General features: G+C 43.8%; 2 protein-coding genes across 2 annotated transcripts; both read right to left on the bottom strand.

The window, feature by feature from the left end:
• Window positions 1-23,237: 23,237 nt before the first annotated feature.
• LOC117481483 (zinc finger MYM-type protein 1-like) lies at window positions 23,238-31,943 on the bottom strand. The gene is made up of 4 exons (XM_034129182.1): window positions 30,859-31,943; window positions 30,507-30,606; window positions 23,630-24,154; window positions 23,238-23,591 (listed from the first exon to the last, which is right to left on the bottom strand). The coding sequence occupies exons 1-3, from the start codon at window positions 31,941-31,943 to the stop codon at window positions 23,630-23,632; spliced, it is 1,710 nt and encodes a 569-aa protein (XP_033985073.1). The 3' UTR covers window positions 23,238-23,591.
• Window positions 31,944-38,835: 6,892 nt separating this feature from the next.
• On the bottom strand, window positions 38,836-39,852 carry LOC117481482 (putative nuclease HARBI1). The gene has a single exon (XM_034129181.1). The coding sequence runs from the start codon at window positions 39,850-39,852 to the stop codon at window positions 38,836-38,838; it is 1,017 nt and encodes a 338-aa protein (XP_033985072.1).
• Between the last annotated feature and the right edge of the window lie 32,237 nt (window positions 39,853-72,089).

Here is a 72,089-nt window from a genome sequence, read left to right as displayed (position 1 = left end):
GAACATATTTGACCGTGATTTAATTGTAATACACGTTTCAAAATGATGCCGAAGTAACAACATACTGATACCGGTTAGTAAAAACCATGAATTAATGCTGTAGCTCCCTCCAGTCAATGACACGAGGTTGAGGTCTTGTTTAAAAATACGGGGTTTATTTCTTGGGACCTATTCCAACCCGTGAGAACTGGGTTGCAAGACAGAAAAATACAAAAGGTAAACAACAAACAAATATGTAATATACGCATATGTCATTACTGTTAATGCCGCCAACCAAGCAATAAACGGCACACATATCCCACACAGCAAGCAGCACAAGCTAACAACAGCATGTAGCACAAGCTAGCGCATAGCATACATACACACACAAACCTGCAGCTCAACCGCACACAACTACACAAACAACGAGCACGTAAACGTACCTCGTAGGCTGCTGGTCACCTAGAGGGGCTGATAACTTTATCTGCATCTTTTCCTTGGTTTTCTTAGTTTTCGTTTAAACGTCCTGCGTTGCTCTGCAGTTGCGACCGTCAAGTGCGTCGATTAAATAGGTGTAACACCAAAACACAGCAGATTAGTTCCGCCTCCAATTAATGTTGCACATAAAAGGTAGGAACCAAAAGTACAACGTGGAACAAAATAAACAACAGAGTGCAGACAGTTACACTCCCACCAAATCACCTGTGATTTCCATAAACATTTTTAGAAACCCAATGTACTCTTTGCACTTAATAGGTCTAAAACAAAATAGTTTGTTTACATTAATGTTATAGAGTGTGAATGAAAGTAACTGTTCAGAGTCTTAGTCTGCTTCCAACAACAACACCGTCTTGTGAATAGGCCTTTCGAGGTAGACAGGTTTAGCGAGGCGCTTTCCCTTTCCATCCAGGCTAGAGTCGCTGATAAGCAGCTTGAGCCTTCTCACTCTTCCATCCCTTCCTGGGTACACTTCCACAACCCTGGCCAGCTTCCATTGGCCACGTGGTAAAGTATTGTCTTGCAGAATGACAACGTCATTTACCTTGGCATTTCTGCGGTCCTTGAGCCACTTTTGTCTTTGTTTGAGATTAAGGAGGTACTCCTTCTTCCACCGAGCCCAGAAGATATTAGACAGGAGTTGAACTCGACGCCATCGTTTGCGAAGGTAAAGATCTTCCCTTTCAAACCTTCCAGGAGGTGGCAGGATGACTGAGGACTTCATGGTCAAGATGTGGTTTGGTGTCAAGGGTTCTGGACTGGATGAATCATTCAGATGATCTGTGGTCAGAGGTCTACTGTTCACAACCGCCATGACTTCGTACAGAAATGTTCTTAAGGAAGAACAGTCAAGCTGTTTAGCTGAATGCTCTAGAATGGACGTCAAGACACTTCTGATGGTGCAAATTTGTCTCTCCCAAACACCACCCATATGACTTGAAGCTGGGGTATTCATGAGGAACTCACATCCCAGTTCTTTCAGTTCCCGTTGATCCATCTCCTTCAATGCTTCACCAAGCTCCCGTCTAGCACCAACAAAGTTTGTCCCTTGATCACATCTTATCTGGCGCACTGATCCACGAATGGCAATGAATCAACGCAGAGCATTGATGAAAGCATCTGTGGTTAAGTCATCAAGCATTTCGATGTGAATTGCTCTGGAGCACATGCAAGTAAATAAGAGCCCATAGCGTTTAAGCTCTTTTCTTCCTTCCTTGACATAGAATGGTCCGAAACAGTCCATACCGCAGTAAGTGAATGGAGAGGTTGCTTCCGTTCGCTCTTCAGGGAGGTCTGCCATTTTTTGTTGTTCAGTGCCTCTCCTGAACTTCCTGCACTTGGTGCACTTGTAAATATGGGATGAAACTGCCTTACTACATCCTAGAATCCATATGCCATTTGATCGGAGCTCATTCATGGTCATTCCTCTTCCTTGATGGTGCACTCTCTCGTGATAATGCTTAACAAGTAGTGTTGACAAGTGACTGTCCTTTGGGAGAATCGCTGGATGCTTCACATGGGGATGTAGAGCGGCATGAGTTAAGCGACCTCCAACTCGGAGGATACCTTGGTCATCCAGAAATGGACTCAACTTGTTCAACTTGTCTTTGGTTTGTATCTCCTTATGATGCTGAAGGCCTTTTATCTATTGAGAGAGTGTTGCTTCTTGAACCATCCTGATTATGGTCAGCTCTGCATCTCTCCTCTCCTCTAAGCTTGTGGCTTCGCAGGACCTTGGCTTGAGACCTTTAATTTCCTTTGCAAAGCGCTTGAGTCTGGCAAAGGCTTTAACAACTCTTGACCAGTCTGAGAACTTGTGAAAGTGATCCAGTAGCGACTTTACTTCGTTTGCCTGGGTATCATGAACCTGGGCCTTCTTAAGCTCCGGGTCACTACTCACGATCTCTCCCACCTTGACTTCTCCACTTGGGAGCTCTTTCTGCCAAAGGAAGTCTGGGCCTGTGAACCAATTTGAGACTAGAAGTTGCTGTGCTGTGAGACCTCTGGAGGCATGATCTGCAGGGTTATCTTCAGAAGCCACATACCTCCATTGTGCAGACTCTGTGCTTTGCTTGATGCGTTCCACACGGTTTGCAACAAACACATGAAATCTTCTGGCTTCATTGTTGATGTATCCAAGGACAACCTTTGAATCAGTCCAGAATAATTCTTGTTGGCATTCCACATCAAGTTCTTTCTTGAGTACATCACTGATGCGGACAGCTACCACTGCTGCTGACAACTTGAGTCTTGGTATGGTTGTGACCTTAGTTGGGGCAACTCTTGCCTTTCCCATAACTAAGGAGCAGTGAATTGCCCCTGATGCACTTACAGCTCGGAGGTACGAACACTCTCCATAGCCGGACACGCTGGCATCTGAGAAATGGTGGAGCTCGTAGTGTTGGACCTTGAAACTTGATGGAGCGTAGCACCGCTGGATTTTCACACTAGCAAGGTTTTTCAGGTCTTGGAGCCAAAATTCCCACAATGGTCGTAGCTCATCGGGTAAGTAGTCATCCCAATTAAGCTTGTCTCGACACATCTGCTGTAGGATCTGCTTCCCCACGAGGATGAAGGGTGCCACAAATCCGAGTGGATCATACACTGAAGCAACCGTGGACAGGACTCCTCTCCGGGTAAGTGGATTTTCTTTGATGACCACTCTGAACTGAAACTCATCTGAAGCCACACACCACTGTACACCAAGCGCTCTTTCGATGTGTAGCTCACCAAGCGCCATGTCCAGGCTTTTTGCAGATCCAGCACATTCTCCCTTTGGAATTGAGGCTAGGACTTCCTTGCTGTTGGAGATGAACTTGTGCAGCCGGAGGTTGCCTGTGCTGCAGAGCTCTCTAGCTTCTTTCACTAGCTTTATTGCTTGGGTTTCGGTGGTTACGCTTGTCAAGCCATCATCAACATAAAAGTTTCTCTGGATGAACTTTATGGTGTCTTCACTGAAGCGTCCATGTCCTTCAGCTGCGAGGTGCTTAAGTCCATAGTTGGCGCAGCCAGGTGATGAAGCTGCCCCGAACAAGTGAACTGTCATCCGATAGATGGAAGGCTGGACTTCAAGATTTCCATCCTCCCACCCAGTGGCGTTTTTATATGTACAAAAGTGGTGGGGCACAAAAAACTTAGATGTCTATATATAAGCTTCTGCAGTGACGTGCAGTGAGGTTCATGGCTGGTGAGGCACTGGCACTGACTCTTCAGGTTTACAAATATTATATTTTGACCTAAACCAAAATATAATATTATTTTCAAAAGCTTTTTTTGTCTGATGCTTCGATTAATTTTAAACAGACAGTTCAACAAAAGGATACCCAAAAAATGTAATTTTATCATTTAAATATTGAATTGTTCTCTCTTAGTAAGATCCCATTTTCAATAAAATGGCGGTCTTACCTTGACTTGAAGATGAAGTCCATTTTCCTATCCTTCTGGACAAACATTTCTATTACTTTTTTGTAAAAGTCCTCCTTATCTTCTTGTAGTTTCAAAAGTCTATCATAAATCTAATCCATAGATTTATGATAAAAAAATTATAAAAGTAGGGTAGACATGTGGATGTTATCCGGCTAATCAAAACGTGCATTTATCTAACAGGTACGTTTCCCACAGATCTTATTTCGAGCTATTTTCTAAAATCCTCTGGAGAAATCTCATTGCTTTTTTGTGCTTACTTCCTGGTTTTAGGACGCGCCACTGCAGCTCTCTCGTCTCCTCTTCACACAGCACACTTTTCGCGGCACACATACTTACAGCCAATCAGCTCTGAATGATTTGAGATGACGTATGGTGGGGATGGTAGCTCCGTGCCCCTCTGGTCATTATTTTTTTGCCACACACATTACATTACAAAATACTCTGAGCATGCGCAGTGTAGTTTTTACAGTCACCGTTCACTTCACAGCGAGAGGAAGGGGCATAATCAGGTTTTGTCCCACATGGCTCTAAACAGCTCAATAGGCACACACTGTGACTGTAGACACACTAATTAGAAGAACACAGACTAAAACAGCAATGTACAGACGAATCAGATGATTAAACATGATCTTAAAATATATTTTATATATTTTTTTATTTATTTTTTTGCATTTTTGTAATCATTATTTGTAATACTTTCTGCTGACACTAGGTGGGGCTGTGCCCCACCTGCCCCTAATGACCAGTCGCCACTGCTCCCACCACAGGAACCTTAGGTAATCTTGGTCTTCTGCCTTTACATGGAACTGATGGAACATACGTTCGATGTCGCACATGATAGCCACTGGACCTCTTCGGAAACGACATAAAACGCCCACCAAGGTGTTTGTCAACTCTGGCCCAGTCAGGAGATGATCGTTCAAGGATGTATCTTGAAACTTTGCGGAGCAATCAAAGACGACACGTATCTTTCCAGGCTTTTGTGGATGATAGACCCCGTGGTGTGGGATGTACCATGCTGGAGTTTTACTGATCTCTTCATCTGGGACCCTTTCTGCATCTCCTCTTGTTATGGTCTCTTCCATGAAGGTCTTGTAGTCCTTGTAATACTGCTCGTTTCTTTTCAGTTTCCTTTCTAGACACCTGAGACGATGGATGGCACACAACTTGTTGTCTTGTAAGTTGGGCCTTTCTTTCTTAAATGGCAGTGGCATTTCATAATGACCATCTTCTTTGAGCTTTATGTACTTTCCCATTATTGACAGGAATCGGAGATCCTCCTGAGAGATGTAGCTGTCTTCAGAAGCTCTTTCGACAAAGTCAGATTCCAGCACCTTAATAACATCTGCAGGTGAAACTTCCTTAATCTGTGTTCTACAAACGTAATGTACTTTCCTTGGGAGGGTTGAAGACTGGAGACCTGGTATCACTTGCTTCACGGTTACCTGGTGACTTACTCCAATCATATCTCCAATGTCGAGACAGGGATTGCCAAAGCCGACAACACTCCAGCCCAAATCTGTTCTCTGTGCAAAGGGCTGGTTTTCTTCACCTGGAACCACTTCTCTCGGGACGAGAGCTTGGGAACAGTTGTAGCCGATAAGCAGGCCAACATCACAGCTTTGCTGAGGAGCGATCTCGTCTGCGAGGTGTTCAAGATGACGCCATGCTTTCGCAGTCTCTGGTGTGGGAATATGGTCTCTGTTTGCTGGGATGAATTCTCTTGAGTAGGTTACTGGCAGAGGTATTATCCTGTCCGAGTAAAATCCTCTCACTTGGAGACCAGTTAGCTTCCTGCATGACACGACTGTGTTTTTTGAAGCCATTGTGGAGAGCTTTAGCTGCACTGTTTCATTCTTTGTAGGAAGGGCCTTTGCAGTTTCCTCAAGGATAAAGGTTGTGTCACTCTGTGTATCGAGGAGTGCATACACAAGTATTTCACTATGTGGCTCACTTGTGGCTGACACCCACACTGGAACGATTGTGGATGTATGTGTGTCTTTAACATTCTGGACGACTGTGTTGGATGTTGCCTCACGTGGTGTGCTTGCCGCTTTACTGTATGGCCGTTCCATTATGCTTTCTCTTGCACCATCATGTTTTGTTGACATTCTTTCTTCTCTGGTGCGATTGTCGTGGAGACAAGTTGGATGTCCTCTTTCGCATGTTTCGCACATCTTTCTGTTTTTACATTCCTTTGAGCGATGGCCAGATTTCAAACAGCCAAAGCACAACTTCTTCTCTTGAACAAACTTGACTCGCTCAGGGATCGTCTCGTTTATGAATTTGTAACATCTGTGCAGATCGTGTCCCGTCTTCTCACAGAAAAGACAGTTTGTGGCGTCTGCTGTTTCATTTGTCTCTGTCGTCAATACGTTTGATACAGGACTTCTGTACGTTAAAATCTTGCCTTTTTCGCTTTCTCTTGATTTTAGAGCATGGAGAGATGTTATTGGGTTGCAAGCTATTTTGGCTTCACGTGTGAGGAATGTAACAAACTGGCTGAAGGTTGGGAACGTGTGATGTTGTTCTTCCATTTCTGTGACCTTTCTGTTCCAACTTGAGGTCAACCAGTCTGGAAGTTTAGCAAGCATCTTTTGGTTTTCGTTGCAGTCGTTAAGTACCTCAAGTCCTTTGATCTGTGACATGGCAGCCTCACAGCTGCGAAGGAAGTCAGAGAGCTCTCGAAGTTCTACGCTGTCTTTGGAACTTATCTTGGGCCATGCATCAAGCTTATCTCTGAAGGCCTTAGCAATGAGGAAAGGATTACCGTACCTTTCCTCTAGGATGGTCCACGCGGCATGATAGGCTGACTCTGTGCCTAGCAGGAAGTAGCTCTCTATGGCCTTCTTGGCGGGTCCACCCACATACTTTCTTAGATAGTATATCTTTTCTGCAGCTGGGATGTTTTTCCTGTCGATGAGTGTACGAAAGGAGACCTTCCAGTCATTGAACCTCAGTGGGTCACCACTGAACGTTGTAGGCTCAGGCACAGGTAGACGACTTGCACTAATGGACTCTGCAAGAGCTCTGACAAGAGCTGAAGTACTGTCTTCTTGTTTTTGTTGTGTCGCAGTTTGAGGTGGTGAGTGGTTTTGCAGTTGACTGCTTTTATGCTTGAGTTCTTCTTTCACAACCAGAGGAACATGTTGATGGAGCAGCTCACTAATCTCTTCGTCTGAGCATGCATTCTGTTCATATACTTGATGTCTCGCCTTCGCAGCCTTTAGCTTCTTTACTGTTTCTAATCGCTCTAGTTGTCTGCGCTTGGCTTCTAACTCTCTTTGCCTCTCAGCATTTTCTGCCTCCTGTTTGGCTCTTAACTGAGCAGCTTCTGCCTCCTGTTTGGCTCTTAACTGCGCAGCTTCAGCCTCAAGTATATCAAGCTCTTTGATCCTTTGTTCCTGTTCTAGCATTACTTCTAAAGTCGCTTCATTTGCAGCAATTTCAGCAGCGGCTTCTTGTCTTTTGATAGAAGAGAGGCATGAACTTCTTGATGTGGCTCTCGAGTTGCTACGAGAATGAGTCGAGGACCTGGTGACATGAGAGCCATTACTTCTCTTAACAGAGGCAATAGATTTGCATACAGACTCTGTCTGGTTTTCATCAATTTCTTCATCCTCATGACTTTCGTCCTTTCTTGTGTCTATTCGTTCTCTTGCAGTCTCAATGATTGTCTTTGTAACTGCTTCACAGGTGTCTTCTCTGCGACGTGTGTCATGGTCTGGAATGTCAATGAGCCTCAACTCTTCATAAGCAATATTCACATCATTGGAGGTCTTGCTTACCTTAGTGATGTATTCATGCAGCAGGTATTAGAGCATTGACCACTCAGCGCTTGTTTGACTTCCTTTGTGATATCTTTCCACCTTTTGTAGCTCACACTGAAACGGTGTACAAGTCTTGTTACTTGCTCATCGTGCAGTTCTTGGCCCTTTTTCGTTAACTTCCGGACTCTTTGGCTCCTTTGTGGCTCTTGTGTGGAAAGGCTATCCACTTTCGGATCTTCAGTTGCCTGTGGTTGCTCGTTTTCTACTACACTCACTTCATCACTCTTAGTGTAAGACTCAACATCTGACATTTTACTTGTTTACGTAAGTTTGTTTTTAACTCTAATATTTAATTATCTTTAAAGCTAAGTAGTTAGCCAATTTAGATATTAGCTTTGAGTTATCTTCAGCTTATACACAGCTATTGAGCCTTATTTAAATGGAAATCACAAGTGATAATGATATAGGCAAAATACAACAAGCTTGGTACATTTCTTCAACACTTATTACTTGAAAGATATTGCCCTTTAAATGTACTTTGTTACTTGGTCTGCAAATACTTGCTGCAGATACCTTAATACACAAATCAATATTAACAACCTTTAACTTCCATTTGAAAGGTAAGTAAAATAACATTAACACAGATTATACGAACAATGCAAATGTCCCATTTTCTTTGTATGGCATTTTAAAGTCTCTTTGTTGCACCTAAATTTACACTAAAGCACCTGGACCTTCCAGAAGTAGTTGGATCTTGTGCTGCTGTGTAGATGGCTGCTACAGATGCACACGCTGCGATGGAGATGTCCCGTGCCGTCCATGGATCGCTGCCGTCTGGCGCCGTTTTACTCGTCTACTCATGCGGAGCAGCGAGTTCTCACTGTAGCTCCCTCCAGTCAATGACACGAGGCTGAGGTCTTGTTTAAAAATACGGGGTTTATTTCTTGGGACCTATTCCAACCCGTGAGAACTGGGTTGCAAGACAGAAAAATACAAAAGGTAAACAACAAACAAATATGTAATATACGCATATGTCATTACTGTTAATGCCGCCAACCAAGCAATAAACGGCACACATATCCCACACAGCAAGCAGCACAAGCTAACAACAGCATGTAGCACAAGCTAGCGCATAGCATACATACACACACAAACCTGCAGCTCAACCGCACACAACTACACAAACAACGAGCACGTAAACGTACCTCGTAGGCTGCTGGTCACCTAGAGGGGCTGATAACTTTATCTGCATCTTTTCCTTGGTTTTCTTAGTTTTCGTTTAAACGTCCTGCGTTGCTCTGCAGTTGCGACCGTCAAGTGCGTCGATTAAATAGGTGTAACACCAAAACACAGCAGATTAGTTCCGCCTCCAATTAATGTTGCACATAAAAGGTAGGAACCAAAAGTACAACGTGGAACAAAATAAACAACAGAGTGCAGACAGTTACAAATGCTTTGACAAGTCTGCAGACAGACGGCAGGCGAAAAACCTTTTAAAATGCGTGTTTTCTAAATGGAGATTGGCTAAGCTAACGCAATATATGCTCCGACCATCCACACTCACAACAACGGCCAATACAGACATAAATAAACCAGCGACTGTATTCGCCATGACACAGACAGTCTGTGGTTTGTACTTGTTTAACTTTTGTCTAGTTTCTGAACAGATATGAGGAGCTGTGAGCTCTGAGTGCTAACAGCTAACGGCTGTGTTGTTTTTCTGGGGTTCTCATTGAAGATGACGTCACGGCTCCGCCTACACTGCGTTACTATAGATCAGGGGTACTCAAATACAAATCTTAAAAGGTCCAAAAAAAAAGTTTCAATAAGACAAAGGTCCGTTTATTATGGTCATTCAAACTTTTAAACAATTGCAACAAGATTCTTAACACGAGGTTGCAAAAACAAAAATAATCTGTATGCAGCAGTTTTCATTGTTATTGTGTCTGTGCTTGATCCCTCAGAGTCGCAGTGTAAGAGCTGCACAGTTATGAATAAAGGCAGCTGCACCCTCTTTCATTCAGCATTTCCATTATTGCTTTATAAATGTCTTGCCCCCTTGTGTGTCCACTGAGGTTCGTCAGGCCCAACACATCTTCAACAAAGTCCCCCTTTGCCTCATCATAAAAACTCACAAACACCAGCAACTGAGCATTGTCAGTGGTGTCAGTGGACTCATCCACAGCTAAGGAAATGCACTGTGCATTTTTTATTCCATCACAAAGCTGATTAATCAAATCACCAGCCAGTATTTATGTTCTTCTGGTTGCTGTGGAATCTGAGAGGGGGATTTGCTTGATTTGACCTGTTATTTCCTCTTTTTGTTTGCCTTCAAACATGGTCTCCATCACTTCAGTCATGCATTCTTTTATACTTCAGTTATTATCCAGTGGAATGTCCTTACCTACTGGCCTAGTTAAATCAAAGTGGTTACTTTTTTTTGGCTGGGCAGTGTAGTTTTACACACCGTCTTATTTGACTTTCTCAGGACTTAAAACTGTTTTTTGGGGGCAGACCCCCACAAAGAAAAATATATATTTACACACGTAAGGTCATCATCTTAACAGTTGTGTATGCTCATCCGTGAGCAGAGCATCAAGTTGACATGCCTATTACAGCTGAATGCGGCGATTACCATTTTGTTCAGCAAACCGCCTCACAAACGTATTAAGATCAACAGCTTTAGTGCGTTTTGATTCAATGCTGAGTACAGCCAAACTTGACAGTCTCTTCTCTGTCATTGTAGACCGCAAATACCTCATTCCTTCAGTACTTGGGTCCGAATGCTTCTTGTTTTGCGCCGTCCCGTTCAAATGAAATCTCCGCCAATCATATTTCCACGCTCGCGCCAGGGACGGGGGAGGGGTTACAAGACGTGCATCTTGTGCTGCATTCACTTGCACTCGGACATTAGATAGACCCTCCAGAAAAACGCGATTATGCGATCGCATAATTTACCGCATAATCAGCAAAATGGCGCAGATTTTTAAAAGGGCGCATATTTATTAAAAGGTCGCATAATCCCCGCATTTTTCCAAAAGTTAACGTGAAGTAGTGATGTCATCAGCTCGCGCAGGTAAACAACACCGTAGAGTGAATGTGTGGAACTCACACGAGAGAGAAAACAACAAGATCAGCGCCATATAGATTATTATATACTATTATACTATTATTATTATATACTATTATACTATTATACGGCTCTGACCAAGATGAAAAAATCGAATCCATCTCATTTGCCTACGAACATTTCTGCTAAAGACCGGGCAAAGCAGTACCCATTCATTCATTCAAACATTCTAAAATGCTTTCTGCTGCTGCGGACAAGAAAGTCAAACAACTCACGTTCACCGAGGCATCAACCTCCAAAACCCTTTCGAGGGCTACAAGAAACGAGGTGAGTAGCCTACAAGATTGAAGCTGGTCAGATAACGAACGAGTAAATGAAAACAGAATGAGGCGGAGAAGAGTGTGTGTGTGTGTGTGTGTGTGTGAGAGAGAGTGATTAAAATAGCCCATATATAAATAAATAACACTTTGTGATGTAGCTTGCTTCTAGTATGCTTGTTTATCATAGGAACTCTTTAAAAGGGCTCACTTTCATTCAGTAGTAGCCTAGTAACAGGGTGTGGGAGAAGAATCACCTTTTTTCCGCCTCCCGCATATTTCGCAACTTTTCGCATATTTAGCATATTTCCGCATATTTCGTAACTTCACCGCATAAAATCACATAAAAACCCTGCATGTTTAATCGCATAATCAAGGATTTTAGCCCGCATAATCAAGGATTTTAGCCCGCATAATCAAGGATTTTAGCCCGCGTTTTTCTGGAGGGTCTAATTAGAGACTTTCTCTCATAAATGTCAGATGAGCCACAACTTTTCTTTCAAAACAAAGCTGCCAACTGGGGTGGCAGCTGGGGTGGCAAGGCCTATTTTTAGGGCGGCAGTTGCCACCCCGGTAGGTGAAACTAGGCTACTAGCTACAGTACAGATGCAACTAGATGAGCTGTTAACTCTCGCTCTGACTTTTTTTTTTTTAAAACTCTCGCTCTGACTCAGACAGGTTGAAAGAGACGACACGACACACGCATTTTTCCCACCCGCATTCCATGAAGACCCGCCCTACTGTGCCTCTGATTCGCACACTGTTGGTGGGGGGGGAAAAACGCTGACGGGATGCTGAATGTGATTGGACCAAAGCGTTGACAGACACACACAGACAGTGGAACAGTCGTACATGCAGAGCGCTGTTTGCAGTGGACATAGCGGATAATTTTGACTCGTTGCGTTGTGGCGATGTCTCGCAGATAACACAGATAATACAGATAATACATATGAAAAGTATAATTTGCTCAGAGTCCAGAGACAGTTGTGGTTCGGTCCGGATCCGGACCGGAGTCCGGACTTTGAGGATGCCTGCTATAGATACTACTATGGAGCTAATTTCCTGCCATAACTCCACAAACAAACTATACAGGTTTTACAAATGCCTCATGATTCACTAACAAACACAATGTGGTTTGCAAATACAAAACACCATCTACAAACTAATGAATTTAGTTTTGCAAAGAAAAAACGTATCTATCAAACAAACACATAAAATGTTTCTAATAAATCATGTTTCAGAGACAAATTCAGCTTAGGTTTTACAAGTACACAACTTTTTTTTACATCTACAACACTTTTTTTTACAAGTACAAAACTTTTTCTTCTCACGGCGGAATATTACTGCCAAAAGTCACGTGACTCACCCACGTGACTTTTGGCAGTAATATTCCGCCGTGGTTGTGCTTATACACACTCACACATGCTCACTCACACATGCTCCACGGCAGCAGGGGGCGCTTGGGAAGGCGGGAGGTTGAGCAGAGCATGGAACAGCCCTTGCCAGTCTGATGGCAGGTGTTTCTAGCGATCCAGCGATCTGGGTCAGTGTTATTGTGATAATATTATAAACAAGGTGAATTTAGCGATCACAACGAAAACAGGCAAGACACATATTGAGCCCAGAAAATGAATGTTATTAAGGGCTGTAAATATAATAAGCCTTTGTCTAAAATGGACAACATTGTAAGGAGATTTAAACTATACAGCGATTCTGCACTCGGTCAATCAGCCGTCTCTCGAGTTTGTCTTTTCAAATCAGCTGCTCTTCATTTTCTTTCCTGCTATATTCAATGAGTGATACAAATATTTTTTACCACAAGTTCTTAATAAAACTGACACTGTTGGACTTGGTACTAGTTGACTGCTACCAGAAATAAAACGAAGTACTTTTACTGTGTACTTTGTGAGTAATCCTCTTATCAGAGTCCCCTCCATAGTACATAATGCATGTTTTCTGCTATCTTTGATGAATGATAAAAAGACAATTTTACCATAAGTTCTTAATGATATTGATATTGTTTGACTTTGTACTAGTAAGCCTACTACTAACAATACATTGAAGTACTTTTACTGTGTATTTTACTCTGTCAAAGTCCCCTGCCTTGAACAAAATCAAGCCACTTTGCTAAGTTTGATGAGGGAATTCTTTTTTGTTGCCATTAGTTCTTTGTGAGATTGATCCTGTTGGACTCAGTACTACTGAAACAAGTACTATGAAGTACTTATTGTGTACTTTTCCAGTAATCATTTTAAGGCTTCAAAACAGGCATTTTTACTGTATGTGTTTGGAGAAATTACACAATCAATGGCCCAGAATTGTACTATATAAACTATGAATCTTGTGGTGCTTGTAGAAATACAGACTGGTTAAACCGGCCAGGTTATATATATATATATATATATATATATATATATATGCCTTTTTTGGAGCCCTTTTTTGCAATATTTATTAAAATGTCACTAGTTATTTAAAGGGGACCTATCATGCAAAATGCACTTTTGTACGTCTTTTATACATGAATATGTGTCCCCGGTGTTCCAGGGAACTCACCAAGTGTCAGAAAACACAACCCTCTCTATTTTCCTCCATACCCAAATCTCTAAAAAAGGGGCTGCAACGGATCTGATAAAAACTGATCCAGATTTGAACACTTTCCTGACGTCAGGACAGTGGCGCTACGGCTATTGGGCCAACTCCACCAATCAGGAGGAGACAACCACGGCATTGCCGTTCGAAAGCGCTGGAGATGTTGTAGTACATATGCCAGGCCTCTAGATGGTGCTGTTGCTCACAGAATCAACCCTTGCTAAAACAGATCTAAAACATTTCAAATTGAGCGAAATGAGGCATGGCTAAAATGCATGATCTGTTTGGTATTTTGAAAAAAAAAAAGTATAAATATGCCTTATATAGGTATGGTCCTACACTATATTATTCAAATATAGCATGATAGGTCCACTTTAAACAAACCACTATCTGAGGATAACAAGCAACCATAAAATGCCCTTTATCTAGAGAGCCATTGAAGCCCATGAATAATTTTTCTTTCCACAAATCTTTTCAACTGCTGTATTAATAAAGTTGCCACGTGTTTTCAAATTCAAGTTATTATGTTATGTTATTATGTTGCATTGTTGGAGAAGCCTGTGACATAAGATTTTCAACTGCATAATTACTCTGTAGCTATGTTAGATTGACAATAAAGAACCTTGAACCTTGAACCTTAAGGCACTATCTGTGCAAAACATTACAAATATTCTTCATTTGCAGTATTTTAAAAGTGTTCAGAAAGACTGCATCAATGATATGCTATATATATATATCTATTCTATATATATATATAATATCAATATTGTTATTAACTTCAACCAAAGTCAATTTAAATAGCGGGCAAAAATGGGATAATTGCCATGGATGTGGTGTTTGATATAGTTTATGTTCAATTTTAACTATTTTAGGCAGAAAAACGTATATTGACTTAACCTTTTTTAATAATTTACTATAATTTAGAAAGGTTTTTGTGAGAAATCATTTCAAAAGTAAACTTTTTTTTCATTTTATATTTCAATGCATGCGCAGTTCGTACGTGCTCGGCTGAAGTCTTTGCGGTGTGTTCCAGTGCGACACATGGCCAAGACGCAGGAGAACACGGCGACGCAACAGTCGGCGTCGGCGAGTTCTCTGGTGACTGCTTGGTGTGTCAGGGCCTTAACACTTTTTTTTGTGAGTCACGACCTTGCTGTTTCATTCTAACATAACGCTCCAAATATTACTGTTTCCACTCGGACTTCAATACAGCTACACCATTGTTTGGTTTCCATGGTAACGCGTCTCTTTAGTACAACTCTACCCTCTGCTCACTCCGTCCTTTCCTGTAAATTAAACTATACAGGTCCAGCCCACACATATGGCAGCGCAGTTGCTCCATCATTCCATCTCTTCTTTTTTCCTGCTCAATACGCTCCTTGGCCCGGGACACACATATTTATTTAGATATGTTTTAAACAATTTAAATAAAATATGCATAGTAATTTAATAAATCCTTCCAACACACATTGTAAGAACAGTTCTGTTTCATATGAGTGTTGAGGGCTGTATCCATAAATCTCTTAATTTTGCCCTCAAAGTACACAAGATTGATGCATTTAACTTCAATTTAAAGAAAAACATCTTCTGTTGTAACAACAATAACATTATAAATAGTAACATAGCTGAACATGGTATTGCACATTTAGCTTTGAGTGTTACTGACCTGAGATGTTTTTATTACATGAATTAAGGTGACTGAGGCTTTTTAACATAGACTTTTCAGTGTCCCACATTTTGCACAGAACTGTCCCACATTAGGAAATGCAGATTGTCTGAGACAACTTGGCACTAATGGCGCATTTCCACTACAGCGCGGAGCACGGTTTAAGAGGGCTGTGACGTCAGCGGCCCGTTTGTGGTTGCGTTTCCACTTGGCCTAGTACCGGCCGGCGGGTCCTAATTCACAGTTTTTCTGGCCTCATAAAATCGTGGGGCTAGGGCCAGAGACAACCAGGCTGAGTTTGTGACGTCAACGCTCTCGGCTGCTGATTGGTCGGAGAGAATCGTCACAATCGGCGCCCGAGATAATCCCTAGCGTCGCATATATACAGCGATGCTTGCAGCATTTTTACAAACAGCATTTTTGTTAACAGAGGACTAAGAAGTTAACAATGGCAAAGAAAAGCACACCATGGTCGGTCGAGGAAGTGACGACGTTCCTCCATTACATTGCTGATGATAAGATCCAGCGGGAGCTCGACGGGACAACTCGCAATATTAAAGTATTTCAGGAGGTGTCTACACTGATGTCCACAAGCGGGTACTCAAGGACTGTCGTGCAGTGTAGGGAAAAACTGAAAAAGATGAAGGGTGAATATCGCTTGGTAAAGGACAATAACAACACCAGTGGTGCCAGTAGGAAAAACTGGAAGTGGTTTGACCTAATGAACAGCATTTACGGCCATAGACCGGCTAGCGTTGGGAGGGAGGGAGGCCTGGACTCAGCAACAGCGTTACTGGAGTCTCTGAATGGTACGTTTTTGCTAACGCTCTGTTATTTTCTTGAAACCTTTGTGTCCCTATCTGTTCTAAAGCTCACTTCTAACAAATAAGTCTATTGTATCCTTACATTTATGTTCGACAACCCATGCTTTTATGGAGCCCCGAAGGCTAGCTAGCTAGCTAGCTAAGGCAGATAGCATTAGCTAGAGCTAGTGTTTGCTAACACCACATGTGCCATTGTTTACGTTCAGTTTGTCTTTTCTATAGTTGTTGTTGCTATTTATAGTATTGTGCTGCAGTAGTTTGTGGAATTAACAAGTCATGTTTCTGTTCTAGATGATTACGTTTTGACTAGCGAGGAGGAACCAACACCGTCCGGTGCATCGATATCTTCCATATCAACAGCACAAACTCCAGCTCGAGCACAGACACCAACACGAGCACAGACACCAACGCCGAGTGCCAGCTCGACACCGCGTGTGGTTCTAGGTAAGAAATAGGCTGGAATTGTGACTTTAAAAAAAAAATGTAGACCATCCATCGTCAGTAAGTAAAATAAGCTGTACCACTGTGTGGGAATGCTCTGTTACTGTGAGGATCTGCAGTACTTCCTCCTTCTTTTCCCCTTCTATGTTTGTCTGTCTTCCTGGCTGGGCGTGGTTGACCTACATTCTGATTCCCGCCAACTCACCTCCACTGCTGTTGTTCATCTCACTGATTGCCACTACTCACCTGCACCTGCTTAAAACCCTGGTTCCCATCCTCAGACTTCGCCAGTTCTTCGTTTATTCTTCAGTGGTAAACTATCGTCCAGGCCTACTAGCATTTATTCTAGTAACCTTTTTGATGCTCCTAGTGAGAGGTTATTCCTTCCTAACCCTGCATCTTTCCTGTTCCAGATCCACACACCTGCCGCTCTGCTTGCCACGTCCAGCCTCCGACTCCTCGTCTGAGTTCCCTCCGTGCTTCCACGCACACCAGCTCATCCTGACTACATTCGCCAGTTCTGGATTCCCGGCTCTCCTCGTCGGTGTTTCCTCCGTGCTTCCACGCACACCAGCTCATCCAGACTACATTCGCCAGCTCTGGATCTCCGGCTCTCCACGCCGGTGCTCCCTCCGTGCATCTCCGCACCTCCGTTTCCCCCTGGTCTATCCAGCTCCACGTCTTCCTTCTCTGAGCTCCTCTCTACACCTTGCCTGTGCCGTGGTCAAATAAAGACTATTGTTTGACACTTCACCACTGTTTCCGTCTAGTGTTTGCGTAGCGGGTTCTCATCTCCAGTCACTTCTCGGGAAGCGTAACAGAAGAACTGGCCAACAATGAACCCCGCAGGCACTGGAGCGGATCCCGCCACAGTCCATTATGCCCTGTCTAGTCAGGGTTCCCTTCTGGGTCAACACGACCAGCTCATTCGGGCGTTAGTCGAGAGCAATCAATCCATGGCTCATCATGTCTCTGAGTTAGCTTGCCAGATCTCAGCTCTGACTACCTCGGCTGCAGCTTCTCATGCCACTCCCAATCCAGCTCTTTTTCCTACTCCACGCCAGGATTTCCCCATCACCGACCCTGAGCCATTCCACGGTGAGGTGGAGAAATGCAGAGGATTTCTTTTCCAGTGTAACAAGGTTTTTCGCCAGCGTCCTGTTTCGTTTGCAGCTGATGTTACCAGGATTAATTATGTTCTGAGTTTGCTCCGTGGCAAGGCTTTAACCTGGGCAGAGGCTTTGAGCTCTTCAGTGGATTATGACACTCTGCTGTTTTTGATCATCCCAATTATTCTGGCTCCGCCGAGAATCAGCTGCTCGGTTTACAACAAGGAAACCGGAGTGTGGCCGAGTATTCCATCGAGTTTCACACACTCGCTGCAGAGGCTCGATGGGACGAGGCGGCTCTCAAGGCGGTGTTTTTGAGAGGATTAAAGGATCAGCTCCGGGATGAATTAGCAGCACGAGACGTTCCAGCGGATCTCCAAGATCTGATTTCCTTGGTGTCCCGCCTGGACTGTCGTTTGCGGGAGCGCCGAGCTGAGCGGACACAGCGGAATCCACCAGTCTCACACAGTAAGCCCAGTTTTTCCACCTACCCTGTTCCCTCTGTGTTTAAGTCTCCCTCCGTTTTCTCGCCGCCTAGCGGGCGCACCTCTTCTCACGAGGAGGCTATGCAACTGGGTCGCGCTAGACTATCTCCGGAGGAGCGTCAACGCCGGGCGTGTGCTGGCCAATGCATGTATTGTGGCAACGCCGGGCATGTCATTGCCAACTGTCCAGTACGCCCAAACGTGGGAGCTCGTCAGTGAGATTGGGGGTCCTGACGAGTCCACAGCCATCATCTCTACCCCCTTCTTTGTGCCGTTTTCTAATACCCGCCAAGATCTGTGTTAATACTATGACTTTGCCTATCCAAGCTCTCATTGATTCTGGTGCTGAGGATAGTTTTTTGGACCGTGAGCTAGCTGAACAGCTGGGACTCTGCCTGGAGCCGTTAGATGAACCTCTAACAGCCTATGCACTTAATGGGCAAATAATCTCCTCTGTAACAGCACAGTCAGCCCCTTTGACATTGATCACCTCTGGCAACCACAGAGAGCTCATCCAGTTAAAGGTAATCTCTGCACCTTCCACACCTCTGGTATTGGGTTATCCGTGGCTTTGCACCCACAACCCACACATTGATTGGGTTAAGGGAAAGATCATTGAATGGGATCAGCACTGTCTCGCTAACTGTCTGTTATCTGCCGTGCCTCCTGTCTCTGTCTCCCCAAACTCTGCTGCTTCTGTAGACTTAACTGGAGTTCCTGCGACCTACCACGACCTGAGATTGGTCTTCAGCAAGGAGAGGGCTCTCTCTCTTCCTCCTCACCGGCCCTACGACTGCTCCATAGATCTGTTTCCTGGGGCTCCTCTACCCACCAGCCGCCTCTACAACCTGTCCCGTCCTGAGAAAGAGGCTATGGAGTTATATGTCACTGACTCAGTGGCTGCTGGGATTATTCGTTCTTCCTCCTCCCCCGTGGGTGCCGGTTTCTTCTTCGTTGGCAAGAAGGATAAGTCACTGCGACCTTGCATTGACTTTCGTGGGTTAAACAACATCACTGTTAAGAACAAGTACCCATTACCCCTTCTCACCTCTGCTTTTGAACCTCTCCAAGAGGCAACCCTGTTCACCAAGCTTGACCTTAGGAACGCCTATTACCTGGTCCGTATCCGTCAAGAGGATGAATGGAAGACGGCTTTCAACACTCCCTTAGGTCATTTTGAATACCTAGTCATGCCTTTTGGACTCACTAACGCTCCAGCAGTATTTCAGGCTCTGGTCAACGATGTCCTGCGTGATTTCCTTAACCGCTTTGTCTTTGTATACATAGACGACATCCTGATTTTCTCCAAGAACCAGGAGGAACACGAGAACCATGTCCGCCTGGTGCTTCAGAGACTGCTGGAGAACAAGCTCTATGTCAAGGCTGAGAAGTGTGAGTTCCACCAGAACCGGATCAGCTTCCTGGGCTATATCATTAGTCAGGGCAGAGTGGAGGCAGACCCTGGAAAGATCGAGGCTGTGGTCGAGTGGCCAGCCCCTACTACGAGGAGGGAGCTTCAGAGGTTTCTGGGCTTCGCCAACTTTTACCGCCGCTTCATCAGGAACTTCAGTAAGGTTGCTGCACCTCTCTCAAGACTCACCTCTGTCAACATTAAGTTCTTCTGGACCTCAGAGGCTAATGAGGCTTTTCTCAAACTCAAGTCCCTGTTCACCTCTGCTCCCATCCTCATCCAGCCAGACTCTGAGAAGCAGTTTATTGTGGAGGTTGATGCGTCAGACACTGGGGTGGGAGCTGTCTTGTCACAAACAGCCGGTTCTAATAACATCCTTCATCCTTGTGCCTTCTTTTCACGCCGCCTCTCTCCTGCTGAGCGCAATTATGATGTTGGAAACAGGGAGCTTCTGGGAGTAAAGTTGGCGTTAGAGGAGTGGAGACACTGGCTCGAGGGCAGCAAGCAGTCATTCCTGGTCTGGACAGACCACAAGAACCTCGCCTACATCCAGTCAGCGAGACGGCTAAACTCCCGACAGGCCAGATGGGCTCTCTTCTTCAGTCGCTTCAATTTTAGTCTCACATACCGTCCAGGTTCCCAGAATGTAAAGCCCGATGCTCTATCCAGACTGTACTCTCCTGACTCTCCCGAGCCCTCTGCTGTTTCAATCCTGCCCAAGAGTTGTGTTGTAGGCGCCCTCTCTTGGGAGATTAATAACACCATCCAGGAGGCTTTGAGAGAGCAACCAGAACCGTAGCGGGTTCTCATCTCCAGTCACTTCTCGGGAAGCGTAACAGTTACAAGTAAAGTAACTAGCTAGTAAGCAGCTAGTATCTATGGCCAGAACTTTCTTTAATTCATCCTTACTGTTGTTCTGTTTATACATTTTATTCTTATATCCTTGTGTGACCTGTACCTGTCCTGTGTTTTTTCATTCTTATTGCTAATTATTATTTATATAATTATCTTGTCACCCAGGCAAGAGGAGACGAGGAGGAGAGGAACTGGCCCTGCTGGAACGGCAACTGGCCCAGCAGAAGGAACACCAGGAGCAGAACCTGGCCGAGCCGAGGGAAGACCGGGCCCTGCAGGCTCAGTACATGAACCAGACCATGGTGGAGGCGAGGGAGGCGAGGGTGTTGGAAGCCGCCTTGAGAAGGGAGGAGATGGCTCACGCAGAGAGCTTTAATGCATCCTTCATGCGCACTATTTGCCAGGTGCTAGTGGGAACGGGCAGCCAACGTGCCCCGTCTCCTCCGCCTCTGTGATCCAATAACCTCTGGCTGAGATGATATAGTTTACCGTATTTACATTTGTACTTTCTTGTATATTTTTTATCTTTAAATGCAATACAATCATTTTTTTTTTTTTTTATTGTACAATGCCATGCCTTTTTTATGCTGCTGCAAGAAAACACTTTGTTTGTGTTAAATAAAGTACTTCTTTGACTTATCTTATTGCTTGTTGATAAATAATTGCACCCAACAGCGATCACACAGAAAGATGGCATCATCTAGGCGTCCCTCTTCAGTCAGAAATATCATAAACACCATCATCGCCCACAAAGCACTGCACAGTGAAACCTTTATCATCTATTGCAATTAAAGCAAATAAGAGAATAAATACTTGGTTAAATAAAACATTTTAAGTCTTTAGCAGGACAACTCTGCATACTGTTTGAAATCCTCGAAAACATAACATTACATATTTTGTAATGGTATTAAGAATACATGATAAATAATACATTTAGTAAAAATTACTCAATTGTAATACCCTCGTTGTGCTAGACTCAAACACATTACTTATATATTTAAAAGAGAAGAGAACAAAAGAAAAATTATAACTACACTGTAGCTATGTTCGTATGACAAAATACAAAACCTTGAAGCTGAATATAGTTCTGCTGTGTTTTACACTTTTGTATTTATGTTTATAGTTTGCTTTGATATTTGCTTAATTTTTTAGATTATTATTTTTATGGGGCAGTAAATACTGGTGCTTGAAATTCAAATATTTACTAAATAGTCAATTCTGATAACATTTCTTGGGTTTAAATAATTTGACAAACACATGTATGTGAAACATTCTTTTTTTATTTATGTTCAATACCATACAATGACTATTTATGTATTCAGGTAGCGCATCAGACCCTCTCGTATGTCCCTGCCCTCCTCCTCTGCACCTTGTGCCACTGCTACCCCTGGCTCTGCTGCTGCTGGAGCATCCCACCCATCATCATAGGTCTCTCCATGACTCTCGCAGAGGTTATGCAGAGCACAGCATGTCAGCACCATTGATTTAACAAGTTTCACATCACAGTCATTTCTTTTCATGAGGCAACGCCACCTTCCCTTCAGTCTACCAAAAGCGTTTTCAACCACTACCCGTGCTCTGCAAATCTTCTTGTTGTATGTCACATGTTCTTCTGTTAGCCGTCCAGTGTCAGCGAAGGGTTTTATGAGCCAGTTTTGCAAGGGATAGGCATTGTCTCCCAGGATGTAATAGCCAGAATTCACCCCACCAATGTTCCTGGTGCAAGCTGGAAAGTAGTTGCCACGACTGGCCAACTCCCACAATGTGGACAGTCTCAAAACCCGAGCGTCATGCAAGCTCCCACTTCTCCACCCACTGAGTGTGTGTGAAAGATGGAACAATCACATTCCACCACTCGGTAGCTCGGTCGAGCATCCAAACACATGGTCTAGGGCGGCGAAGTAACTTCTGAAATACACAAACAAAAGCATACATATTTTAATACGTAAAAGTGGTAGCTACAATTAATTAAATACTTGAAATACTTTGGTCGTATGGGGAGCGTGAGCCTAAACACATTGCTAGTTAGCGAACGTTAGCTTACCAAGTAGCATTGTAGTCTCGAAGAAGAAGTATTAGTAGTAGTCAGTGGCGGCCGGTGGTCTATTTTTTTGGTGGGGCTCTTGACGTACCGGAAGGGACCAACCTGGGGGGTCCGGGGGATTTCCCCCCGGAAAAATTGTTCATGTTCCCTTCATGTTTTATGAACCAACACCTCCACCAAGTGGCTTTACAGTGAACTGCATGTGAGATATAAAATTAATAGCATCTTTTCAGTAGCATTAATTATAAATATTTAAGTGGTTCAATACAAGTCACTACAGCATTTCAAACTGAACTGTGAATAAATGCAATTTAAAAAAAATAACCACAGCACAAAATGTCATAAATTGTGTTTTTTCTTTGTTTCTCTGAGGATTATTTACAAACAGGCTTATTTACATATAGCAATAACTCAGAAATGAAAAAGCTACATCGTCTAACACGAACAACCAGTTAGCATAATGATAATATATGTGTTATGTACAATGTAACTGGCAAGGCTAGAGCAAGAAAGAACATAACGTTTGCAAAAGGTTTAAATAACAAGTATCTGTCTTCAGATTACGTGGAGGTTTTAGTCCTATGGGAAGCAGATTTTAAGCGACACCGAAGATAAACCAAAAATGTGGTGGAGCTGCAAACCGTGTAGTGTTGCTGGGACAGGACAGGAGCTATAACCGTTGGAAAATACATCACAGACAATGCAACAAACGTGGAGACAGAACAATCACTTCTGTGATAAATGCCCACTTATTAATACACTTCTAACAACCATGGGAAACCTCCTCTCTACATATAAAGTGATATCCAGCTTATTGGCCGATAGCACCTTTTTTACTGCTTTGAATAACAAAATGTGCAACAGGCAGAAAAAAGACAAAAACAAAAGGAAACAAGAAACAACTGTTCCTCTGGGGAAAATGAGTCGAACGCAACAGGTTTCCAAACAGTACTCATGTTCCTGGACTTTGTGGTTGAACAAAACATCTTAGGTATCCAAAAGTAACTTCACAACATTCTGCGGCCGTTTAATTGTCTCTCTAATGAAACGCATTTTTTTAAGGGTCGGCCATCTGTGTTTGCTGCGAGAGCTTGTGTGTGTGTGTGTGTGTGTGTGTGTGTGTGTGTGTGTGTGTGTGTGTGTGTCTATTTGTAGAGGAATTTTGCCCTTCTCTCCTGAGTGGCAAACCTCTCAATGACTCTGGTGTTGAAGTCAGGAATGCTCCTAATGAGTTTTTTCTCAATTGACAGCATAGCCAGAGCATTCAGGCGATCCTGTGTCATGCTGTTCCTCAAGAAAGTCTTTATCCTTTTCAGAGTGGAAAAGCACCTCTCTGCCTCAGCCGTAGCCATGGGTGTGGTTACAAGAACCTTCAGAAGACTGACAGTCTCTGTGAATGTCTCCTGCAGATTATTGTCAATGAAGAACTGGAGCAGAGTAACAGCACCACTGCAAGCCCTGAACTGGTCATTGTCATAGACGAGGGACAGTTCCGTCTTGAGCTTTGCCTTGTCCAGTAGAGGGTAGGCCTCCACAGTTGTTTCCAGCGCTGCTTCAGGGAATGTTCGGCTGTGCTGCTGGAACAGGTCTCCTTGCAGGAGGGTGGAGCTGATTAGGTGTTTGGTGAAGGAAAATCTCTCCTTTGCGTGACTCAGTATGGTATCACATACCTATGAAATAATGCACAATGAAAAAATCAAGACATAATAAATAACAGAATCACCTTTTCACATCTATCAGTCATAATGTCATTAGTGTCCCCTATAAGATGTGTAACAAACAAAGAGCTTTCTTGTGAATGGAACCTATCAGAATAACAGGACATCTATCTGAGCATCAACAGAACAATTGTTACGCTTCCCGAGAAGTGACTGGAGATGAGAACCCGCTACGCAAACACTAGACGGAGACAGTGGTGAAGTGTCAAACAATAGTCTTTATTTGACCACGGCACAGGCAAGGTGTAGAGAGGAGCTCAGAGAAGACAGACGTGGAGCTGGATAGCTCAGGGGGAGACGGAGGTGCGGAGATGCACGGAGGGCGCACCGGCGTGGAGAGCCGGAGATCCAGAGCTGGCGAATGTAGACAGGATGAGCTGGTGTGCGTGGAGGCACGGAGGAAACACCGCCGAGGAGAGCCGGGAATCCAGAGCTGGCGAACGTAGTCTGGATGAGCTGGTGTGCGTGGAAGCACGGAGGGAACTCAGACGAGGAGTCGGAGGCTGGACGTGGCAAGCAGAGCGGCAGGTGTGTGTAGGTCTGGAAGAATAAAGATGCAGGGTGAGAAAGGAATAACCTTTCACTAGGAGTATCAAAAGGTTTACTAGAATACTGCTAGTAGGCCTGGACGATAGTTACCACTGAAGGATAAACGAAGAACTGGCGAAGTCTGAGGATGGGAACCAGGGTTTTAAGCAGGTGCAGGTGAGTAGTGGCAATCAGTGAGATTTACAACAGCAGTGGAGATGAGTTGGCGGGAATCAGAATGTAGGTCAGCCACGCCCAGCCAGGAAGACAAAATAAACATAGAAGTGGAAAAGAAGGAGGAAGTACTGCAGATCCTCACAGTACCCCCCCCCTCAACGGGAGCCTCCTGGCGACCACCAGGCTTGTCTGGATGAGCCCTGTGAAAGGCCCTTATCATTACAGGGTCCAGGACTCGGGAGCGAGGGACCCAGCATCGCTCCTCGAGACCGTAACCCTCCCAGTCCACCAAATACTGTAAGCCCCTGCCCCGGCGCCTGACGTCCATGAGACGGTGCACTGTGTAGGCAGGATGGTCATCAATGACTCAGGGGGGAGGAGGGGGAACGGCCGGAGGGCTCAAGTCACTGGTGTGAACAGGCTTAATCTGGGAGACATGAAAAGTAGGATGGACTCTCAATGTTCTGGGAAGCTTCAGCCGGACTGCAGAGGGGTTAATAATCCTTTGAATGGAGAAGGGACCAATGAAGCGTGGAGACAACTTCTTCGATTCTGTGAGGAGAGGAATGTTCCTGGAAGATAACCAGACAGACTGACCTGGGACGTAAGGAGGAGCAGCTTGTCTGTGGCGGTTGGCCGACTGTTGGTTCCGAGCTGAAGTCAGGAGGAGAGCAGAGCGAGTGTCTCTCCAGATCTTTTGACAACGACGAACATGCTGCTGGACCGAGGGAACTGCTAGTTCTCTCTCCTCTTCAGGGAACAGGGGCGGCTGGTACCCCAAAGAAGCCTCAAACGGGGAGAGACCAGTAGCAGAACACGTTAGGGAATTATGCGAGTACTCAACCCAGGGAAGATGGGAGCTCCAGGTAGAGGGGTTACGGTCAACGATGCAGCGGAGGGCTGACTCCAGGTCCTGGTTGGTTCGCTCAGTCTGACCGTTTGACTGGGGATGATATCCGGATGTTAAACTGACAGAAGCTCCCAGGGATTGACAGAACTCCTTCCACACTCGAGAGGTGAATTGAGGACCGCGGTCAGAAACTATGTCAGAAGGGATTCCATGTAGCCGGAAAACGTGTACAGAGAGGAGTTGGGAGGTCTCCAAGGCTGAAGGGAGCTTAGGAAGAGCTACAAAGTGGGCAGACTTAGAGAATCTATCAACAATGGTGAGAATTGTGGTGTTACCCTGGGAGGGAGGCAGACCGGTAACAAAGTCCAAGGCGATATGTGACCAGGGACGACTAGGGATGGGTAGAGGCTGAAGCAATCCTGCAGGTGTTTGGTGGGAGGACTTACTCCTAGCACACGTGGGACAGGAAGAAACAAACTCCTGAGTGTCCTTGTTGACAGTTGGCCACCAGAAGTGTCTCTTAAGAAGAGAGCGTGTGCGGTCTACTCCGGGATGGATGGAGAACCGGGAACTGTGGACCCACTGTAGAACCTTGGAGCGAGCAGCATCGGGAACGAACTGACGGTTCGGAGGACCGTTACCAGGATCTGGTTGCTCTCTCAAAGCCTCCTGGATGGTGTTATTAATCTCCCAAGAGAGGGCGCCTACAACACAACTCTTGGGCAGGATTGAACCAGCAGAGGGCTCGGGAGAGTCAGAAGAGTACAGTCTGGATAGAGCATCGGGCTTAACATTCCGGGAACCTGGACGGTATGTGAGACTAAAATTGAAGCGACTGAAGAAGAGAGCCCATCTGGCCTGTCGAGAGTTCAGCCGTCTCGCTGACTGGATGTAGGCGAGGTTCTTGTGGTCTGTCCAGACCAGGAATGACTGCTTGCTGCCCTCGAGCCAGTGTCTCCACTCCTCTAACGCCAACTTTACTCCCAGAAGCTCCCTGTTTCCAACGTCATAATTGCGCTCAGCAGGAGAGAGGCGGCGTGAAAAGAAAGCACAAGGATGAAGGATGTTATTAGAACCAGCAGTTTGTGACAAGACAGCTCCCACCCCAGTGTCTGACGCATCAACCTCCACAATAAACTGCTTCTCAGAGTCTGGCTGGATGAGGATGGGAGCAGAGGTGAACAGGGACTTGAGTTTGAGAAAAGCCTCATTAGCCTCTGAGGTCCAGAAGAACTTAATGTTGACAGAGGTGAGTCTTGAGAGAGGTGCAGCAACCTTACTGAAGTTCCTGATGAAGCGGCGGTAAAAGTTGGCGAAGCCCAGAAACCTCTGAAGCTCCCTCCTCGTAGTAGGGGCTGGCCACTCGACCACAGCCTCGATCTTTCCAGAATCTGCCTCCACTCTGCCCTGACTAATGATATAGCCCAGGAAGCTGATCCGGTTCTGGTGGAACTCACACTTCTCAGCCTTGACATAGAGCTTGTTCTCCAGCAGTCTCTGAAGCACCAGGCGGACATGGTTCTCGTGTTCCTCCTGGTTCTTGGAGAAAATCAGGATGTCGTCTATGTATACAAAGACAAAGCGGTTAAGGAAATCACGCAGAACATCGTTGACCAGAGCCTGAAATACTGCTGGAGCGCTAGTGAGTCCAAAGGGCATGACTAGGTATTCAAAATGACCTAAGGGAGTGTTGAAAGCCGTCTTCCATTCATCCCCTTGACGGATACGGACCAGATGATAGGCGTTCCTAAGGTCAAGCTTGGTGAACAGGGTTGCCTCATGGAGAGGTTCAAAAGCAGAGGTGAGAAGGGGTAATGGGTACTTGTTCTTAACAGTAATGTTGTTTAACCCACGAAAGTCAATGCAAGGTCGCAGTGACTTATCCTTTTTGCCAACGAAGAAGAAACCGGCACCCACGGGAGAGGAGGAAGAACGAATAATCCCAGCAGCCACTGAGTCCGTGATATATAGCTCCATAGCCTCCTTCTCAGGACGGGACAGGTTGTAGAGGCGGCTGGTGGGTAGAGGAGCCCCAGGAAACAGATCTATAGAGCAGTCGTAGGGCCGATGAGGAGGAAGAGAGAGAGCCCTCTCCTTGCTGAAGACCAATCTCAGGTCGTGGTAGGTCGCAGGAACTCCAGTTAAGTCTACAGAAGCAGCAGAGTTTGGGGAGACAGAGACAGGAGGTACGGCAGATAACAGACAGTTAGCGAGACAGTGCTGATCCCATTCAATGATCTTTCCCTTGACCCAATCAATGTGTGGGTTGTGGGTGCGAAGCCACGGATAACCCAATACCAGAGGTGTGGAAGGTGCAGAGATTACCTTTAACTGGATGAACTCTCTGTGGTTGCCGGAGGTGATCAATGTCAAAGGGGCTGACTGTGCTGTTACAGAGGAGATTATTTGTCCATTAAGTGCATAGGCTGTTAGAGGTTCATCTAACGGCTCCAGGCAGAGTCCCAGCTGTTCAGCTAGCTCACGGTCCAAAAAACTATCCTCAGCACCAGAATCAATGAGAGCTTGGATAGGCAAAGTCATAGAATTAACACAAATCTTGGCGGGTATTAGAAAACGGCACAAGGAAGGAGGTAGAGAAGATGGCTGTGGACTCGTCAGGACCCCCAATCTCACTGACGAGCTCCCACGTTTGGGCGTACAGGACAGTTGGCAATGACATGCCCGGCGTTGCCACAATACATGCATTGGCCAGCACACGCCCGACGTTGACGCTCCTCCGGAGATAGTCTAGCGCGACCCAGTTGCATAGCCTCCTCGTGAGAAGAGGTGCGCCCGCTGGGCGGCGAGAAAACGGAGGGAGACTTAAACACAGAGGGAACAGGGTAGGTGGAAAAACTGGGCTTACTGTGTGAGACAGGTGGATTCCGCTGTGTCCGCTCAGCTCTGCGCTCCCGCAAACGACAGTCCAGGCGGGACACCAAGGAAATCAGATCTTGGAGATCCGCTGGAATGTCTCGTGCAGCTAATTCATCCCGGAGCTGATCCTTTAATCCTCTCAAAAACACCGCCTTGAGAGCCGCCTCGTCCCATCGAGCCTCTGCAGCGAGTGTGTGAAACTCGATGGAATATTCGGCCACACTCCGGTTTCCCTGTTGTAAACCGAGCAGCTGATTCTCGGCGGAGCCAGAATAATTGGGATGATCAAAGACAGCAGAAAAACGCTCAGAGAAGCATTCAAAACGCAGATTGTCATAGTCCACTGAAGAGCTCAAAGCCTCTGCCCAGGTTAAAGCCTTGCCACGGAGCAAACTCAGAACATAATTAATCCGGGTAACATCAGCTGCAAACGAAACAGGACGCTGGCGAAAAACTTTGTTACATTGGAAAAGAAATCCTCTGCATTTCTCCACCTCACCGTGGAATGGCTCAGGGTCGGTGATGGGGAAATCCTGGCGTGGAGTAGGAAAAAAAGCTGGATTGGGAGTGGCAAGAGAAACTGCAGCCGAGGTAGTTAGAGCTGAGATCTGGCAAGCTAACTCAGAGACATGATGAGCCATGGATTGATTGCTCTCGACTAACGCCCGAATGAGCTGGTCGTGTTGACCCAGAAGGGAACCCTGACTAGACAGGGCATGATGGACTGTGGCGGGATCCGCTCCAGTGCCTGCGGGGTTCATTGTTGGCCAGTTCTTCTGTTACGCTTCCCGAGAAGTGACTGGAAATGAGAACCCGCTACGCAAACACTAGACGGAGACAGTGGTGAAGTGTCAAACAATAGTCTTTATTTGACCACGGCACAGGCAAGGTGTAGAGAGGAGCTCAGAGAAGACAGACGTGGAGCTGGATAGCTCAGGGGGAGACGGAGGTGCGGAGATGCACGGAGGGCGCACCGGCGTGGAGAGCCGGAGATCCAGAGCTGGCGAATGTAGACAGGATGAGCTGGTGTGCGTGGAGGCACGGAGGAAACACCGCCGAGGAGAGCCGGGAATCCAGAGCTGGCGAACGTAGTCTGGATGAGCTGGTGTGCGTGGAAGCACGGAGGGAACTCAGACGAGGAGTCGGAGGCTGGACGTGGCAAGCAGAGCGGCAGGTGTGTGTAGGTCTGGAAGAATAAAGATGCAGGGTGAGAAAGGAATAACCTTTCACTAGGAGTATCAAAAGGTTTACTAGAATACTGCTAGTAGGCCTGGACGATAGTTACCACTGAAGGATAAACGAAGAACTGGCGAAGTCTGAGGATGGGAACCAGGGTTTTAAGCAGGTGCAGGTGAGTAGTGGCAATCAGTGAGATTTACAACAGCAGTGGAGATGAGTTGGCGGGAATCAGAATGTAGGTCAGCCACGCCCAGCCAGGAAGACAAAATAAACATAGAAGTGGAAAAGAAGGAGGAAGTACTGCAGATCCTCACAACAATATTACTGTTTAAAATTAAGTCACTACAATATATACATTTAATGACTATGTTTACACTTCATTCATTTATTGTTGGGCCCTTTCTGTCCACTGTGGTTGCTTCTGGAAGCCTAAACCTTTTCTGATCTGTCTTGATCCCCTTTGAAATGTAGAGACTGTGGGACACTTTTTGCAGTTTAGGCCTTGTTAAGTGTATACAATTCAGAATGTAATAAGCAATAGGCCTTTCCATGTGGATATTTTAACTAGCCTACCTATTTATTTAATTTACAGAAAATGGGCTTTCTTGTGAAATGTATCATTATTGTTATATGAGATGACCTATATTATGAAAGGAGCTTTTAGTCATAGAACACGTTCCTATTACTGCTTACCTCTCTAGCCAACAGCTGTTGCTCTTCATGTCCAAGTCCCCTCCGTTTCTTTGTGGGCAGCTGCTGAGATCCACTGCTTTCACCAGAAGGAATGGAGTCCCTGATCCAAACCACAAGTAACCATGTACAATTACTCATTGTGGCAAGAATTGACAAATTAACTTGACTATTTGAAATAGTAGTCAGAGATACACCTTATAAACGTTATATAATATATACATTTCCAGTAAGCCCGTTTAAGATATTTAAACAAGTATGTGTGAGTTGGTCTATTGTGTTCAGCTAAATCACATTTAGGTTTCACAGATTTCCTATAATAAGCACATCTCAGCCATTGTAAATAATGATTTACCTGATTGTTTGTATGCTGCTGGTGAACCTCTTGATGAGTCCTGTGATGTAGACAGAGTCGATGTTCCTCTTCTGCAGTTGGCTAAACAGCATGTCTACATGTGGCATGATCTTGTGGAACAATGTCAGGAAAAAGCAAAAAACTTCATCTTCCATCATTCGCACAAAGCCCCCGGCTTCTCTCACTGTTATGGGATCAAAGTCACCTGAGTCTCTGATTGTCTGGAAACACCTCAGGATGTTCTCCTTGTGCTCATATGCAGTGTTAACAGCACGACTGTGAAAGTTCCATCTTGTTGTGGAAGTGCCAGGAAGTCTGTGTGCCACCACTTGATCCAGGATCGCAGTTCGCTTGAATGACCTGGAGAAAAATGCAGCAAATCCACCAAGGTCTGAAAAAAATGTTCTTATCTTGGGGATGTGGGATGTTGCCTGCTGCATAATTAGGTTCAGCTGATGCGCATAGCAGTGGATGTAGTGCGCACTACTGTACACATCCTTCACTTTCCGCTGAACGCCACCTTTAGCTCCCCTCATCACCGCTGCACCGTCATAGGCTTGGGCGATTAGTTTGCCCTGTTGTCCATCGGGGAGGATAGTGCCCAGCCTCTCCATCAGCGCGGTGGCAACTGTGTCAGCATTCGCATTCTGAAGAGGAATGAACTCAAAAAAACGCTCCTGGACGTTGTTATGCGGGTCGATGTAGCGTAGCACAAGCACTAACTGGCAGTGGGTGGAAATGTCAGTTGTCTCATCCGCCTGAATAGCTAAATAACTGGCATTTTTTACTTCCTCCAGAATGTAGTCTTTACAAACTGATAACATGCAGTCCAAAAGTTCATTTTGCACCGTCTTTGAGGTGCCTTTGAAAACCGTAGCCGTTTTAAGGTGATCCTCCAACACGCTATCTAACGAGGCCAGTAGATTAACTAAACCCAGAAAAACGCCGGGGTTGTCGGATGTGTCAGTCTCGTCGTGGCCACGCAAAGCCAGGTCAAAGCCCCCACAAAATTTCACACAATCAATTATTTTAGACAAGACGTGCCTATTCGTGTCCACTTCTTCATTGTGCTTTTTCACCGACATCTTGTACCCTTGATCTAGCTGTGCGGCTATGTTAGCTTTGCCTAGCATGGCTAGCTTAAAGGTATTTGTCATGTGTGCCTTCGTGCACTCGTGCTTTTTCATTCTTTCGGACAAATGCTTCATATCATGTACTCCCATCACAGTCCACGGGCACATCGTATCTGTCCCCGGCTGTTTGAAGAGCAAGCATGGGAAACAAAAGACAGCATTTACCTGTTTGCATCCAGCTAGCCAAGCCTTTTTTGTGTACCAGCTACTTGCGAAGCCTCGTGTATAAGTTTTGTCTTTTTCACGAGATTGCTGCGATATATTCAAATCGGGTTGGTCCGGTCCAAGGTCTTTAAGCAACAATTTATCTGCCAAACTTCTCCTTTCGAAAGGATTGGAGATTAGCTCTTGAACAGAATTAGGCGGGGACCGAGGTCCGGAGACTCCACCTGCACACGAAGCCATCCTCATCAACTACTGCGTCAACCGGATACGAGTCACTGTCCAAACTACTCACAGACTGCACGGGGCGCTGACATTGGCGCCCCGTGACCGTCATATTTGACGACGCTGATTGGTTGAAATTATGTTTTCGCGGCATAGTTTACACGTTACAGATAGCAACAGTCAGCTGCTAGTGGCTGCTGCTGCACTGGTTGAGGGCTCCTCTCTTAGCGCCCCAGACGAGAGAAGGTACACGGGCAAGGCCAGGCAGGAAACATGTGACTTATCAGTAACTTTAGACATCGTAACACAATTTTAAACGAGATTTTATTGTAGATTATACATTTTACTGATACCAATTATATAATATTTACCTTGTTCATTAAAAATAAAAATAAAAATATATATATTTTTTAAAATATATTTTTTATTTTTTATTTTTATTTTTATTTTTATTTTTTAATATGGGAAGAGGTGGGGCGGCGCCCCTAGCGCCCCTATGGACCGGCCGCCACTGGTAGTAGTAGTTCGAGTCCTCCTGTAGTCTCTGCGGGCTGCCAGAACTCTCGCGTCAGCTTCCTCTATACCTCGTCTTGCTACAAGTCGCCTCTTTCGAAACATCTCTTGCCTATTTCTTGTGATAAAGAACCACACAGCAAGCAACAAGCAAACAATCTTTTCCACATCCTCCATTGTTGTGTGTTGTGTCGCTTTGTCGCATTGAAGATGACGTCACGGCAGTTTTAAGCAGCGTCGCTCCGCCTACACTGCGTTACTATAGATACTACCCCGGTTCCTAAACTGTAATGGAAACGCGCCACAAAGTGAGCTGGTCCTAACGAGGCCGGGCGCGGCCAAAGGAGGCCGAGCGGGGCTGATCGAGGCCGTGTAGTGGAAACGCGCCATAAGAGTACTGATATGTCTACCATTTCTTTTCTGAGTGTAATATCTGCATTTTCTCTTTTGAAAAACGAAATCTTAGGCGTTGTGCACACGGGAACGTTTGCGTTTATGCACACTATGCGTATTCAAAAAAGTCTTCCGTTCACATGCATTCGTTTCATTTAACGTGTCTGTTCAAACGAGGCCGCTGGAAACGCTGTAGTACATATGCCGGGACTGTAAGTGGCGCTGTACTTCCACATGAGACCGCTCGAAAGCTGTAGTAAATATGCCGGGACTGTAAGTGGCGCTGTAACTTCCGCCACAAAATACACCAAAAGCAGCGAGTATAAGATCCCCCCCGGATGTGTGTGAGGCACAAACGAAGATGGCTGTTATTCGCGCAAGAAAGGAGCTATTTTCGTGGACTGACGATGAGGTGGAACTTCTTCTACATGTGACATTAGAGTACAAAACTACAAAAATACAGGATAATGTAGACTGGGAGTCCTGCAAGCCAAAATATATTAGCCGCGTTCACACCAAGTACTTTCCTGTACTTAGTTCCGGCACTAAGAGCCCTGGCGCTTTTAACCCCAGGGTACTTAGTACAGATCGCGTTCACACCGGAGTACTTTTCCCTGAGGGAAGATTACAAGTACAGTAGGTGGCGGTAAGCACCTTAAAGTTGTTTGCAACCCGCTACAAAACAAGAGAAGAAGAAGAAAAACTGATACAGGATCTGTTTAATCGCCATGTCGGTTTTCTTTATTGCACTCTCAAGACATAACATTAAATAGAAATATTTTAAATGTAACTAAAGTGTCAGTTGTACATGTCAGTAAACATTGTCAATATAAAATAAAGTGTCAGTTGTACTATATAATAACAGTAATAACAATATAATATAAACTCCCAGGTGTAGGGAGTCTCAGCAGCAAACCCACCTTTATTATATATCTTCCTGAGACCCACTGCATCCGTCTGCCATAAACACTATGCAAACATACATGTTAGTTTTGGCCCATAGTGGACTCCATGTTGTGTTGTGTGAAATGGGGGGGAATTAAAAGTTTAGGTCAAATAATATTTAAAATTATATAAATTGTCATATTTGTGTATGTGCCCCTGCCATTCCCCCACAAGGTTGCAACATTGATGATAAATAAATGACAAATAAAGCTTTGCCAGTTTATAACCGATGAAACATGATGGTATCAGAATAATCACTTACATGTGATGTATAGGATGCTACACAGGTCACAAAAGATAAAGTGTCAGGAGAAATAAGCTTAATCGCCATGTCGGTTTTCTTTATTGCACTCTCAAGACATAACATTAAATAGAACAATTTTAAATGTAAATAAAGTGTCAGTTGTACATGTCAGTAAACATTATATATAAAATAAAGTCATAACAGTAATAACAATATAAAATAAACTGTCCCAGGTGTAGGGATAGTCTCAGCAGCATACACACCTTAGTGCAACGTTGTGTGTCGTGTGTCAGTATTTACAAAAACTATACCAAATAAACTGTTATTAAATGCAGTTTGTCGCTCATCCTGCCGCTGCGCCGACGCTTCCTCATGGCGCAGCACCCACACTTCATCCTGGTGCTGCTGGCGCTCCATCTGCTGCTTGAACACTTCTGCCTGGCGCTCCATCGAGGTGAGCATCTTGTCCTCCGTTTCCTGGGCCTTGGTGAACAGCACCATCTGATCTCCACGCAGCGACTCATTCACCACGGCACGCCGGTCCTCCAACGCCTGGGCGGTGTCAAAGAAATTCGCATCCCGTGTCCGCTTTCCTAAGAGGGGAAAATAAGCAATATACAAGATCTTAGTCGCCATGTAGTTTTACAACATACTAGGAATGTGTTTTTTGTATTTTCACAAATAGAATTAAGGTTTCACAAATCTGAAACTGTGTTATAAAGAATCTTTTGACTCTCTGGGATAATCCAGTCCAGATTTGATGAGTGTAGGTATAGTGGTTTTAGATCAGGACCTGGTCTAATGTGGTCTACATGTAAAAAAAGCACTGAAATCTCCCTTTTTTGTATTTTCACAAATAGAATTAAGGTTTCACAAATCTGAAACTGTGTTATAAAGAATGTTTGGCCTCTCTGGGATAATCCAGTCCAAATAAATCGGCTATGCAGCGATTCAAGAGGTTCAAACACGGAGGATTGTTCCTTTTTGAAGAGTGCTTCATGTATGCTTGAACTTTGTTTAATGTTGTTGAGGCAAGTTAAACATAAAATATGATGAATATTATGAAATAAACATGATTGTGAACATCAGTTCGATGCGTAACGTTCTTTCAAGACAAAGTTACAGTGTGTGTACCTTTGCGTTTGGTTGCTGGTAAGGAGGACGACAAAGCGCTGTGATCTAGAATGCAAAGCTCACTTGTTTCCAATCCCGAGAGTTGTCCATCCTCGCCTGAAACAGACGATTAGTGCCATGAGTTAGTGAAGCAAATTACAGAAACACTGCACAGTTATTCACAAGTCAAAACGTTTTCATACAGCGGAGAATATCTAGCTAGCTAGATGTAGCTAGCCGGGGCCGGTGTTAGCCTATTATGGCTAGCATGGCTAGCTTGATCTACTGAGCAAATAAAAGTACATCTGAGACCATTATTGTGCAGATTAAAACCCCAGTGCATGTAGTTGATGTTACCTTCATCGTGGTAGTCATCGTTGGCCACTGAATCCGCCGTTTGTAGTCCTGAGTTTCTTTATATTTAGCCGGCTGTGCACAATTCCCAGGTCGAGTGAATGCTACCGAACTGGATTCAGTAGCATTCCCTGGGTCGCGTCCTCGGCGTAGATCTCCAGAAGCGCCGACACCTCCTCATCATTTCTTGATGCTTGCCATAACTGCTTTCAAAAACAAACACAACGCACGGAGCGTTGTGTTTTTGTAGCGAGGAAAAACAATGGCGTCTCCACACAACATTTTCAGAGTTGTACGGGCGTGGTTTGCAATTCGCCCAGCCAATCAGCACTGGGGAACTTTTGGAGCACTTTTCACCCACAGAAAAGTACGCTCTCTGAGCTGGCTCTAAAAATGGGGGTAAAAGTACCCGAGATTAAGTACGATTTTTGGTGTGAACGCGACATAAGGGGTACTCACGGAACTAAAACGCGAAAAGTACGGTGAAAGTACTCCGGTGTGAACGCGGCTATTGAGATAGGGGACTTATTTCAGGCGCAATATCCGAGGACCCCGACAGAGAAAGATTTCCCTCACGAGAAGAACTTCATTTCACAGGGCCAGCTTACAGCGAAGCTAAAGCAAGTACGTATTAAGTACAGGCAGGCGGTGGACCTTGGCCGTCGGAGTGGCCAAGGACGTGTTGTGTACATGTTCTTCGAGCTGTGTGAGCAGATCTGGGGTGGCTCGCCTGCTACGCACCCCCATAGCTCCGGCGTCGAGACGGGGGACTTGCTCGACTTGGAAGAGTCGTCGCCCGGACCAAGTTCCTCCCAGAGTTTGGAGCGTTCCAACGATTCGCCAGAGTCGAGTGGATCAAACGGAAGTCTGCCAACTGCTGCGGTTGTGAGGCATCGCAGGGATCTGCTCCAGGTATGTTCATGATTTCAAGCTTAACGGGCTTGCTATATACTATGATGCAGTACCTTCCACTGAAAAACTGAACCGGTTTAAGCTTTGTAAAATTAGAAAGTATTGAGAGCTGTTGTATTTGTAAAATGTATTGAGAGCTATTTCACAACATGCCTTTTGTGTTATGTTATCTGGTGGCTATGGTCCTATTGTGTAATAATTCAAACTTTCTCTGGTTCATTATAGGCACGGCTGGACGGCCACAGAAGTGACCGCATGAAGAGAAAACTTCCAGCTGAACATGCGGTGCAGAAAGAGCTGAAAGTAAAAAACAGGATGTTGGACCTAATGGAGCAAGCATCCAGCCGCAGCGCAGCCAGCATGGATCGGATGAATACCACCATGGACAGCATTAACGGCACTATTCAGAATGGCCTTTCCCTGATCAGCCATTTAATGCAAGCACCTCCCTACAGTAGCAACAGTGGATATGGACACTTCCAGGTGCCCTCATACCCATTCATTCCTCGAAGGCCACACCCGGCCACACACCAAGAGCAAACCCCTCTCTACCACACACGCATGGGATGAACCCTGACACCCCACAGCAACAATCTCCTCCTTTTTCATTCAGGCAGTCACTGTTTGAGGAGGACCTATAAAGCAGTGAGCTTCAGTTTTTTTTCCCGCACTTTATGTTCTAAGGAAGTCTGGAAACATTTTTATTTTTAACTCCACACTTTGCACAAATGGAGAATCACTTTTTTTTAATATTTTTTTGTAGCTAGTTTTTTTTCCTTTTACTGTGTACACCTTAATAAATAATGTTATTAATAAAAACCTTTAAAAAAAAAAGAACAGTCTTGTCTTTCATGTAAGGGTCAATGTACTCCGCAAGCACTCTCCTCACTCTCTTTCCTTCTCCCTCATTACAGTCAGTGAGATATCTATATCAGTGTGTGGGAGGCTGTAAGTCCTTTTCACCTTGTAAACATAATTTCGACTAAATACACCACATTTATGAAAAGTAACCCCCCCTAGTGTCAAATATCTGAACTGTGATATGTCACATTGGGCTTTAATGGTAAAGCCCAAACTATTGTTAGGCATATATTATAGGTCTCAGATATATAAAAAACATGTCTATGAAGTGTTTTGCTCAAAATACAAAAAAGATCACCCATTATAGCCTCATTCCCCTCTATTTCAGCCTGTTGCTAAAGTGGTGATACTGATTGGTTTAATGTATGTTAAATTTCAACAATCAACTCTGGAATCAATATGATCAGTATTATGCATTTTACAAAGAAAGTTTGCATTATGATTTTTATGAATTGTATAAATTCAACTTTGATTCAACATTCACTTATATTACTTTAACTGTGAAAACCCTCAAATATTTGTTAAAATACTATTTAGAGAAGGGAAGGTAACACAATACTTTTTTACTACAGTGTATGTACTATGTTTCGCTAGTGACCATTTTTGGTAGAGGAAGAACATGAAAATCTGAAAATACCATATCAAAATGTACGGGTCTTTTACTATATGTGTAATTTAGATATGGTACAAAATATATATGGACAAAGTATTGGGGAAAAAACATACACAATTTCTAAACATTTCCAACCTGACTTTGGTCCAATTCGGTAGAATGGCCCATATAACTTCATTCATGAGGATGATGACATTTGTTGCACATTATGTTCAAAGAAAGTCTTTGGACATTGGAGAATCACATATTTATTTGCTTAGTTTCACATATGTCACATGCATTAAAAAGTACTAAAAAAAGTTATGATATAATACAAAAAATCCTGTAACAGTCCTCAGATTTAGCAGCCAGGTACATATACATATACCTAGCCAGGTATATGAATATTGTACAGCAGCCTGTTGCTGAAGGAGCTGCACAGTGAGGACAGGGAATGTAACAAAGAATGTTTATCACATCTTAATAAACACCTTTAAAAAAAATTACAGTCTGTCTTTCATGTAGTTGACCTAAGGGTCAATGTACGCCGTAAGCACTCTCCTCACTCTCTTTCCCTCCCCCTCATTACAGTCAGTGAGATAGCCATTGCACTGTGTGGGAGGCTGTAAGTCCTTTTCAGCTTGAATTGTTACCAACACAGACTGATCATCCACAGCGTCCTTACTGGCCTCACACAAATTGTGGAGGACAAAGCAGGAATAAATCACATGGGGCAGGTCATCCATGTTTATGTCCATAGGCCTTCTAAGAGCAGCAAATCTGACCTTGAGGCGACCAAAAGCACACTCAATGACCATACGTGCCCTACACAGAGATAGCCCAAAGTACTGTTCCTGAGCTGTGGAGCCACCGGATGCATATTCCTTCATCAGGTACGGCAGCAGCGGGTAGGCAGGATCACCAAGAAGATAAATTGGTATGGCCTCCTCTTCGTCCACAATCTGTTTTTTCAGAGCAGGGATCTTTCCAGTTTTCAAGTACATGTTTAGCTTGGAATTAGCAAAGACCCGTGCATCATGCACACTCCCAGGCCACTTTACCACGACATCCATGAATCGGTACCTGTAATCACAGACAGCCTGTACATTAAAGGAATATTTGCTTTTCCTGTTGATGTAACTAGTGGAGTCGTTAGATGGCTGCTTGATTTCGATGTGGGTTCCGTCCACTGCTCCTAAACATTGTGGCATGCGATGTGCACAATGGAACCCCTCAACCAGATCCGCGGTCTCGGGCTCAGTAAAAGGCAGCTTGATGTATTTTGGACCCAGGTGGATGGTGATCGCTCTGCATGTCTCCCTAATAATGAGGGACAAAGCCGGGCGGGAAACTCCGAAGGCGTTAGCAGTCTTCCGTAGCCTTCCCTCGTCGCTCAGGTAATAAAGTACCGCAGCAACCCTTTTCAGTGGATCAATTGGCGCCCTCATGTTTGTTGTTTTCTTCTCGATATATGGGCGCAGTTCTTCAGTCAGGGCAACGACAGAGGCTTTGGACATGCGGAAGTTCTCCCTCCATTCATCGTCCATGACAACGCCATTGACAAAATTGTCCCACCAACTGCTAGTTCTGCCCGGTCTTACCCAAAACTTTCTCCTGGTCGCCCTTCTGGTTGTTCTCCGCGGTGGATTTAGCCACATGTAGTTTCTGTTGTTCTCCATGTCCACTTGTTGCTTGTGGTTTTCGTAGAAGCACCGTAGTTGTAGCACTAACATATGAATCATGGTCAGTAGCGTCTGTAGCACAACAGCAACCCTGTGATCCGCCATTGTTGTTGTTGTTGTCGAAACGCATCAGCAATGAGGCGGGGGTGAGCGGGAGAGGTGGGGAGAGGTGGGGCTATCGTTATTTTTTCAGGAAATATTCGTATAGAGGTGATTACACGGACTCGGTTGACCCCCCAGAGCGTTTCGTTTGCAAATCTATCCACCTTGGGACCCGTTATCGTTTGTGGGGTCCGTTTCTATCGGCCTCGTGTAAATAATAGGGCTATACGCACGCGAAACTATGCAGATACAAGGAGTTTTGTCCTCGTGTAAACGGCGCCTTAGTTTGGCCACTCATTTTTAATCACACACGTCTCCCCATCCCATTCAAATTCAAATTCTTGACTGGAAGAGCAGTGTAGCCTACATGTAAATGGATGGCATAGCCTATATGCATTTGAAAAGAAATAGTACCCCCCTCTGAGTGACTATCTGTTGACTTCACATCTTGTCACAAACCAGGGGACTTTTTGGAATACAAAATAATTTATCTGTGTACGTGTTTTACTGAACGAGCATACTGTACTGTGATCTGCATGCACTTATCAAACATTTAATTAAAGTAGTGAAAACAAATAGTGAGGGGGTCCAAAATCAGCCAACGTGCTCTTAATGTTCATCACTATAATAATAAGTACATTATTCAAAAGTTTACATTAACTTTGGATAATAACACTAAGAGTACTGATATGTCTACCATTTCTTTTATGAGTGTATATTATAATACTATATATTATTGAATTACAATTAAGATAATACGATTAGATATACTTTATTTGATCTAAAATATTGATGTTTTTTCGTTATAGCAGCTTGTGAAAACCATGACAAATAAGTGATTAAATGCTACAGTATTCAGCAACACAACTGCAGAGCTGCAACATTGAAAACAGACTAAGGTCTACAACACCAAGTTGTCTTTGTGTATTTGTGAATGAAGCGCCATCTCATGGTTAAATCCTGTAATTGAACAAATGCGGAAATTTGGCAACGCCCTCTAGCAATTTTGGCAACACCCCCAGCACTGGGATCCGCTGGGTTTTTAGCTGGGACACACCCATTGGAGTCCTATCTGGAGTGCTACATCTGTACCTGCTGAACGGAAAGAGTAGAGCAATGCTCCTACTCGCCGAATAAACAAAGCTAAGACCAGAAAACTGGCGTCTAAAGAAAAAACAGCACGGCTAACTCCGGTGCTTATCCCAGCATCAGCCAAGTGGCTGCACAGGCAGGACACAGTCAGGCTGAGACTAGCTAGACAAGAAAACGCTGCTAAAGCTGGAAACTCAAAATGCTAATGATAGCTTGGCACAACGCCACGGTCAGAAAAAGTACAAAAGAGCACAAGGGCAACTTCTGGGAGAGGGGGCGAAAACGCTGCAGTCACCAAAAAGTTCAAGCCAAACAAGACAGTAATCAGGACAACTTAGCTGGGAGAGGGAGCGGAAACGCTGCCATACACCGACCAAGCCGACACCAACCTGTCCGATCGAAGTTTCTGCACAGCCGGCCACAGCTCCTGGAGAACGAGTAAGCCTGCGGCTCCGACTGGATCAGTCGCGAAGCTGCACGCAGCCAGCTGTTTGCAGAGAAATCCTTAGATCAAACGTTCCAACCAAAACGCTGTAGGCTACAAGAATGTAGCCACGGTACTCTCGCACAGCGAGAAGATGAAAGGAACAGATCCTCTGACGACACCGGGATATGTAGCCGGTGTCACGTGGGTCACAGGTGACTTTGTTGTTATTGGTACTCGAGCTGCGCATGCGCACGATGGACATATCCAGTGCTAAAGCACCGCCTCTGGCGGTCAGTAGGGACGAAATAGAACTATATATACACACTATGAAAGCCTTCCAGTTATCTCATTAATAAGAGGTTCATTAAATAAGGTCTCCCTTTTCTTTGATTCAGCCTTCCAGTGTGGCTGTTTGGAACACACTCTGCTATAAACTATAAAGTATTTCCTTTAAAGACATGGGATATGAATAATATATTATTTAAAACATACAGTTTAACCATCAACAATTTTTACAGTCAGGTGGAAGCCTGAGGAGCTCCTTCAAAATAAAGTGTGAGGAACGTGCTCATCAGAGCGATGCCAAAACCAAGCTTTCATACACACAAGTACTGTACTTAAAGTGGACCTATCATGCTATATTTGAATAATATAGTGTAGGACCATACCTATATAAGGCATATTTATACCTTTTTTTTCTCAAAATACCAAACAGATCATGCATTTTAGCCATGCCTCATTTCGCTCAATTTGAAAAATGTTAGCTCTGTTTTTGCAAGGGCTGATTCTGTGAGAACAGCACCATCTACAGGCCTGGCATATGTACTACAGCGTCTCCAGCGCTTTCGAAAGGCAATGGCCGTGGCTGTCTCCTCCTGATTGGTGGAGTTGGCCCAATAGCCGTAGCGCCACTGTCCTGACGTCAGGACAGTGTTCAAATCTGGATCAGTTTTTATCAGATCCGTTGCAGCCCCTTTTTTAGAGATTTGGGTATGGAGGAAAATAGAGAGGGTTGTGTTTTCTGACACTTGGTGAGTTCCCTGGAACACCGGGGACACATATTCATGTATAAAAGACGTACAAAAGTGCATTTTGCATGATAGGTCCCCTTTAAGTATGATTTTGAGGTAATTCTACTTTACTTGAGTATTTTCATGTTATGCTAATTAAACTTCTACTGCAATACATTACCACTATTGTACTTTTTACTCCATTACATTTATTTGACATAATTAGTTTCCAATTACTTTACAGATTAGGAATATTAGCTAATACGAAATATAAATAAACTATGACATATAATAAGAGGTCAATATATCCTGTAGCAGTACATAAAGTAAATACAATTAGTTCCACCTTCACCAGCTTTGATAACACTTTAGTGCATCAATAATTATTAAAGGAGAGGTGTCATGCTTTTCCGGTTATTACCCGTCCCCTTGTGTGTTATGAAGGTTTGTATGCATGTAAACGGTGTGCAGAGTCAAAACCCTCAAAGTACACCCTGTAGCGAGTAAAACTCTAACACAGAAAATAACTCCCCAAAACCCCTCGTTGGAGATACGTCATTGTCCATTTGATTCTTCCGGGTACGGCATGATGTCATGCGGTACCCGGAACAAAATGGACCAATCTGGAAGAGCTATGGCCACACCCAGCGGCGCTGGCCGCACCCTCTGCCAGCCTAACATTTACTGTTGGAAGCTCTGGTTCAGTTCACAATCGATCCAGTCATGCCAATGCCAAGGACCTGTTTCCTGAAATGTGAGGGGAAATCTGAGCTGTTTGTCCTACCGACGGAAGAACCACGACGAAGTCAGTGGTTGAAATTTCTGTTTAACACTGTTCCTTCAGAGGTTCGAAGAACGTTACTGTGTGCGCGGCATTTCACACACGAAAGCTTCCAAAACATTGCCCAGTTTGAGGCCGGATATGCACAGCATTTGAAACTTAAGGACGATGCTATTCCTAGTTTGTTTGGACCGTTTGGAGCAGGGGAAGATTCGGGTACACAACCTGTAAGTTTGCATTGTTATTTGTGTATTTATCAAACAAGGTATCTACCACGGTTTCGGACTGCTAAGCCATTGACACAGTGCTAACTGGGCTAACTAAATTGCTAGCGTTTCCATATATCAACTCCAATATCAGCAGATGGCCTTACATACATGTATCTCATAGCAGGAGAATGTCTGCATTCACACACGAAATACTCATAGACAGTATACTCCGGGTGATTTACCGTACGGTCAGTCGCGAAACGTAATTACATTATAGCTGGCGTTCCTAGCGTGTATGCTACCGAGCTAAACAACGGAGCTAGACATGAGTTTGCTCGGGAAAACATTGTTGTTATGCCAGCTACAATGAATGTAGCAGACTACCCGTATAAGATTGCAATTGTAAACATGTTCTTGATAGCCTAATATGAACCACTATCTGTTGTTCATAGTATAGTATAGTAGCCTATAGCATATTACACTGAACAACTAGCAAACGTAGGTTAGCATATTAGCTGGCAAGCTAACTGTGTTGATTAGATAGATAGATTAGATAGATACACACTCCTACCACAACTACTACTAACGAATCTAAAACAACTAAGTTTCTCTAATATTTTGTGATTTGCATTTGATTTCGTCCAGCTAGATCAGGAAACTCCTGGCGTATCTGGCGGACAACACACACACGGGATGACCCACTCTGATGACTCGTCCTAAAAAGCCCCGACATCCGCTTACAAAGCTGCGATAGGCAAGATGCCGAAAATGCCTATAAGGGGAGGAATGGATGATATACAGTGTATTACGCATGTTCATTTTGTACATTTCTAAAAATAAAGTTTGATGGAAATACTTAGTAGGCCTATCCTTTCTTCCCTGAATTATTTGCTCCTATAACATATCATTCATATATAGCAAACCATGATTTGATTTCTCATCAAACAGTAGTAGTTTATTACAGGTAAAAATAACTTACTCTTCTATAACAACAGTTGTAGGTACAGTTCGGTTAGTTAGAGTATAAAATATACGGCTGTACCGAGGCCATTATAAGACTGTTATTCCGCTGAGAGCGAGCCGAAAAAAGCACTGTTAGACATGGGCGGAGCACACTAGGCTCACGGGGAGGGGGGGGGCAAGAGCTCCAACGAGCCGTTTAGTGGAGAGAGTGAATACTGCTGAATACACATACTTTACAGAGATGCTGTATGCGAAACCAATGTGAGTTTGGAAAATTGCACAGTATAAATCTATTTTAGTATAACTCAACAATGGAATTATGATCAGTGGAAATGGCCATGACACCTCTCCTTTAAACAATTGTTAGGAATTCTTATACCCCGAGACCAGGATAAACTGAAAAGAGTCCAAGGAAGCTTACACAAGTCAACAGCATTTAATTAAACAAATAATGCGATGATATACAAATGAGATTTTGCGAGTGGAGGCTCTCTCCCCATCAGCTGTTGCCTGGCGTGTGGGGCGAGCGGAAGAGGGCGAATCTTGGCTTGCTTTTCCTATTGTCCTCTGTGGTCTTCTCCTATTGGCCGGCGTCGACGGGGGCGTGCAAATCCTGTCGCTTTTCTCTTTGATTTTATAATATTCTAATGTCTGTGGTTATTTAAACATTCCCTAATAACAGTATTGCCGCGTCAATAAGTGAGAGTTAAAGACAGTGTTTTGAGTGTGCAACACTTTAACCTTGAATTCACTGTTTCAAAACGTAGTCTTCAGCCACATGCTAATGCTCACCTTAAATTGAAGCTAACAATATTTACTCGCAGGAAGTCGTGTGAACGTTGTGTCCGGTTTAAATAAACAGTTTTAAATTAAAACAGTGTATTTCATTTCCGGTTTTCAGAATAAAACAGCTTTAATAGTGTATTTAATTTAAAGTGGACCTATCATGCTATATTTGAATAATATAGTGTAGGACCATACCTATATAAGGCATATTTATACTTTTTTTTTTTCAAAATACCAAACAGATCATGCATTTTAGCCATGCCTCATTTTGCTCAATTTGACCATTTCTAGCTCTGGGCAGATTCAGTGAGAACAGCACCATCTACTGGCCTGGCATATGTACTACATCGTCTCCAGCGCTTTCGAACGGCAATGGCCGTGGCTGTCTCCTCCTGATTGGTGGAGATGGCCCAATAGCCGTAGCGCCACCGTCCTGACGTCAGGACAGTGTTCAAATCTGGATCAGTTTTTATCAGATCCGTTGCAGCCCCTTTTTTAGAGATTTGGGTATGGAGGAAAATAGAGAAGGTTGTGTTTTCTGACACTTGGTGAGTTCCCTAGAACACCGGGGACACATATTCATGTATAAAAGACGTACAAAAATGCATTTTGCATGATAGGTCCCCTTTAAATGACGCCATATAAACATTGATTTTATTTCTTATTATTCTAATATCATATTATTCTGAAATGAATCTGCACAATGACTACTTTTACTGTTGGTACTTTAACTATATTTTGATGATAATACTTTTCTACTTTTATTTGAGTAACATGTTGAATGCAGGACTTTTACTTGTAACAGAGTATTCATACACTCTGGTACTTCTACTTTTACTTAAAGTGGACCTATTATGCTATATTGGAAAGATATATTGTAGGGCCATACCTATACAAAACATGTCTGTGAAGTTTTGTACTTAAAATACCAAACAGATCACCCATTGTAGCCATGCCTCATACTGCTCACACCCCTCTTTTGCAGCCCTGTTGCAAACCATAGACCAGGCATCCTCAAAGTCTGGACTCTGGTCCGGATCCGGACCGAACCACAACTGTCTCTGGACTCTGAGCAAATTATACTTTTCATATGTATTATCTGTATTATCTGTGTTATCTGCGAGACATCGCCACAACGCAACGAGTCAAAATGCTCCGCTATGTCCACTGCAAACAGCGCTCTGCATGTACGACTGTTCCACTGTCTGTCAACGCTTTGGTCCAATCACATTCAGCATCCCGTCAGCGTTTTTCCCCCCCACCAACAGTGTGCGAATCAGAGGCACAGTAGGGCGGGTCTTCGCGGAATGCGGGTGGGAAAAATGCGTGTGTCGTGTCGTCTCTTTCAACCTGTGTGAGTCAGAGCGAGAGTTTAAAAAAAAAAAGTCAGAGCGAGAGTTAACAGCTCATCTAGTTGCATCTGCACTGTAGCTAGTAGCCTAGTTTCACCTACCAGCTGCCACCCCAGTTGGCAGCTTTGTTTTGAAAGAAAAGTTGTAGCTCATCTGACATTTATGAGAGAAAGTCTCTAATGTCCGAGTGCAAGTGAATGCAGCACAAGATGCACGTCTTGTAACCCCTCCCCCGTCCCTGGCGCGAGCGTGGAAATATGATTGGCGGAGATTTCATTTGAACGGTACGGCGCAAAACGAGAAGCATTCGGACCCAAGTACTGAAGGAATGAGGTATTTGCGGTCTACAATGACAGAGAAGAGACTGTCAAGTTTGGCTGTACTCAGCATTGAATCAAAACGCACTAAAGCTGTTGATCTTAATAAGTTTGTGAGGCGTTTTGCTGAACAAAATGGTAATCGCCGCATTCAGCTGTAATAGACATGTCAACTTGATGCTCTGCTCACGGATGAGCATACAAAACTGTTAAGATGATGACCTTACGTGTGTAAATATATATTTTTCTTTGTGGGGGTCTGCCCCCAAAAAACAGTTTTAAGTCCTGAGAAAGTCAAATAAGACGGTGTGTAAAACTACACTGCCCAGCCAAAAAAAGTAACCACTTTGATTTAACTAGGCCAGTAGGTAAGGACATTCCACTGGATAATAACTGAAGTATAAAAGAATGCATGACTGAAGTGATGGAGACCAGGTTTGAAGGCAAACAAAAAGAGGAAATAACAGGTAAAATCAAGCAAATCCCCCTCTCAGATTCCACAGCAACCAGAAGAACATAAATACTGGCTGGTGATTTGATTAATCAGCTTTGTGATGGAATAGAAAATGCACAGTGCATTTCCTTAGCTGTGGATGAGTCCACTGACACCACTGACAATGCTCAGTTGCTGGTGTTTGTGAGTTTTTATGATGAGACAAAGGGGGAGTTTGTTGAAGATGTGTTGGGCCTGACGAACCTCAGTGGACACACAAGGGGGCAAGACATTTATAAAGCAATAATGGGAATGCTGAATGAAAGAGGGTGCAGCTGCCTTTATTCATAACTGTGCAGCTCTTACACTGCGACTCTGAGGGATCAAGGACAGACACAATAACAATGAAAACTGCTGCATACAGATTATTTTTGTTTTTGCAACCTCGTGTTAAGAATCTTGTTGCAATTGTTTAAAAGTTTGAATGACCGTAATAAACGGACCTTTGTCTTATTGAAACATTTGTTTTGGACCTTTAAGATTTGTATTTGAGTACCCCTGCCATAGACTGTATATACAGTATAAATGGACGTAGGGTCCGTGACGTCACCCATAGGATTCTACAGAGTTGCCGAGAAGCCCTTAGTAGGCGGAGTCGGCCACTAACGGCTCGACAGTGGCGTCAGAGTCTAACTCCCGCCTGCTCCAGCCTGATCCAAATAAGGGCAAAGAGGCGGAGCCGAGGCGGGACCTGCTGCCACCGAGTTGGAAGTTCCAGAGCTAGCTGAGGCTACCAAGCTAGGCTAACATGCTCCCCGTCTGCACACTGCCGTCGCATTTTACGTTTCTAAGGTAAGCGGACATGAAACTATTCAGCAAACTATACATAATAATCTAAGTTATTGAGTTTTTAGCATAATACTTCAGAATCTTAAAATCCCTTAACGTTTGTATGCAATTGTGCTAAATTCAACACTGGAATCAAGCAAATATTAATGTTTGCATGACATTATTTATTTATATTTTGCTATCACTTAAAACCCTTGTGCCCTCCTCGGGCATTTTTGTACATTTTTCCTGACTTTTTTTTTTTATTTGGTGTTCATTTCAGCTGTGTTACAGCTTTTGGCATGGATTTTTGCAAGAAGTCTTCTTTTGAGTCAAATTTTTGAAATCCAATGTCGTTTACTCTTACATGTTTTGTATACTCTCATGATGCATTTTGCACCCTCTGGACCCCTTTGTGGCAAAAATGTACACGCTCATAAAAACTGCTATTAAATACATCAATATTTTATAAACTTTTTTTTCCATGAATCACTTGAACAACTTCTAACGTGCTCAAAACTACCAAACATTCAATCATTTTCTGAATTTTAACCCTTTAAATGCCTGTTTCATTATTTGAATTGTTTAATTTCTCTTAAAAAAAAAAACACAAAATGAATTTCTTTCAATATAATAATTAGTAGAGGGATGGAACTTTGGTGGTTATTAGAGTCTTGGATGTGTCAAAGATTAGCAACAAAATTGATTTGACTGCATTATTAATTTTTACGTAGTGTCAGATACTACCTCTGGACACCTTCGTGGCAAAAATGTACACGCCCCAAACAACTGCTATTAAATCATCATACATCAATATCTTTTTCTACTTTTCTTTTCATGAATCACATATACAACTTCTAACGTACTCAAAACTACCAAACATTCAATCATTGTCAGGATTTTAACCCTTTAAATGCCTGTTTAATTATTTTAATTATTTCATTTATCTAAAAAATGCCTCATTGACTTCCATTCAGACCACACTCTATTCCAACAGATTACATGTGTGTGTGTGTGTGTGTGTGTGTGTGTGTGTGTGTGTGTGTGTGTGTGTGTGTGTGTGTGTGTGTGTGTGTGTGTGTGTGTGTGTGTGTGTGTGTGTGTGTGCTTCACAGCAGTTCAATAGACAGATTAGTATAACATGACAGGATAAAAGCAATGTAGAGGAGCAGCTACATTTCAACACATATATCCACGAAGATTAATACGTGAAGACTTGTGACTTGGACTCAGACTCGAACACAGGTAATGATGACTCGGACTCGACTCGGACACTCGTTGGGTGACTCGGACTTGGACTCGGACTCGAACACAGGTAATGATGACTCGGACTCGGACTCCACTCGGACACTCCTTGGGTGACTCGGACTTGGACTCGGACTCGACTACGACTCTCCCTTGGTGACTCGGACTTGGACTCGGACTCGAAGAGTGGTGACTCGAGAGTGACTTGGACTCGTGAATTGGTGACTTGACTACAACACTGACGTGATCTAATCAATAAATAAAGATTCAGCCGATAACACGAAAGCACATGGCTACCAAGCGAGCCGCCCGCGGCTTCAAAGAGGTAGCGTTCTAAAATGCTTAATAACTTTTTAACCGCTAATCCTATCCATCTGATTTAAAAAGTGAGGTAAAGCGGCGATTCTAGGCTTTTCGCTGGTATCACTATGTCCTTTTCCGGGATTCAGAGGCTCCGACGTGATCGGGGCAACGTCATCACATTGTACAGCCTTGATTCGTCAAGGAGACCCACGCGGCCCCTCCGTCTGAGCCAAACAGCAAAGGTTTTAGACTAAGTCCCACCCCCCTGTGTCCGGATAGGTTTAAAATGTAAAGGTCCAGGCAAACCTCTGCCCATGCTACCATCTTCTCGACCAATCAACATAGGTTGCTGTGTATGTTTTTGGCGGCGGGAGATAAACAAAGAGAAACAGAGAGACGAGAGAGTAATACTAAAGAAGAGTAATTTTGCCAGCGTAAGAGAAATAAATACAACACGAGATATCTAGATACAGTCACACACACACACATACACATACATACATACATACATATACACACATCCCAAGACAAATTCAAACCAACATGTCAAAACGGCGTTACACTACGGAAGAAGCCGTAGAATCGATTTTGTCCGGCGGACCGCTTAGCGATGCAGCGGTGGATTCCTCAGATTCCGAAGCTGACAGCTGGCGTGATGAAGAGGAGTATGATCACGGGATTGATCCCTTCGAAGATAAAAAGTGAGTAACTTTGCTTATTTCTTATTGTTTGTGTTGCATTTATCGGTTGCTATTTCTGTATAACGCAGAAAATAATTAGTCCTAAGAGTTTTTATAATGGATGGCCATTTGCCGTAATTGTGTCATAAAGTGAAGTCCTGAGCTCAAGATTCACTATCAATAGAGGCTACTATTTATTTCAGTAAAAAAACGTCAAGCAATACCTTTCATTTATTGCCTCATTCCGCTTGCCCTCTTTGGTTGTTTGTTATAAGGTCTAATGTTATTATATTCATTGCATTACAATTCAGTTACTGATTCCATCAACTAGTAATGTTAGCAGAGGGTTAAAGTGTGTATCAAATCAAAAGTTGAGACTGTGTTTAGAAAATAGATAGGATGACACTGGAGAAGTAAAAGCAATAAAGGAAATAAAATAAATTCAGACATTTATATCTGTATATTTTCCTCCCTTTTATTTTAGTCCAGAGGATGAGAGAGGGGATGCACAAGCCACTGTCCCCATCAGTAGGCCTCCTTCAAACCGAGAGAGAAAAGAATGTGGCCAGGAGGGTGCAGCATCCAGAAAAAAGGCCAAACCAATGCCAGCCCCCCTGACAGTGAAAGGGAGAGGAAGAGGAAAAGGGAAAAAAACATCTCTGACCCCAGAAGAGCCAGGAGCTGTTTGGAACGGACCTGAGGTGCCAGATACTGCCCAACAACTACCACACTAGTTGCCCGAAAAGTGCCCCTGGAGTCCAAGGTTTTGTTGGTGTGGAGTATACTCCTGCACAAATATTTAGAATTTTTTTTAACAACAAAGCTGTAAATATCATCTGCAAGAACACAAACAAAAATGCTGAAAAGGAGCAGGCTAAGGGGAAAAAGTTTGTTTGGGAAGAGCTAAAGCCGGTAAAATTCCTCATGTATGTCGGCCTTATGATGTTCATGGCACTTCTAAAACTGCCAAAAGTAAGAGACTACTGGAGGAAGGGATCACACCTAAGTGTTCTCTTTCCTGCTTCTGTCATGACAAGAGACAGGTTCATGGCAATCAGCAGAGCTGTACACCTGAGCGACCCAGACCATGATTTGGCAAATGACCGGAAAAAGGACACCCCAGAGTACGATCCACTCCATCGCCTAAAACCACTTCAAGCCACCATAAAAGAGGCATGCAAGGCAATGTGGCAGCCTAGGAAAGAAATTTCAATTGATGAACGGATGGTGGCCACAAAAGCCAAAATTGGACTGAGGCAGTACATGAAGGCCAAGCCAACTAAGTGGGGTGTGAAGCTGTTTGTGTTAGCAGACTCCAGCAATGGGTATACCATCGATTTTTCCATCTATACTGGAAAGAGCCGCTTCATTTCAGGGCAGGGTCTCTATGATGTTGTCAGCGGCCTAATGGATAATTCCTACTTGGGGAGAGGTTACCATCTTTTTGTAGACAATTTCTACACCAGCCCAAAACTTTTTACTGACCTATTTGCAAGGGGTTTTGTGGCATGTGGTACATTCCGCGACAATCGGAAGAACGTGCCTAAATCAAAATTGAATGCGCTAACCTCAAAGAGCCCCAGGGGCTCAATCCGATGGCTCAGAGAGAAGGAGCTTTTGTTTGTGAAGTGGATGGATACGAGAGAGGTGTCAGTGTGCTCTACAATACACCAAGCCTTCACTGTCACCAGGAATGTGTAGGCTAAGGAAACGGGGAAATGGCAAAAAGAAAACATCATGGCACCTCGTTGTGTGGTTGAATATAATAAATACATGGGTGGGGTGGACTTGTCTGACCAGCTCATCCAATACTATTCAGTGCACAAGAGGTCCAACAGGTGGTACAGGACACTGCTGTACCACTTTATAGACATTGCTGCAACCAACAGCTATATTCTGCACAAGGAGATGTGTCTGTCCTCAGGGTCAGTGGCCATGTCCCACGCCCAGTTCATGGAGGAGCTGTCTGCAGAGCTGTGTGGAGTCCCAATTGGCAGCTTTGTGCCACCCAGAGGGGCACAGTGCTTGCCAGAGTCAATGTCCTGTGCAGACGAGGAGGAGGAGGAGGAAGAGGGAATTGACTCATTTGCGAGACGGAGGTCAGGAGACACGGCAACAAAAGGTCGGCGAAAATGTGTGCTCTGCAAAAAACTTTCCATCTGGAAGTGTACGCGGTGTGATGTGACACTGTGTCTTGTGGCTCACAGAAACTTCCGAACTACCTCCTTCACCCCAGAATGCAACATATTACGAGTCTTACACCGAGCCGCAGTCAGAGCCTCAGAGGCAGGAGCCATCGGAGCAGCCTGACGCAGCACAGGAAGGCTGCAGCACTCACACAGTCCAAGCTGTCCGTGTTAATGAAGTGATGCGCCGGTGAAGATGGCCGCATCGTCTATGTGCTCCTCTCCAACTTTGCTCCAACTTTGCCCATTTTCGTATTTTGTACATATTTCTTTTACTTTTGCCGTTTTACTTTTAACATGGTTCGCAACATGCTAGCCGACCGCACCTACTCTGCCATACAATATAGCAGAGAGGAACTTTTCCAATTGCGAAACTTCGTGGACAATAATAACCCTCCGACAAACAATGGAGATTCACCATGGCTACCTGTTGCTGTTCTACCTGAGAGACGCAAGAAGAAGACAAAGCGGGGATGCCGGGCCGGGTTGCTGGTCAGACTGAGGAAACGAGAGAATCGGCCCCCTCTTCCGAGTATTCTTCTGGCTAATGTTCAATCCATTGAAAATAAGCTAGATGAACTCAGAAGCCGGATTGCTTTTCAACGGGACATTAAGAACTGTAACGTGTTAATTCTCACTGAGACTTGGCTCAACCCCGCTATCCCGGACTCCGCTATTGTCCCTGACGGATTCTCTATTTTTCGTCAGGACCGGACTGCTAACTCGGGGAAAAGTAAGGGAGGCGGTGTGTGTGTAATGACTAACAACAACTGGTGCTCAGATGTGAAGATTATTTCATCGGACTGTTCCGCACAGCTAGAGCACCTCATGATCTCATGTCGGGCCTTCCATCTGCCGAGGGAATTCACATCTGTTGTGATAACAGCAGTGTATATCCCGCCACAGCCACTCGCCGACAACAACACGGCACTCGATCAGCTGTTTGGGTTTATTGATAAAACCGAGACTTCACGGCCAGATGCGGCGTTCGTTGTGGCCGGAGATTTCAACACCGCCAACATGAAGAAGGTTTTGCCAAAATATTACCAACACATCAACTTCCCGACGCGCGGGGGAAACATACTGGACCATGTTTATTCCCCTTTCCGGAATGGATATAAGGCTCTCCCTCGCCCTCCCTTCGGCAAATCAGACCATATCTCACTACTGTTGTTGCCTGCGTACAAGCAGAAACTTAAAAGGGACAGACCGATAACAAGGACAGTACAACGATGGAGCGTGGAGTCAGATGAGGCACTGCAGGATTGCTTTGCATCTACGGATTGGAGTGTGTTTGAGGACAATAACATCAACACACACACGGACACTGTCATCTGCTACATTGGGAAATGCATCGATGACGTGGTACCGAAGGTTTCTGTACGGACATTCCCAAATCAAAAGCCCTGGGTAAACGGTGAGGTGCGCGGCAAACTGAAAGCGCGCACTCTCGCGCACACAGCGGGAGATTTGGAGGAGTACAGGAAGTCTAGGTATGATCTCCGGAGAGCAATCAGCAATGCAAAGAGACAGTACAAAGAGAAGGTGGAATCTGACTTCAAAGGCTGTAACACTATGAATATGTGGGCGGGACTAAGGACAATGACTGACTACAAAGGAGCAGCGGGGGGTGCTGCGGGAGTGTCTGCGTGTGCATCTCTCCCAGATGAGCTAAACAGTTTTTTTGCACGCTTTGAGAGCAGCCAGGCTGTGGAGGTACAGAGGGACCAGGAGCTACACTGCCCTTTTGTTTTAAATAGGGCAGATGTGTGTAAATCCTTTAAAAGGGTTAACCCACACAAGGCTCCTGGACCTGATGGCATCCCTGGCCGTGTTCTCAGGGTGTGTGCAGTTCAGCTGGCAGAGGTGTTCACAGACATCTTCAACAGGTCCCTGCTGCAGTCTGTAGTCCCCACATGTTTTAAACACTCCACCATCATTCCTGTCCCCAAAAAGACAATCATCACCTGCCCCAACGACTACCGCCCAGTAGCACTCACCTCCATCATAATGAAGTGCTTTGAGCGGTTAGTCAAATTATTCATCACCTCCTCCCTCCCTGAATCTCTGGACCCCCTGCAGTTTGCCTACAGAGCAAACAGGTCCACAGACGACGCCATAGCCCTCACCCTCCACACTGCCCTCTCACACCTGGACCCGAAGAACAGGAACACATATGTGAGAATGCTGTTCATTGACTACAGTTCAGCATTCAACACCATTGTGCCCTCCAAGCTGGCCATCAAGCTCAGAGACCTCGGGCTCAACAGCGCCCTCTGTGACTGGATCCTGAACTTCCTGACGGGCAGACCCCAGGCAGTGCGGGTGGGAAACATCACATCCTCCACCCTGATTCTCAACACCGGTGCCCCTCAAGGCTGCGTGCTCAGCCCTCTCCTCTACTCCCTGTTCACCCACGACTGCGTGGCCACACACAGCTCCAACACCATCGTGAAGTTTGCTGATGACACGACCGTCATCGGCCAGATCACAGACGATGACGAGACGGCGTACAGAGAGGAGGTCGAAAACCTGACATCTTGGTGCCAGGAGAACAACCTCCATCTCAACATCAGCAAAACAAAGCAGCTGATTGTGGACTACAGGAAGCAGCAGGGAGAGGGACACGCCCCCATCGCCATCAATGGGACTACGGTGGAGAGAGTCAAAAGCTTCAGGTTCCTTGGGGTCCACATCACTGAGGACCTGACATGGTCTCTTCACACCACCACCATCACCAAGAAAGCTCGACAGCGGCTCTTCTTCCTCCGCAGGTTGAGGAGGTTCAAAATGGATTCCAGGATACTCTGCAACTTCTACAGGTGCACAATAGAGAGTATCCTCACTGGCAGCATGACGGCCTGGTACGGCAGCTGCACCGACCTCGATCGTAAGGCTTTACAGAGGGTGGTGAAAACTGCACAGCACATCACCAGGACGGAGCTGCCATCCATGGAGGACCTTTACTCCCAGCGGCTCAGGAAGAAATCACTACGGATTATCAAAGACCCCCCATCACCCCAGCCACAAACTGTTCTTTCTGTTGCCGTCTGGCAGACGTTACCGCAGCATCCTGGCAAGGACAAGAAGATTCGGAGACAGTTTCTTCCCGCGGGCAGTGAGACTGTTAAAAAATTGAACTGTTGAAACAACATCAAACATTCATCTGCTACTCAGTAGTATGTATCTAATACCTAATATATATATATATCATTCCAATAACTTGTATATAGACTCATACTGCACTATTCCACATCATAACTTTATTTCATTTTTATAACTATTATTATTTTTGTATGGCTCATGCTCTTATTGTTATTATGTTATGTTATTATGTTGCATTGTTGGAGAAGCCTGTGACATAAGATTTTCAACTGCATAATTACTCTGGAGCTATGTCAGATTGACAATAAAGAACCTTGAACCTTGAACTTGAAGGTGGAGTTGGACGTAGCGTTTGCAGATTTGAGTGCCGACAGTGATACCAGCAAGAGGAAACACAAAATGGTGAGTATTATACCGTTTTTCTCAGTGAGGGCCACCGCTGAAACATACTTTTTTTTTTTGTTAAAACCTGATTATCATGTTTTGCTACAGTGTGATGGCTTGGCTGATAAGGAGCCAAGTGGGAAAAAAAAGAATGTATGTATGTTTCCTGCCTATCAGAGCAGGGCCAGATGGACCAGCTGCTGGCTGTGTCTCTGAGGGAGGACGAGCTGAGCCACTCGTTGCAGAATTTGGACATGTCTCTGATCCAAGCCCGCAACATCCTGCAGGCCGCCTACGCTGAAGTCCAGAGACTCCTGCTACTGAGGCAGCAGGTACCACACTAATGAAGACACAGATTTGTTTCAATCTTTTCCAATGGTGTATTTTCATGGTTAACATTACATTTTTCTTCCTTCCTGCTATTACAGTTCACTTTTGAGGTCAACCATCTCAGAGCCCAGCACATTGAAATCCTGCAAGGGATGAAAGGTACATTACATCTTTGTTTTTGCTTGTCATTGCTTTTTGGTTTACCTTAAAAAATATATTATATAAATTAGGGCTGTCAAGTTAACTCGTTAATAACGCGTTAACGCAAAAAAAAATTAACGCCACTAATTATTTTAACGCGATTAACGCATGTGTATTTTTTGTCCTCGGCCGCCCCGTAGTTTCAGAGCGCATCGAGTTTAAAATACCATCTACAAGCTGATGTTGACAGCCCTGCTCCTGCCGCCCACTTGTGGCAGACCACACTTCCACGCTCACCGGCAGGCCCGGACTGGCCATCGGGAGGACCGGGAGGGTGTGTGTATGTGTGGCGCGACTCGAGCGAGGCACACCTTACGTGTTGTTGTTGTTGTTGTTAGCATCTGGTGCTAGCTAGCTGCGCTAACGGATATAAGGAGCTGTTTCAATGAAAACAGAGGAGCGACATTTCGCCGACAACTGCGCCGAGCACTTGACTTTATGCAGGTAGCCAGACAGTGGGACATTGTACGAAAAGTCAGCACACTCAGCACGGATAGTGGGCGCAACATGATTGCAGCGTCCAGGCAGCTCCCGTTCGAGCATATATGCCTTGAGCTGCACATAGTATGGAGCTAATTTCCTGCCATAACTCCACAAACAAACTAAACAGGTTTTACAAATGCCTCATGATTCACTAACAAACACAATGTGGTTTGCAAATACAAAACACCATCTACAAACTAATGCATTTAGTTTTGCAAAGAAAAAACGTATCTATCAAATAAACACATACCATTATTCTAATAAATCATGTTTCATAGACAAATTCAGCATTGGTTTTACAAGTACACACATTTTTTTTACAACTACAACACTTTTTTTTACAAGTACAAAACTTGTTTTTACAACTACAAAACCTTTTCTTCTCACGGCGGAATATTACTGCCAAAAGTCACGTGACTCACTCACGTGACTTTTGGCAGTAATATTCCGCCGTGGTTGTGCTCATACACACTCACACATGCTCACTCACACATGCTCCACGGCAGCAGGGGGCACTACTGAGTCCATTGGGAAGGCGGGAGGTTGAGCAGAGAATGGAACAGCCCTTGCCAGCCTGATCATGACAGCGGTGTTTCTAGCGATCCAGCATCTGAATTTAGCGATCACAACGAAAACAGCCAAGACACATATTGAGCCCAGAAAATGAATGTTCTTAGGGCTGTAAATATAATAAGCCTTTGTCTAAAATAGACAACATTGTAACTAAGGAGATTTAAACTATACAGCGATTCTGCACTCGGTCAATCAGCTGCTCTTCATTTTCTTTCCTGCTATATTCAATGAGTGATACAAATATTTTTTACCATACGTTCTGAATCAAACTGATACTGTTGGACTCGGTACTAGTTGACTGCTACCAGAAATAAAAGGAAGTACTTTACTGTGTACTTTGTGAGCAGTGGCGACTGGTCATTAGGGGCAGGTGGGGCACAGCCCCACCTAGTGTCAGCAGAAAGTATTACAAATAATGATTACAAAAATGCAAAAAAAAAAAAAAAATATATATATAAAATATATTTTAAGATCATGTTTAATCATCTGATTCGTCTGTACATTGCTGTTTTAGTCTGTGTTCTTCTAATTAGTGTGTCTACAGTCACAGTGTGTGCCTATTGAGCTGTTTAGAGCCATGTGGGACAAAACCTGATTATGCCCCTTCCTCTCGCTGTGAAGTGAACGGTGACTGTAAAAACTACACTGCGCATGCTCAGAGTATTTTGTAATGTAATGTGTGTGGCAAAAAAATAATGACCAGAGGGGCACGGAGCTACCATCCCCACCATACGTCATCTCAAATCATTCAGAGCTGATTGGCTGTAAGTATGTGTGCCGCGAAAAGTGTGGTGCTTGAAGAGGAGACGAGAGAGCTGCAGTGGCGCGTCCTAAAACCAGGAAGTAAGCACAAAAAACAATGAGATTTCTCCAGAGGATTTTAGAAAATAGCTCGAAATAAGATCTGTGGGAAACGTACCTGTTAGATAAATGCACGTTTTGTTCAGCCGGATAACATCCACATGTCTACCCTACTTTTATAATTTTTTTATCATAAATCTATGGATTAGATTTATGATAGACTTTTGAAACTACAAGAAGATAAGGAGGACTTTTACAAAAAAGTAATAGAAATGTTTGTCCAGAAGGATAGGAAAATGGACTTCATCTTCAAGTCAAGGTAAGACCGCCATTTTATTGAAAATGGGATCTTACTAAGAGAGAACAATTCAATATTTAAATGATAAAATTACATTTTTTGGGTATCCTTTTGTTGAACTGTCTGTTTAAAATTAATCGAAGCATCAGACAAAAAAAGCTTTTGAAAATAATATTATATTTTGGTTTAGGTCAAAATATAATATTTGTAAACCTGAAGAGTCAGTGCCAGTGCCTCACCAGCCATGAACCTCACTGCACGTCACTGCAGAAGCTTATATATAGACATCTAAGTTTTTTGTGCCCCACCACTTTTGTACATATAAAAACGCCACTGTTTGTGAGTAATCCTCTGTCAGAGTCCCCTCCATAGTACATAATGCATGTTTTTTGCTATCTTTGATGAATGATAAAAGGGTCATTCCAGAATTGGAGGACAATTTAGACACCAACATTTTTGAAAAATGAACCTTTCATTTGATTATTTTTTGTTATGTATTTAGGAAAAACAGATAATAAACCATAAAAAAAAGTGATTTGCCCAGCTAAGGCATCAAATGTATATTTTCCAATGAAGAATTAACCCTGTTACTCTAATTATAGTAACAGGGTTGCAAGTAACAGGGTTGAAAATCAATGCTAATTTTAGCTTTTACCTCAGGAATTAATGCTAGCTGCACAATGTAATGCTATTGTCAAGGAATGGACACACTTTATATTATATTTATATTTATATATATTTAACAAAAGAAAGATACATTTGAAATTAATTAGTTTTTGTCTCATAATTTGAGTAACAGGGTTGCGTTTGTATGAGTGCCACACTCCTTCAAGAGTGACAAGATTAGAAATATATTACAAATAAAAGAGAGGACTTAGTTTTGGTCTACCCATGGTAGTAGCACATGGCTTGCTGATGTCCTTTCCACTGTGTCATGCGACAAACAGTTTTTTCACTTCCTCTGCCAAGCTAAAAAGGTTTCGGTAACAGGGTTGCGCGCATGTTGAGGGACACACCTTCTGTGCAAAATTACTGTTATTTAAAATGTGTTTATGATTTAACAAATTGATTTTACCATTACAAGACACATATATCAATAGAATAATACCAAAAAAGTAAATAAAAACCCTATTTTAAATGTTATAGTTGACATGCAAGTTGGTCACCAAGAAGCTGGGACAAGAGAAAAGGGCAATTTTAGGGGGTGTTCGAGAGCTATTTGATATTTTAAATAATATTTTGAAACCACTTTTTCTACAACTTTATATGCATCTTGTCTCAAGACAAGTATATTTAACACAACAAGTGCATGTCTTAGCTTTTTGGGCATGGATTATTAGATTTTTTATATGGGGGACATGAAATGTCCTCCAATTCTGGAATGACCCAAAAATAAAATGTTACCATTAGTTCTTAATGAAATTGATACGGTTTGACTTTGTATTAGTAAGCCTACTACTAACAATACATTGAAGTACTTTTACTGTGTATTTTTTTGAGAAATACTCTGTCAAAGTCCCCTCCTGAGAACAAAATCAAGCCACTTCTTCTAAGTTTGATGAGGGAAAAAAATATTTTTTGGGTGATTTAATGGGTGATGTAACATTAATGACAGACATAATATGAGGTCCTTAGCCGCGTTCACACCAAGTACTTTCCTGTACTTAGTTCCGGCACTAAGAGCCCTGGCGCTTTTAACCCCAGGGTACTTAGTACAGATCGCGTTCACACCGGAGTACTTTTCCCTGAGGGAAGATTACAAGTACAGTAGGTGGCGGTAAGCACCTTAAAGTTGTTTGCAACCCGCTACAAAACAAGAGAAGAAGAAAAACTGATACAGGATCTGTTTAATCGCCATGTCGGTTTTCTTTATTGCACTCTCAAGACATAACATTAAATAGAAATATTTTAAATGTAACTAAAGTGTCAGTTGTACATGTCAGTAAACATTGTCAATATAAAATAAAGTGTCAGTTGTACTATATAATAACAGTAATAACAATATAAAATCAACTCCCAGGTGTAGGGAGTCTCAGCAGCAAACCCACCTTTATTATATATCTTCCTGAGACCCACTGCATCCGTCTGCCATAAACACTATGCAAACATACATGTTAGTTTTGGCCCATAGTGGACTCCATGTTGTGTTGTGTGAAATGGGGGGGAATTAAAAGTTTAGGTCAAATAATATTTAAAATGATATAAATTGTCATATTTGTGTATGTGCCCCTGCCATTCCCCCACAAGGTTGCAACATTGATGATAAATAAATGACAAATAAAGCTTTGCCAGTTTATAACCGATGAAACATGATGGTATCAGAATAATCACTTACATGTGATGTATAGGATGCTACACAGGTCACAAAAGATAAAGTGTCAGGAGAAATAAGCTTAATCGCCATGTCGGTTTTCTTTATTGCACTCTCAAGACATAACATTAAATAGAACAATTTTAAATGTAAATAAAGTGTCAGTTGTACATGTCAGTAAACATTATATATAAAATAAAGTCATAACAGTAATAACAATATAAAATAAACTGTCCCAGGTGTAGGGATATTCTCAGCAGCATGCACACCTTAGTGCAACGTTGTGTGTCGTGTGTCATTATTTACAAAAACTATACCAAATAAACTGTTATTAAATGCAGTTTGTCGCTCATCCTGCCGCTGCGCCGACGCTTCCTCATGGCGCAGCGCCCACACTTCATCCTGGTGCTGCTGGCGCTCCATCTGCTGCTTGAACACTTCTGCCTGGCGCTCCATCGAGGTGAGCATCTTGTCCTCCGTTTCCTGGGCCTTGGTGAACAGCACCATCTGATCTCCACGCAGCGACTCATTCACCACGGCACGCCGGTCCTCCAACGCCTGGGCGGTGTCAAAGAAATTCGCATCCCGTGTCCGCTTTCCTAAGAGGGGAAAATAAGCAATATACAATATACAAGTTTAGTCGCCATGTAGTTTTACAACATACTAGGAATGTGTTTTTTGTATTTTCACAAATAGAATTAAGGTTTCACAAATCTGAAACTGTGTTATAAAGAATGTTTGGCCTCTCTGGGATAATCCAGTCCAAATAAATCGGCTATGCAGCGATTTAAGAGGTTCAAACACGGAGGATTGTTCCTTTTTGAAGAGTGCTTCATGTATGCTTGAACTTTGTTTAATGTTGTTGAGGCAAGTTAAACATAAAATATGATGAATATTATGAAATAAACATGATTGTGAACATCAGTTCGATGCGTAACGTTCTTTCAAGACAAAGTTACAGTGTGTACTGTGTGCTCGGGGCCGGTGTTAGCCTATTATGGCTAGCATGGCTAGCTTGATCTACTGAGCAAATAAAAGTACATCTGAGACCATTATTGTGCAGATTAAAACCCCAGTGCATGTAGTTGATTTTACCTTCGTCGTGGTCGTCGGCCACTGAATCCGCCGTTTGTAGTCCTGCGCGAGTTTCTTTATTTTTAGCCGGTGTGCCGTGGGGCTGTGCACATTCCCAGGTCGAGTGAAAGCTACTGAACTGGCTTCAGTGCATTCCCTGGGTCGCGTCCTCTGCGTAGATCTCCAGAAGCGCCGACACCTCCTCATCATTTCTTGATGCTTGCCATAACTGCTTTCAAAAACAAACACAACGCACGGAGCGTTGTGTTTTTGTAGCGAGGAAAAACAATGGCGTCTTCACACAACATTTTCAGAGTTGTACGGGCGTGGTTTGCAATTCGCCCAGCCAATCAGCACTGGGGCACTTTTGGAGCTCTTTTCACCCACAGAAAAGTACGCTCTCTGAGCTGGCTCTAAAAATGGGGGTAAAAGTACCCGAGATTAAGTACGATTTTTGGTGTGAACGCGACATAAGGGGTACTCACGGAACTAAAACGCGAAAAGTACGGTAAAAGTACTCCGGTGTGAACGCGGCTCTTGGCACTCTAGAGGGGTCATTTTGTGATCATGGGGCATCACCCTTACAGCATCAGGACAATATCATATGGAGTCAGATACTGGAAGTGGGCTGGAGGCGTTAACTGGGACTGATGGAAGGATGAGGCTGATGAGACTGAAGAATCTGCGAGGAACGAACTAGCGGCAGAGGAATAATTATATATTAAAAGACAGCAGCATCATAAGAGGGCAACCATGTGACAGAGTGTGTTACTTTGCTGAAGGATATTTGTGACCAGCTATCCATTCCAGGCCAGACTCTAAAGACTTTCCAAGGTGTGAAAATGCTGCTGCCGGAGTACTGACTGGAAGTATTGCTGATATCATGTCTACCATCCTCTTAAAATACTCTGTCCAACAATATCAGTCTCAGGAAGAAATGTTTTTTAACGCTTATTAAAAGAAAAACATGCATTCTTGTACTCAGGAGGGGACATTGACAGAGGATTACTGGAAAAGTACACAATAAGTACTTCATAGTACTTGGGGGGGTAGTTTCAGTAGTACTGAGTCCAACAGGATCAATCTCACGAAGAACTAATGGCAACAAAAAAGAATTCCCTCATCAAACTTAGCAGAAGTGGCTTGATTTTGTTCACAGGAGGGGACTTTGACAGAGTATTTCTCAAAAAATACACAGTAAAAGTACTTCAATGTATTGTTAGTAGTAGGCTTACTAATACAAAGTCAAACCGTATCAATTTCATTAAGAACTAATGGTAACATTTTATTTTTATCATTCATCAAAGATAGCAAAAAACATGCATTATGTACTATGGAGGGGACTCTGACAGAGGATTACTCACAAAGTACACAGTAAAGTACTTCATTTTATTTCTGGTTGCAGTCAACTAGTACCAAGTCCAACAGTGTCAGTTTTATTAAGAACTTGTGGTAAAAAATATTTGTATCACTCATTGAATATAGCAGGAATAAAAATGAAAAGCAGCTGATTGACCGAGTGCAGAATCGCTGTATACAAGGGCAGACTGGGACTACAAATCAGCCCGGGACTCTCGACCGGCCCACTTCGGTACCGCCGGCCCAACTCGGTACCGCAAGTAAGCGGCCCACCTCGGTGGTGCCGCAAGTAAATACCGCGAGGAAATTGTCGACGGGGGGGAAGGGGGGGTGAGCAGTGACTTATCCGACCGGCCCACTTCAGTACCGGCCCATCGGGATTCGTCCCCTGGCTGTATATATAGTTTAAATCTCCTTAGTTACAATGTTGTCCATTTTAGACAAAGGCTTATTATATTTACAGCCCCTAATAACATTTATTTTCTGGGCTCAATATGTGTCTTGGCTGTTTTCGTTGTGATCGCTAAATTCACCTTGTTTATAATAGGCCTATTATCACTATAACACCTGTCATCAGACTGGCAAGGGCTGTTCCATGCTCTGCTCAACCTCCCGTCTTCCCAATGGACTCAGTAGCGCCCCCCTGCTGCCGTGTAGCATGTGTGAGTGAGCATGTGTGACTGTGTATGAGCCAGCCACGGCGGAATATTACTGCCAAAAGTCACGTGAGTGAGTCACGTGACTTTTGGCAGTAATATTCCGCCGTGAGAAGAAAAAGTTTTGTACTTGTAAAAAAAAGTTTTGTACTTGTAAAACAAAGTATTGTAGTTGTAAAACAAATTTGTGCACTTGTAAAAAAAAGTTGTGTACTTGTAAAACCTAAGCTGAAATGTTATGTGTTTGTTTGATAGATACGTTTTTTCTTTGCAAAACTAAATTCATTAGTTTGTAGATGGTGTTTTGTATTTGCAAACCATATTGTGTTTGTTAGTGAATCATAAGGCATTTGTAAAACCTGTTTAGTTTGTTTGTGGAGTTATGGCAGGAAATTAGCTCCATAACATAGCTCCAACGATCCAACACACACACACACACACACACACACACACACACACACACACACACACACACACACACACACACACACACACACACACACACACACACACACACACACACACACACACACACACACACACACACACACACACACACCACACACACACACACACACACACACACACACACACACACACACACACACACACACACACACACACACACACACACACACACACACACACACACACACACACACACACACACACACAATGATTCAATACAATGTGTGTGTGTATGAGAGAGGTTCCAGGTTGAATTGAGGCGAGTATTTGTAATGTTCAGAGGTTGTTGTGTTTAATATTCATGAGAATATTTGTCATTGTTCAAATGATAATAAACAAACATATAAAGCATATTTGTCCACTCATATGTTGATAAAAACTTGAAAACTATCCCTCTAAGGTACATTTAGAACAGATAAAAAATGTGCGATTCATTTGCGATTAATCGCGATTAACTATGGACAATCATGCGATTAATCGCGATTAAATATTTTAATCGACTGACAGCCCTACAAATAAGTGATTCAATGCTCTTCAGCAAACATAACTGCAGAGCTGCAACATTGCAAACAGACTAAGTTCTACAACACCAAGTTGTCTTTGTGTATTTGTGAATGAAGCTCTCATGGTTAAATCCTGTAATTGAACAAATGGGGAAATTTGGCAACGCCCTCTAGCAATTTGGCAACGCCCCCAGCCACTGGGATCCGCTGGGTTTCTGATTGGAATCCGCTGGGTGGAGTCCTATCTGGAGTGCTACATCTGTAAAACGTTTCTTTAAAACATTATTAGAACCTGTCGGTAACGTTAGCCAAAGTTGTGAGAACGTTCCCTGCTAGCTGGGAAGGCTTATGTCAGTAGCGTAGGCAGAAATGTACTTTAGGGCAGGCCTGTATAAAATAGGGTGGGCCAGCTTTTTCCAGGGGGAAAAATTACTTTAAAGTAGGCCTGGCCTATAATAATGCCCATTGCCAAGCATCGTTGTAGCATTTCCCTCCGAATAATGGTCGAAGACCTGACTGATGATATGAATTCATTGAAATCTCCAATATCAACGTAAGAGCTATAAAGACACAAAAATAACAAATACATTTAGGCTCCATCCGTATTAGAATCACTTTAGCATACTACCAAAAGTGAACTGTAAACAGACAGCAAAGCTACAAAACAGCATACAAACGAATTAGGACACAACCTACATGTTTATATTATAGTTAATACCAACTTTGTGCCTCTTCGGGGGGTGCTAAACTTAAACATAAACTTTATCCTTTACTTTCTCCGTCTTTATATGTAGATTAATCTCCGCTCCTTTTCTCCGTCACGTTGTTTCCATAGAAACAACAACTTCCTGTCAACAGCGTAAACTCGCCTTCAAAATAAAAGCATCTAAATAACACAGGAAGTTGACCTAAATTACATTTAAGACATATTTACAACTGCAACGAAAGTAACAAAAACAATGTAATATCCTTTTCAGTTTCACAGAACACAAATTGGGTTATTTACAATCGTTATGTAACTCTTTTATTGCACTAGGTAACAGCAACAATAGGTTGTAGCATTCAAACCTGCTCATGGACTTGCAGTGGTCCTCGCTTTTTTTATGTCTCTCCAACGAGTTACGCAGGTGCTTCCAGTCTACATATCCATCCCACGTAAATGTACCTTCAGCTCCTGGGCTGGGGAAATGTCTGCACATTTTACAGAAAAGCATGTCCCTGCAGGCAGCTCTCTGCCTCTCTCACGTTACTATGGCGCGCGCCGGGACCAACAACCAGTTTTAACGTAAATGAGTTCGGTTCAGAGGATAAAACACATACAACATTAATTCAACTCGATATTTGTTCACTTGAATTTCACTTTGAATGCTTGGATATTCTCAATGGGTGAATACATTTTTTTATAATAATAATAAAAAAATAGAAATGTACACTGAAGCTTTCTCAGGGTGGGCCAATAGTAAACTGGGTGGGCCTGGGCCCACCCTGGCCCTATGGTGGCTACGCCACTGGCTTATGTGGTAACTAGTCAGACAAAAGTGCCACTAGTTGCTGAAAAAGAGTGACTTGTATAATGTTTTATTTACAGCGACGTGCAGTCAGGGGAGGCAGAGCCTCACCTGTCATACTCCAATGTAACGGAAAATAAACTAAAGAAAAACGAAATAATAATAATAATAAAATATCTCCACTGATCTGTGTTGTAAATGTGATTTCTGTATGATTCCAATCGCTTTTTATAGTCAAAATCGGCAAATTTGCCGAGCTCCGCTACGGGAGCGATGAGAAGTGAGGCAGGGACGAGCTCTGCCTCAAATAAATCCTACAGAAACTGGCTGGAGCACGGACACTAATTTAGCGCGGGCACTTATTTTGTGAGCGCGCTCAGCCAGTTTCTGTGGGGTAAGGTGAGGCACAGATTAGATCTGCCTCACCTCAGATGCACCCCACAGCACTAAGCGCATGCCTGTTACCATCTCACTGTAGGTCACAAATGTAATGTTTGTAGATCCCTTTATTACATGTGTCCTCGCCATCCATAGTCTCTAACAGTGGCGAGCCGTGACTTTTATACCTAGGTCCTCTGACCCCCCCCTTCCCTCGAAAAAAAAGAAGAGTTGTTACCAGCGTATACTTCAGCGGAATATCAAAACAGCGGCCCGGAGTGCAAAACGCATCAATGACAGCGACCCTCTACCACACAAAACAACACGATTTATATAAACACCGATCATAACAGGGCACCCACAGCCAAGTAACAATTAAAAATGAATTAAGTCGGCACGGCGGCCCACATTGAAAATGACTTGGGCCTACCTTTGATGATCAAATCACTTAAACACAAAGTTCATCTTCCTGTCCTTTTGGATGAAGCACTTGATGGCGGGGTCATGCAGCTGATCCTTTGCCACTCCAGTTTATCATTGTAACTCAATCTTGAAAATGACTCGGTTAATAATTTCGCAACGATGTCATCACTATCACTGACATGAGCCATCATGAACACATTTATGCTAATCATAAATCTATCGATTAGATTTATGATTCGAAAATTATAAAAGTAGGGTAGACATGTGGATATTATCCGGCTGAACAAAACGTGCATTTATCTAACAGGTTCGTTTTCAACAGACCTTATTTCGAGCTATTTTCCAAAACCCTATGGAGAAATCCCATTGCTTTTGTATCGAGGGAACCCATGCGCAGCTTACTTCCGGGTTTTAGGACGCGTCACTGTACCACTTGCATAAACTTCACAGCGGGCGGAACTTGTCATAAAGTCCGCGAAAATAAAGCCCACCCATTTAGAGGGAAGATATGATTGGTCAATTGTACTGTCATTTGACATTACTCTCTCGTTGAGTTACTATAGCGGGCCCTCTGTGAATGTACAGAGGGACCAACAAGCTCTCCCGTCTTCACAGTACCGCAGAGACGGCATTTAACCCTTCACATTCCAACAGAAACTGTACAGGCAGATTCGAAGGATTTATTTATTTGGAAATGTTATTTTAAATACAATTAAATCAAGTTATTTAGTTAAAACTAATGAAAAATATAACTAAAAAGATATTTAAAAAAAATAATTTAAAAACAATGTCTTTTTTTTAATGTTTCAAATATTATTTTTTAGAATATCTTAGGCCCTCAGAGAGGGCCTAAAGGGCCCTGACGGCTCGCCACTGGTCTCTAAATAACTTATTTCACGTGTATGTGATATTTAGGCTCGCTGGTCTTATCATACAACGGCAATGAGAAAGCACCAGGGGAGGCAGCCATAACCTCTGCCGCACTGAAGGGGGCGCACGTGAGCCCACAGGTTCTTGTTGCTACTGTAATTCTACGCAGAGACGGTAGACGCAAACAACAAGCTAGACTTTTGAAACTAGAGGAAGATAAAGAGGACTTTTACAAAAAAGTAATGGAGATTGTTGTCCAGAAGGATAGCATGGACTTCATCTTCAAGTCAAGGTAAGACCACAATTGTAATGAAAATGGGATCTTACTAAGAGAGAACAATCCAATATTTAGATTTTGGGTATCCTTTTGTTGAACGGTCTGTTTAAAATGAATCGAAACATCAGACTAAAAAAGCTTTTGAAAATAACAGAATATTTCGATTACTGTCAAAATATAATATTTGTAAATCTGACTCTGAAAGAGTCAGTGCCTCACCAGCCATGAACCTCACCGCACGTCACTGTTTATTTAACTAGTAAAGCAGAGTGCCAAACTAGTTTGACCATATATCTAACAAGTGAAATCAAAGAGCCAACTAGTGTAGGCAGCTGCCGTCTGATATCAAGGATATGGAATAAATACTCAAATGGCTTGCCATAGAGCAATGACAACAATGCAATCATGTTTATTCTTTAAGGTTATATAATAAAAGTTGTGAAATATTGCCTAAAATGTAATTTATTTGATTGCTTCCTTGATATTGTTCTCCACCAAAGTGACAGACTTGCTTCTCAGAATGTGTGTGTATGGTGTGTGTGTGGGTGGAGAAGTGAATGATTTTGTGAACACTGTGGTTTTCTGAATATGGGTCAGGGTTGAAACCAGACAGGCAGCTCAATCCAAGTAGGAGATAATGAAAACAAACACTAACTTAGCCGACTGATGGTGGAAGCATATCAAGTCAACATATTCAGGCAGGAGGCCCACCAGCTAAAGTCTGTGCTCCCTTCTCAGCCATCATATTGAACAGAGTCTCAAAGGTTCATAAAACCCCTTGGTGTTTCATGTTCGCCAACCCTATTTAGATCAGATCATCTTTTTTTTATGTATTGTGAACGCAACGCTGCGCAAATGTGGGTCTGCCTCACACAGGGGGACTGGCTGTCTACATGATGTGGCCTGATAGTTAACTTAGTCTAAGTTATCTCAGTGGGTCTCAAACGGTTTGGTCACCATTTATGTAAACTATAGGTTACTAGCGTAACCCCAGTTCTCAGAGTAACATGAAGTGAGATGTCTCACTATGGGATGTGCCTCCCCGCATATGCCTCAGAAGCAGCAATCTCATTACGCCAATCCTGAGTGGCTGGTGATCTTGACGACCACGTCAGGGAATCCACCCACCCTTTAAGTAGCTTGCGTTACGACACAGCGTCATTCAAAATAAGCACCTCTTCTCGCTTCGCCTCAGCAAGAAGGGCTGTCTGGTGAGACATCTCACTTCATGTTACTCTGAGAACCGGGGTTACGCTAGTAACCTATAGTTCTCATTCATAACACTTAGTTCGATGTCTCACTATGGGATATTGAGACTCCCGTATTGCTAGACATGCTTATCTCGAAAATCACCAAAAATCAGTATTTAACAGATAGAACTCTGTCCCAACACGGGGCCCAGCACTGCATGGGCCACACTTGGAGCAGAGACATGCCTGCAAACACTGACTCGTATAAGCCAGAGCGATCGCTTCCACAATCCAGTGGGAGAGTCGTTGCCTGGTAACGGGCTTGCTCTTATGAGGGTTAGCCCAGGATACAAAGAGTTGGTCACTGCATCGAAACTCTTTAGACCTGTCCATATAGATGCGCAAGGCACGAACTGGACACAGCAAATTCGGCCGCTGTTCTTCGCCGCAAGGTTAATGTGGGTGCATGAGCCAACCACCTTGGGCACAAAAGCAGGGTTAGGCTTCAGCAACACTCTTGCTTGCCCCGGGGCAAACTGAGTGCATGAAGGATGTACAGAGAGCGCATGAATGTCACTGACTCGCTTGCCGGATGCCAGAGCCAGCAACAACACTGTCTTCAGTGACAGGTGTTTCATGTCAACTTCTTCCAGGGGTTCAAATGGAGGTCGAGTGAGCCCATCTAAAACCACTGCCAAGTCCCATAAGGGCACCAGTGACCTGGAAACAGGGAGGAGCCTGCGAGCCCCTTTCATAAAACAGCAGACCAAGGGATGTTGGCTAGCCGTCTTTCCCTCAAAACCCACATGGCATGCAGCAATAGCAGCCAGGTACACTTTAATCGTAGAGAAAGCTCTGTGTTTATCAATCAAGTCCTGCAGGAATGACAAAATCACACCGACAGGACATTGAAAAGAGACGTGTCCCTTTTGGAGGCACCACTCCTCAAACACTCTCCACTTATGGCGCATTTCCACCATGGCGCGGAGCGCGGTTTAAGCGTGCCGTGTCGTGCCGTGCCCGTTTCTGGTTGCGCTTCCACTAGGCCTAGTTCCGGCCCGGGGCCACTTTTTCACCTCTTTTCTGGCCCGACAAAATTGTGGTTCTATCGAGGCCACACTAGCGGGCCAACAACTGGGCGGACTGCTGATTGGTCAGAGAGAATCGTCACAATTCTCGCGCGAGTTGATCATCCCTAGCGTCGCATATATTGGGACGCTTGCAGCATTTTTGAAAACAGAGAGCTAGAAATGGCAAAGAAAAGCACACCGTGGTCGATTGACGAGGTTACGACGTTCCTCCATCTGATAGCAGATGACAAAATCCAGCGGGAGCTCGACGGCACAACTCGCAACCTCAAAGTTTTCCAGGAGGTCTCTGCACTGTTGTCCGTACGCGGATACGCAAGGACTTTCCAGCAGTGTAGGGACAAACTGAAAAAGCTGAAGAGTGAGTATCGAGCGGTCAAGGACCACAACGGCCGGAGTGGTTCAGATAGGAGAAGCTGGAAGTGGTTCGACCTGATGAACGATATTTATGGCCGTAGACCGGCCAGCGTTGGGAGGGAGGGAGGCCTGGACTCTGCAACCGTGTTGCTGTTGTCCCTGCATGGTAAGTCTTTGCTAACGCTCTGTTATTTGCTTGAAAGCGTTGTGTCCCTATCTATTATAAAGCTCACTTCTAACAAACAAGTCTATTTTATCCTTACATTTATGTTCTACAACCCATGCTTGTATGGATCCCCGAAGAGCTACATAGCTAGCTAAGGCAGATAGCATTAGCTAGAGCTATTGTTTGCTACCACCACATGTGCCATTGTTTACGTTCAGTTTTTCTTTTCTACAGTTGTTGTTGTTGCTATTTAGTATTGTGCTGCAGTAGTTTGTGGAATTAACAAGTCATGTTGCTGTTCTAGATGATGCCATAGATGAAACTAGTGAGGAGGAACAGTCCCGAACAATGGGTGATCCGTCCTCGTCATCGAATCCAGAAGGGACCCCAACTCGACCACAGACACCAGCCACAGCCGAACAACCGACACCAACTCAACCACCAACGCCGAGTGCCATCACGACACCGCAGCGTGTGGTTCTAGGTAAGAAATAGGCATGGCAAAATGACTGCAATTGTGACTTTTTTTAAACTTTAGATCATCCATCGTCAGTAAGTAAAATAAGCTATACCACTGTGTGGAAG

The sequence above is a fragment of the Trematomus bernacchii genome, unplaced genomic scaffold, assembly GCF_902827165.1.
Source record: "Trematomus bernacchii unplaced genomic scaffold, fTreBer1.1, whole genome shotgun sequence".
Lineage (NCBI taxonomy): Eukaryota > Metazoa > Chordata > Actinopteri > Perciformes > Nototheniidae > Trematomus > Trematomus bernacchii.
The sequence above is the reverse complement of the archived record's forward strand: the minus strand, read 5'-3'. Positions and strand labels throughout refer to the sequence as shown.

What these genes read in the sequence shown, in the direction of transcription:
- LOC117481483 (XM_034129182.1), bottom strand. Translation starts at nt 31,943, where the DNA reads ATGTCGGTGAAAAAGCACAATGAAGAAGTGGACACGAATAGGCACGTC. An exon ending in AGCAGCATACAAACAATCAG is followed by an intron (nt 30,607 to 30,858) that starts GTAAATCATTAT and finishes GGTTTGGATCAG; the next exon opens with GGACTCCATTCCTTCTGGTG. An exon ending in AACAGCTGTTGGCTAGAGAG is followed by an intron (nt 24,155 to 30,506) that starts GTAAGCAGTAAT and finishes ATTATTTCATAG; the next exon opens with GTATGTGATACCATACTGAG.
- LOC117481482 (XM_034129181.1), bottom strand. Translation starts at nt 39,852, where the DNA reads ATGGACGATGAATGGAGGGAGAACTTCCGCATGTCCAAAGCCTCTGTC.